Source organism: Lytechinus variegatus, chromosome 4 (genome assembly GCF_018143015.1).
Source record: "Lytechinus variegatus isolate NC3 chromosome 4, Lvar_3.0, whole genome shotgun sequence".
Lineage (NCBI taxonomy): Eukaryota > Metazoa > Echinodermata > Echinoidea > Temnopleuroida > Toxopneustidae > Lytechinus > Lytechinus variegatus.
Genome location: NC_054743.1, coordinates 31,003,683 through 31,058,873, shown reverse-complemented (window position 1 = coordinate 31,058,873; position 55,191 = coordinate 31,003,683). Strand labels below are relative to the sequence as shown.

The window sequence follows — 55,191 nt, the reverse complement described above, 5'->3', positions numbered from 1 at the left end:
ATCATCAGTTAATTACTCATCAGAGATAGGCCTACACCGGCATATTGTTACTAAACTTTTATAGTCAAGAACTTTTTTTCTTGTGACAAAAAATGCTGTTTAAATTTGGGACCTCTAGAATGATTTTTGTGGTATCACATCTTGATTTGCTCCACAAAATGTGTTCTTTGAAGCAGATTTCTAGGTAGGACTGTAATATTAAACTGTTAAAGACAGAACTCACAGTAGAGCTTTTGTTTCTTATGACCAAATGTGCTAATCCACATTTGAGAAAAAGTATTTCTTAGCTTGTTATTGTATCCCCCGTCGCCGCGTCCGCTGCAGAGATTTTTTGTGAGCGGTCTATCAGCTGCATTGTTTCTCCGATCGTCTTCAAATTTGGCATGAAGGTTGAGTATGGTATAGCGAAGAAGCCTATCGATTTTGGTTTGGGCGGAGGTCACATGGTAAGATCAAAGGTCATTTTCAGGCCAACATTAAAGTTTACATGCAAGACTCTCTTATGGCACCGAACTCCGCAACCGTATGTCACTTTCCAACCAAACTTAGATGATAGATGGACTTTGGGTACCTGCATGTTATGCTGCAGTCAGAGGTCACATGGTAAGGTCAAAGGTCATTTTCAGGTCAACGTTAAAGTTTACATGCAAGACTCTTATGACACCTAACTCTGCAACCGTAAGTCACTTTTCAACCAAACCTGGATGGTAGATGGACTTGGGTACCTGCATGTTATGCTGCAGTCAGAGATCACATGGTAAGGTCAAACGTCATTTTCAGGTCAACATTAAAGTTTACATGCAAGACTTTCTTCTGACACCTAACTCTGCAACCGTAAGTCACTTTTCAACCAAACTTGGAGGGTAGATGGATTTGGGGTACCTGCATGTTACGCTGCAGTTGCAGGTAACATGGTATGGTCAAAGGTCATTTTCAGGTCAACATTAAAGTTTACATGCAAGACTCTTCTGACACCTAATTCTGCAACCGTAAGTCACTTTTCAACCAAACTTGGATGGTAGATGGACTTGGGGTACCTGCATGTTATGCTGCAGTCAGAGGTCACATGGTAAGGTCAAAGGTCATTTTCAGGTCAACGTTAAAGTTTACATGCAAGACTCTCTTATGACACCTAACTCTGGGCGGAGATCACATGGTAAGGTCAAACGTCATTTTCAGGTCAACATTAAAGTTTACATGCAAGACTTTCTTCTGACACCTAACTCTGCAACCGTAAGTCAATTTTCAACCACACTTGGATGGTAGATGGACTTGGGGGACCTGCATGCTGGGGTCATTGTCGCCATGATATATTTTTGGTCAAATTTCTGTGAGAGCTCTATATATCGCAATGACGGATGATGCGGTGGGTTCGGGGGATACATGTGCTCGGCTGCGCGACCCGCCGAGCATCTCTAGTTAACAATTGATTATGAACTTATGTATTCACCTATTTTTATATTGCTGACACCCTTGGAATATTTCCTGGTAATTCTAGCTTTGACATGCATGGATAGTCACACACCAAAGCGTTTATGTCGATGGTATTCCATACTGGTATATAGCTCTTCACTCTTGTGTTATATCTACTTGAATGAATCATGTAATGCCAATATTTGATAATGCAAAAAATTATATAATTGATATGTATTTTTATATAAGAGACTGGGAACAACTCATTATCTTTGCTGTAGATCTTCTGTATTTGTAAACTGTAATTTTATATCTTTGTTTTAATATTTATATTTGTGTAATATGAGTGCAGTATACATTATACTTAGTTGAAAATAAGTGTGCTAATTTTGCTTCACTTCTATTTAATTATTTTATCTTTCGAGAAGTATTACATTTATTGTTGCTGTTTTTCGCACAAGTATACAACTTCCTTGCTGTGCGCTTGTAATGTTGTGTAATTTTCCTCATTATTTTTTGTTATTCTTCTTGATCGAAAATCGGAGTTTGGTACCACACAAAAAAATTTGAGTGTGTTATTGCATGTTTAATGCATGAACGTTGATAATATCATAAGCGTACAGGTTCTGAATATTGATAAAAAATAACTTGATAAAAGAGTTCCATTTGTTGAAATATTCTTGTAACATTTCCAGGGCATTATCCGTAGACTTCCTTTTCTTATTTTATATGACACTCCTGGCTCTGTTATCTGTCTATAAAAGCAGAAAATGTCAGGGGATAGTTTTTTGCCCATTGTTTTACCCAACTGCCAACTGAAACTCATCGATCCTCGTACAAAGTGGCTTTAATAGGAATTACAGATTCGGTCATCGACACGTTCATTGTTTGAAGTATCGAATCTGTAAGAATCTTAAAGTCACAGTTTAGTGAGAAGAATATTCATACTGATGTATCCCTCTCTTGGAGTCCTGGGCCCCGTCTTACAAACAGTTATGATTGATCCAATCAGTCGTAACTCAATGGAAATCCATCAGTGTCTTATTTTTTCTACAAGAAATTTGCCCAATGTCCTTTGTAAACAAAAAGAATCACAGTGAATTTTCAAGAAAACAATGAATGCATGAATGTAGTTCATAGTTAGAAAATATTTTGAACAAACATGCATTATAGATGTTGACATTGCTGGCCGTCTATAGTGACGATTCTTCGGATTAATCGCAACTCTTCGTAAGACGGGGCCCAGATCTTTGCAAATAGTTTCTTGTTTTGTTTTTGTTGTTTTGTTGTCCCATTCCTCTCCCTTTTCATTCTGGAGGAAAAAATACTAATAGATAATCTTGAAATACATAGCTCACTCCAAGACATGGGAATGCATAATATTCACTGACTCATTTGTTTGAAGACAGCAAAGAAAATTATGAGTGATTAATATGAACTAGAAACTTATTTGTCACAACTCTATAACAGTATTAGCATCAGTGTTCTGCCTATCACTTTTTTGTGTTGATTATATTCAGGGTTGTATATTTCGATTTTCTTTTAAATGGAATATAATTATGTAGGAATTGTTAGGTTTGGCCATGGAGCTATTAACACATGGTTTGATCATCTCATGTTAAGACCCACTGGCAATTGCACATGTGTTTAATTGATGGAGTATAATGTTCCCTTTGGGATAACTTACATTCTGCGTGTCAATGTAAAAGAAGATAATAAATGTACTTTTGAGGTACTAGAAGGCATATAGTTGAATAGTTATCAAGTATTAACGTGTTTCGGTGTTTGTATGGCGCATAAAATCGGTAGAGTGCATATTTTTATGTATGTTATATGTATTTGTGTGTCTTTACTCAGGGGTGGATCCAGGATTTTCCAAAGGGGGGCAAATTTTTCGAAGGAAAAACGTTGACAAGCAAAAAAAAAGGGGGGGGGTCTTCAACTACGAATAAAGCATATTTCGTACCAGAAAAAAATTGACAAGCAAAAAAAAAGGGTCTTCACTTTCAAAAAGGGGGCACACCTCTGTTTTCATGGCATTTTTACATTACAAATTTTTAATTATGCTTCTCAAGGGGGGGGGGCACGTGCCCATGGATCCGCGCCTGTCTTTTACAGTGTGTAAGGATGTACGCTAAAGTGTGTTCGAAAGACTGTGGTGTCTGAATACTTTAATGTGTGTTTGTGTAAGGTTCGCGGGGGTGTGTCTATGTGTGTGAGAGAGAGAAGGGGGGGTACTTTCCTGTATTAAATTTTACAATATGGATCATGTTGACAATTTTTAAGAGGGTGTGCTGCGAAGTATGATTATGCAATATTTAATGGATGCATGTAAAGGGGCCCCGCCCCGTGCATAAAACTTTTGACCTGAGAAAACTCTGGGTGTTTTTACCGGAGTTTTTACCCGTGTTAAACTCATGGCAGAAATCAGACTAACCTTAGTTTTCAGTTTTTACCAGAGTTTTCTCGGGTAAAAAGTTTTATGCAACAGGCCCAAGATGTGTAAAATGTAGGAGTTTGCGAATGTGAGCATGTGCGTGCGGGAAAGTAATGCGAAATGAGCTAGGGATGGTATTGTATACTTTAGGGAGTGGGCATGTATCTACTATTGCATGGGTATTGATGTGTTTTCTTAACTCCCAAAATGACATTACAACAAAGCTGTATAGATTTTGTGTATACTGAGAATTTGAAGATTAAAAACAATCCATACGAAGTAAAGACTCTATCCCCCCCCCCTCTCTCTCTCTCTCTCTCTCTATATGTATCCCTCTTTCTGTCTCTTACTCTACCCATCTTGCTCTCTTCCCTCCCTCCGCAGTCTGTCTTATTCTTTCATGTGTTTCTTAATCTTTCCTATGTTTGACACCAATCCACACATTACCTCTTTTTTCTCTCTCCCCTACTTCTTTCTTCTTTGATAATAAAATTATTTCTGTCCACGCACAAACACATCCGCAGACCCACCCACTCGTAGTACACCTTTACATATTTCCCTCCTCCACGCTCCTAAAAACTGTTAGAATACCATTACTTTAATGTGTGAAGTATGCCTCGAGTTTTCGTCATCTTCTAGAGAAAAATGGAGACATCGATATGCTGTTTTTTATGACATATTACGCTCACATTTCCATCGTGTCAATTTGACTCGGTATGGCGCGAGTTGGGAGTCAACCGCAGTCAACGCTATTCCATGTTAATTGACTCGGATTCAGAGTCTGACTCGTAAAGTGGTATCAGCTGAGAAAGCGCTGAATTTTGAGCGAAAGCCATTAGGAAATCGAGTCACTTTGACAAAGAAACAGAATAGACTCGCAGTTCACGCCATTCAAAATCAAATTTGATACCATGGAAATAAGAGCGTCCATGGTGCAGTCTGTGTAAAATGCCGATTAACTGGTCTACAGCCGATTTGTGTAAACTGTCATTTTGGTGTCACCATTCTGCACCACCAGTTTGTCTAATACACATTTGCCACCTAGTCTATTTACAGTTTCGTCTAATTCCCATTTAGGCTACTTCCATTCGTAAACTATCGGTCTCTCATCAGTTAATCACGTTACTCTATAGAACTGCTTATGATTTTTGTTTTCATGTGAGAAACTGAAATAAAATAGGTACCAGACGAAGGGTAAATTAGACCAATTGGTAATTACTGCAAATGTATTGTAGATCAGACAGCAGTAGGACCGATCGGTTGTAGACCAAATATATTTAGCCCACGTGATATTAGACCATATGAGAAGTAGACCAAGTGAATATGTGTCATCTAAGATCATTATCATATTTAAAATAATAAGAATTAAATTATTGCAGTAATCAAAATTAACAAAATATACAAAAGTCCAGATTGATTAACTTGGGATTGTGTGCTGCGGCTTTTATTTCCGTATGAACAATTTATTATGTATACATTGAATAGAACATCGTGTCATCTTCTTCGTTAATTACAATTCTTTTCTCCCGATTATTATATAAAGTTAACAATGATTTAAATATGTATTTGAAAACTTTAAAAAAAAATCAATTTTCAAGAAAGAACCAACTCATTTCGTAAATTGTAAAGAAAAACTGTTTAATGCAAATGGCAAATGTTTTTTAATACCATTTTATAGATGCAAAAACATTTTTAGGTAATCTGGATTATTTTTCCGTAGTGATCACATAAGCATGATTGTAAAAGTATTATCCTTTGTAGACTTCATGAAAAAGCCTAACGATCCTTGAATGAAATATAATTATGATATATAGAAATTAAATCACATTCTAATTACTATTCATTGCCTCACACAAGTATAACTTTTCTAACAAATCTGCTTTGAAATATTCAACGCTAACATATACAAAATTAAAACGATATTCTTGATAATACATAAGGTTACATTTCATGCAATAAGATACATGAGCCATGTTCGCATTCGCATTTTTACTTCCAATGGATGATAAAGAAAATGTTCCTGCGTGTTCGTGACATAAGACATGAATAATAAAAGCATTCAGTTTTGTTATGTATCTGAATGATACTAAGTAAAGTTTTTTTTTCATTAGGGATATGAATACATGCATACAACAACATAATTATAATTTTGGTAGAATGATTGTGTTTGGGAAAATATTGCTAAGGACAGTATAAGCATGATAAGAAAGGAAGGGTTTTATTTGGATGTCACTAGAAAATAGTACAGGATTGACTTTTTTGGAAAAGTTGGAAAAGTATTCGATAACTCATCAGAGTTGAAATGGCGCCTCTTCCAATTTTTGAAAGAAGCAGCATTGTCCCTGATGAATTCATGAATTCACAACAAATAAGTCTGAATTTGAATTTACAATACTTATTCGGCATCCGGCATTTCCTACCCTATCCCTTGATCTTTCTATATCAGCTGATCTTCATATTTTTATTCTCTATCCTGCTTCCAGAATGGTCTGTGAGTGCAATGGCGTGGGACGTAGTGGTTGTGTTGATGGTGATGGGGGATAACTGATTTATTTGAAGTCTGAGTGGATCTGGCGGGGCCTGCCGAAGTCTCCACCAGCCTGAGAGGCACCCTTGTTGGAACCCATTTGAAGACCAATCATGTGCTTGCCAGCATCCAGCTGATCTTGGGAGAACTCCCTGACGTTTCCTTCGGAGTGTTTGGGTCCTAGGATGGGGCCGTCATAGCCGGGCTGGGATTGGGCCTTTGGAGGGTGGAGGGCAGAAAGGAAAGAGTATATGTAAGAATGAAAAATTATAAACGAAATAAAAAAGAAGTATTGCGAACAAAAATTAAACGTCCTGCAGTTTTCCCACAATTTCTCGGAATTCTATCACATTTTTAAAATTTTCGTTGGATAGTAACCAAGAATCCCAGTGACTATTAATTCCAATAAATCACACTACAAATAACAATATTTTATGAAAATGAGGGTTTCCTATAAATGGAGCTTCTGGCAAAGATGAATCCTACTTAAATAACTGTTACTTACAGCGGACATATAACTGAGGGGTTTAAAAGAAGAATAGCACCTCCAATTGGTTATGCGATGGGCAAGGGAGGTTGTTAGGTACATGTATACTTGAAGTCACCAATTAGAAATTACCATAAAAGACAATAACCAAACTGAATAGGTCTATAAAATTCACGCAGTATGTTTCTAACAAATAATTGTCATCGTCTGAATGATACTTTAACGTTGTTTTTAATGGGTAGATCGGGCTTTTTTAACACAGTGATTTGAATGAAGGAAACTTGTTTAACAAAATTAGCTAGTTCTGAGATACAATATTTGAGCGTATGGTGATCAATTAATTTGTTCAAACCTCTTGAACCTGCACAGGGACTACGTGACATAGCGACACTGAATTAGTGAAGACAGGATTCCAATCATTGAACCTCACTGATTACAAATACCGCTTGAATAGAAAAGCATGTATTTAGACCGCTTACAACAGCTAATAAGGTCATGTATTTATTGCAAGGCACTACAGGACCAGTCAATTGATCAGTAATACCTCGGTCACATTCGCTCTCCGGCGGCCCTAATATACATACGGCGAGTCGAAAACAGCCGCTTTATTCATTTTTATTCAAACCAACTTTCTGTAGCCGGTACAATAATGTTTAAACGGCTGATTTCGACTCGCCGTACGGCCGACGTAGAGCAAATGTGACCGAGGTATAATGGTGCATTCTATGAATAGATTGTAAGGGGGTATGCGTCCGCTTTTCACATTTTGATAGGATACTCTTATCTAAATGGAGTGCTTTTTTTTGGGGGGTGACGCCTTCTTCTATTACCCCCCATAACCATGATGACAGTCTATTGCATCGGTCAGATCAGAATCTTCTTGAATATTTTAATATAATTAACATGTGATTGGAGCTTTTTTCATTATCCACTTACATATCGACCAAGAGCGACAATGCACTGTGTGAACTGTGGGATGTTCTTTGACTCGAAAAGATCGTTGACTTGGAAGACTTCTTGGTCCTTTAGTCCGAATACCTTGCATCCTTGGATAAAGGCTTCAAGGTTTGCTCTCTGTTTATGATGACCAAGACCGGGTTGGATGGAGTCCCAATGTCCCGCCGTGCCAAAGGAAGCGAAGAATGGATGCGGGCATAATTGAAGGTTTACCAGAGAATATTCCAAAGAGAATATGGCGTTAGTACAGGATAGATCCACACAAGCAGACAACGATTGGATAGGTGTCGGCCATGTATCAGATGAGTCCAGGATGTGTCAAGATTTGTAGGAGTTCATCAGTTACACCAGGTGGGCAGTAGACAGGTAGGAAAAATAGAAAATGGATGATGTGATGTGAAAAAGGAGGAAAAACAAAGATCAGACTGGTTGTCTGTTGGTTTGATTACGAGCGCAGTTTAAAGAAGGCCTTCGTTCGAACACTTTCCACAAGCATGATTTGAAGACATGTCTAATGACTGTCATGTCTTCAAAGATGTGTTAACCCTGAATCTCCCGGGGTATTATGATTCTTGTCATTCCCAGATGCCCCCCCCCCCCCCCTTAAGAGCTCGGCCGCAGATTGTGCGATCACAACGAAAATTTGAATGATGGAAGTGAATGACGTAATCTATGCAGTTGCATTGGTAAATTTCACTGAATTCATATATTTTTATTTTGTATAAATTAGTTATGCTAATTTATTCATGAAATCATACTTTTTGCTCTGATTCACTATATGAAGCTCCGAGAATACTGTTTTTTGGTGAGAAAGACCGATTTCTTATGTATTTTATCGTTTTTTTTAATTTCTTATGTATTTTACTTTTTGTTTTTATTGTTTTTCCAATGGCAATCGTTCCAGACTCAATTCAGATCATAAACAAGGCCAAATTAAGTTCAATCAGTAAAAGTAGAAATAATGATACATTTATGAATTTTGGCTAAATACACAATTTGCATTGGATTTATACATGAAATCACGTTTAAGAGCAATTTTGGTTCTGACATGCACTTACATAATGTTGCGTATTAAATGTCTTAACGGCATACCCGGGTGTCACAAATATGGTCTCAAAATTTGCGTGAGACTTGAAAGTAAATAGTCAGTGAGCGGCGAGGTCAAAAAAGTTGGGGAGCAGATATATCGCGAAAACTGTCGAGGGGGCCATTATCCCCCCCCCCCCCCCGAGAGAGTTAGGGTTAAACTGTTAATGTACAGCATTGAAAACAAATGTGTTTCGACGTAGATATAAAAAGATAAAGGATTTTCTTTTTTTCAAATTATTAAATGGTAGATCATTGCATCTCGTGGAAACTTATCACCAAACGTGTTTTATTTTCATGAGGCATGCAATTATTTTTTTTTCAACTACATATTAATAGCGTTATTTTTCTTTACATTAGAATACTTGGCGTAAATTACCTGGTTTCAGTTAAGTTGATATCAGCAAGCACAAAGCATTACTAACTAAATCCATCGGGTGCAGAGTGTACCTAAAACCTTATGTTCCTAAAATCTTTCGTACCTAAAATCTTATGTAGTCGACGTAATCAAAGCACATAAACTGTATCAAAATTCACTTTATTTGTTTTGTTTTTTCAATTTTCGTGTATTTATGTGATTTGAAGTATTTTCAAATCGCTAGGTTTTAAAAAGAGCGACGAACCTGCTTGAAAACGGCACTTGAGGTATCGATCTTCTTCACCGCCCCGTCACAGAATTTGTTGACCAATCTGAAAAAGAAAGTGATGATTCATTCGTAAATAATAAACATTATTCGCTGACTTTTAGACATTGCAAATCTATCAACGTTCTTAGACCTTGTCACCTTCTTGCATTTGAACCCCTAAAACGCGAACAATTTGATAAAATGTCAAGTACATCAATATGTTATTGAAAAAACAATTTATGAAAAATGAATTAATTGAAATAATAGGCGAACGTGACTGTGTGCATCAAACGTAATTCATCTAAAGATTAATTGTCAAGTGGTCATACGATGTTCCTATCAAACAATCTCCCGTGGTAATTGTAAAATATATGTATGTATAATATTGCTGATGATTATATGCATGAGAAAGAACTTTAAAAATGAAAAATTCAAACAAATGAATACATGAAATGAAAGAAAGATGGACTTACGAACCGAGTGAGGAGAACGCCCTTGATGGATGTTGATAAATGAGAATGAATAATGGTCAGTGTAGTGGTTTAAAAACACTATCGTCTTGGGTAATAAGTGTGATAATTACCCTTCAGTGGTAGCCGTGGCATCTTCGCCGTGGTCACGTGACTAGGGTGAATGCATTGCACATAAACTAGTCAACAAGTATCCATAGATCGCGTTCATGCCAACCGCCACGTGAATGATGATAAAGATGATGATAATGATATGAAAAACGGTAGCTGGTATAATGGTACGCAGGTAAATGACCCCCTTAAATTGAATCTTCGTATTTATGCGTACATTTTTTTCAATCTAACCCAATAACTCCGATGATAAAATTTGGAAACCTTGTAAAATAGAATAAATCATTTATTATGTTTTAATGAACTCCTAAAAGTAAGTCTTTTGATAGGTCGACTGAATCTGATTTACAATAAAATATCAATCATGATTAAAACGATACGTCGTGTGAATTAAAGCTTTTTATCAGATAATAGTTTATGAAAATTTAAAAAAAAGAATACTTTAAACATCAGGGGCCGGGGGGGGTCAGCATTTACCTTACCTTTACCAGACCAATGTATAAAACTTTATCTATTAACTTAAGATTAACTTAAGATGATCAAAAAGTTTGATATAGTTATACTTATTTTATACGACAAAAATATACTTTGGGCCTGTAGCCTCTCCATTAAAATGATCAGAAATCTGTGATATTATAATTGTGTACATTAACTGTATAACCATGTAATACCTCGAACCTGGTTGAACTTCTACATAAATGCTGAAAATTGGCGCTTTCTCATTTATTATAATCCTCCTTTTGCATCATGTTTATTTCCCATTCATTGTTTCGTTCGTATTCATCTTATAGCCGTTCCTTAAAATGAATCACTGATACAAACTATGTAATTGATGATTATCTCGAAGGAATACCCATATCTACTCTCATCTATCGTCGACCAGTAATTACATTCCTTTCAATATTTCAGAGGAGATAAGAGCCCACCCCAAGATGTGTCGTGAAAAATTTGGAATGAATCTGAAGAAAACTACTTCAATGATATCGAATGGATGTTCTTCGCCGCAATTGCAGTAATAATTTTGTTAACTGAATTGAATGCAATATGAAATATCTATTTACGTAAAGACGTTTATTTTATCGTTCCTTGGCAACAGCATTTCAGAAATGTTTGGCCTCAAAAATTGCTTTCTAAAGGAAAGCATTTTTGGAATGAGGATGATTTGAGCCTGTCATTTATACTGCCCGAGATTGACTCTACACCACCAGCCAAGCCCTGACTGATACGGCGTAGATGTGACAAATGATACCACTTTCAGAAACTCGCCGGGCCAAGTCTTAAATTTTTTAGTTTATGAATGGTCCAGACTAAAATAGCCGGCGCCATGCCCGAGCTATTTTGCTGCTGTTATCACCACCAGACCAGCGCCATCGCAAAAGTTGCGTTGAAAAATGCGGATGTGCTACATTGTACTGAACAATTATGGTGGGGACTATTCTAGCTGCGGGCCTGGTGGGGACATGTTTTCTGAACGCGGTTTGATTCTGCTCCTTTAATGATTATCTGAATCAACACTAAAGATAATTCCTTTCATAAGCCAGGCCCATAAAAATGCATTTTAACCTATTGCCGATTCGAGCATTGGTTATGATTACTACAAAATGAGAATCATATCAGAATTCGACAGAATGATATTTCCTGCATTTGGGAATATATTTGAGAATCATGAAAATAAATAATCATGCAACATTTAAACGTGACAGCTCTTTGATCGTGTTGATTGGGTTCTTTCCAATTTTTTTTCCAAAAAGAAATTAAATAACTTTTTATTCATGAATGTGAGATGGTCAATGAAGCGTTGGTTCTTTCTGTGATTACCGTGAGCACGATGCTTGATGGTATGTAATTCATGCTCGACACAGGAACTGTTTCATTTCATTTTCATTTCATTTATTTCATTTTCAGAGTTTCACGGTAATTGAAGAGTAAGACCATGCAGAAATAAAAGGCCATGATTATAAAATCATCATCACTTCATTCGTACAATCATTCAATGTCATTTGAAGTGTATTTCCTTACACTCCGAAAAATGTTGGGCAACATATTGTCCACAAAACAATTGGTAATAAAAAATCCAGCTCAGGCTAGTTTTTAACCAGTATTGTTTTTACCAAAAGCACACATTATTGGTTGAAAACTACCCAGAGTTGGGTGGACGGTCTGTTGCCCAACATTTTTAAGAGTGTGCCTTCGACGTTCCCGGAATCTGTTTATCATATTGATAGTTACATACCGAAGCACAAAAGCGTGCTTTCTCTCTTCATTTCTGTCTCCCCCTCTCCATTCTTCCTCCTTTTACACTGTTACTATTTTTTTGTAAACTATATCGAAATCATATTCATAAATATGTAGGAGACTTGCAATTGATAGAGCTACTTTGTCAGATGATGCCGATAAAGGCAAATCCTACCCATGCTGATTGCTGATCTGACTCTGGCCCCTATTTTCTGTCGAAATGGTTTTGCGCAAAAGTGAAAGAAGTGTGCACAATAAGCCAGTTCGTAGTTCCTTTCTGCGCATGATCAAACGATCGATTCTACGCATGATCAGAAGAAGGTCATTTGTACTAAAGTGACATGGTGCTTTAAAATCTAATGAGATAAGCACCAACTTTGATGTCTTGATTATTCATATGATCTTTTGAATTGTCGTTTTCATTTACATCCACAAAAACAACGATGCTTCCACGTACGACTGGTATTTCACAGGTTGTGAAGTACATTGTGCAACATGCTAAGATATGCATTCAAAGTAGGAATGCAACAAATACCTTCATTGGTGTGCTATTCTATTCACCTGGTCTATTCAATTTCTTCATCCTGCTATGTAAGGCAAGCTTACGTAATATCTTGCTTTGAAATCTGCTTATCATGATGAAAGAAATGAAAGGTCATTTGACCAAAATTGCCCATGAAGTAACTACGAACTGGTCTATAAAAGCAACATTATGAATCGAGTACCATAATCGATTTAGATTTTCCTCGAGTGCATGAGCAAGATGGTTTTGTTGATTTTTTTTTGTTTCCTTTATTCTGCTTTCTCCCAGGTTTTCAATCATAATCCGTGAAAATCCCTCAATAAAGACCTTATCGGAAGCAAACATAAAGCTTGACGAATCATACATCAACTAAAAGCTAAAAAACTACACAGATTCATTGATTTTTAAATTTGCTTTTGAAACACTTCAATCCAAAAGCCTCAATCGGCCGGGATTCTATGACGTCATCTCATGTAGAAGGAGTTATGATTATATTGTATTGTTTGTATGTAATCATTCAAAAGGAGGGATTTATAATCTTCACTTTTTTCAAATTACATATTTTTAGTTTCCATTTTAATAATTGGTACGGAAATGCATATCTGAAAATACGTCGTGCTGATATTGACGGAAACATAGAATTTAAACAATATTTTCTGTGATTTCTGGGTTTGCCTCTTATATGTGGTTTTGACTGACATGTCACACAAAAGTATTATCTGAATGCACTCTCCAGTGAAAGGCTAAATCAACAGAAAAGCAGCAAAAGCAGTTGGAAAAGATTTTCCAACTGAGAGGGTTCACAAGATTTAGTAAAATGTACTTTTAATGTTAACTTTTAAAATATTTTTTGGTTTCAATTTGAATTCGTTATCTGTACAAAAAAACTAAAAGATTAATAAGATGCACGGGGCTATTTATAAAATTGGGATTACTCAATTCAGACTAGGAATTCAGACTGCTGGTTTTATTGTGTTCATTTCCTTCAATTTGAGGAATAGCCATTTTTGACACTTAGACAAAGTGAAATACACGCTCTGATAGAGAAGACATTAAAAGAAATCTATCAACAGTAAAATATCTGTTTCAAATTTAGAAATATGATTTCGATAGTTTTTCAAGGTTAAACATTTAGGAGAATACGCGGTGTATATACCCTGAAGTACAATCGAAAGGAATTATTCACACCAATTATTAGTTTGGGTTAGTATGAAAAAATTCCTTACATAAAACAAATCTCTGCACATCTAGTGCTCAATGTTATTTAAGTTTACCTTTTTTTCTTAAGGCTTGGTTGTTCTTTTTCTTTCCAGACACATGCGCTTTATGTGTCTAGTATGTCAAATCAAGTATAAGTATAAATATATATATATATATATATATATATATATATATATATACATACATATATATAAATACAAATTTGATGGAATCAATGGATATTAAGAACCCGATCTATTCACCAAAACTATACGTACTTATAACGTTTATCGATGATTAGTTTTGAGAACATGACGTACGTACAACTTAAAAAAAATCCTAAACGTCTATAAACATAATTTCGGTATTCTGCACGTTCATTATCATATAGGCTAATAATGATTGTCATGAAAGCTTTTTATCTCAGCAGAAATATGAAAGTCAAAGTGTTGTCTTGATATATCGCCCTAAAAGGGTGCAACGTTCATTTCTTGCAGCTCGTATTCATTTTCTGTTTTGATTTATTGTTATTCTTCTTACTATTATTTTGTATTCGGCATAATCAAAATAAAGAAAACAATGTGATGAGAATATTTTCAAAGTCATTATGGTAATAAGTATTTCTTCAAATTTCTAAAATTGCTATCAACTCGACTAAACTTAGGGTATATATATTAAAAGTTCATTTCTGCTTCTAAATCAACCCAACTCAAATCAACGAAAGTGTCATGATGATGATAAATTAAATAAAATCCTCTCAAAATCAGCTCTTCTGTCAGGACAAAGAAATACAACAGAGTTTGCATCAATATTAGGGGCACAATAATTTATCACAGTGATGTGTTTATTGGGTTTTCATCCGATAACGTCATTTACAATCTATAAACATAAACATACTGATCATGTGACCTGCAAATGCTGGAAGTCAACCAGGTCTCGACACCTCCATCTGAGCTTGTATAAAAGAAAAACATATTATGCAAGACTAAATTGCTTGATTGATATTAACATACCAGCATTATAACATTTTGTGAAATAATTCACTGACGGAGAGACAGAACACGTATTTGATACAGTAATATTTCAAATAATAAATAATGGCTTTCTTCTGTAACCGTTACACTCCAGGTTCCAGCATACATGCTCCGAATTCTTTTCCGCTTCTTTTCATTTACCAAATCGTTTATTTTTTTTATCGCACCAAAGCCCTTGTTAGTAATCTTTCATCAAAAGCATGTATAACCACAAGCACTGTCATTTTTTTTGTAAAAAAAGCTAAGAACAAATACGTACTATTCTACGACTGAAATAAGTATATCCATCAATATTTTCAACATTACAGAAAAAAAGTTATTAATTTTCAAATTAACTCATGCAATACAGTACCGGAGTGCGATTAGCCCCGAACAAAAGCAAAGACATTATGAAAAAATTACATAAATACTTCTTTTCATACAAATAACTTTGACGTTGCCATTTCGTCATAATATGCGATGAAATAAATACAAATCAATTATAAAAGCTTTCTTATTTTCATTTTCAGAGTGATACTTATTTAATCCATTTTCCAAATTCCCTTATGCAAATGTTTTTAATGGCTTGGAAAATAATAGCTTTACAACGATCTGTTTTCCCTAAAGTTCTATTATTGCCTCAATTATAGTCTGACCAGTTGCTAATAGCGTCGACATATTTTTCCAACTTTTATTCAGAGAATAAAATAATGAACAATTCTAGAATTGCCATAAATAAAAAAAATCGGGATAGATTCCTTAATATCGTCATTAACAAAAAGCGGTAACTACGTTCGCAAATTTTGAAAGAAGTGAAAACTGGAAGACTCCGGATGTCTTTCGCTATGTTCCCGCGGATGCTGGTCGACGCCAAGTTGATATCTTTACGAGGTCACGCGCTAGTGACGTAGTAAGCCGTTTATTTGAACTCTGAATGGATCTGTCGTGGCCTGCCGAAGTCACCACCAGCTTGTGAGGCACCCTTGTTCTGTCCCATTTGAAGTCCGATCATGTGCTTGCCAGCGTCCATCTGTTCTTGTGTGAATTCACGTTGGTTCTCCTCGGATTGTTTGGGTCCTAGGATGGGGCCGTCGTAGCCAGGTATGCCTTGGGCCTGGGAGTCGAGATAAGAGGATAGAGGGGAAATCATTCGTAAAACTTAACAGTTCCTGCTCAAAATTCTCTTTCATACTTCGGAGGAAAACCTGTCTGCTCCGAGGCCTTTGTAATTCTCGGAATTATTGGTTGAAATCAATTGCTGCATTGTTGAAATTTGATGTCTCGTGTTCAGTGCTCAAGTAGCTAAATAAACCATCTCAATAATCCACGTAAACGTCTCAAGAATTAAAGAAATGATGATTTCTTTGAAGATATCTGCCACTCATGCTGCAGTCACAGTTCCCCTACGGTGGTCGTACGGGAAGTTGAAAAAAAAAGCAGTTTTAATTATTTTCATTCAAACCACACAATTATGTAGCCGGTAAAAATATATCAAAAACGGCTGTATGGCTGTATGGCCACCGTAGGGGAAATGTAAGAAACGGCATGAGTGGAAGATATCTTGAAAGAAATCATCGCTCAAAGAGGTGGCGATTCTTGCACAAACGAACTACAAGTGAAGCGTAAGATCACTGCGTTCTTTTAATGATACAAGTTAGGACTTAGCCAGGTTTTGTAACATGCAAAGTGGGATATCCCAGGTTAGCAATACTTTAAAGATATTTTCGGGATGATAATTCTTTTCCTTATCTTTAAGGCTACTTACATAGCGACCAAGAGCGACAATGCACTGTGTGAACTGTGGGATGTTCTTGTTCTCGAAAAGGTCGTTGACTTGGAAGACTTCTTGGTCCTTTAGTCCAAATGTCTTGCATCCTTGGATAAAGGATTCGAGGTTTGCCCTCTGAACGGAAAAAAGGAAGAAATAAACCACTTTGTCAATATTTTGTTACTATACTCCTTTGCAATTAATTTGGCCCTCTGAAGCTAATTCTTTATTTCAAATTCTTAAGTCAAAATCTAATCCAAATCCTAAGCCGATGCACCCCCTAGCATGTATCACTACAACTCTTAAATCATGCTTTTAAGAGTTATAAACATCGTTTTTAACGGTTGTTGCACCACAAATTGTCACCCCGCGACCATTTGTGCAAAAACTGACACCACAAATTGTCACCTCTGCACAAATCACTGCAAAGTGTCGTCTCATGAAAATTTGTGCTGCACGTGCCGGTCTCAATGTTTAAGTATGTTTTGGGGCGTCGTGGTCTAGTCGTTAAGATTCTCGTCTTTCAATCTAAAGGACGCGGGTTCAATGACAAGCCATGGCCTGTTTTCTTTCAGCAAGAAATGTATCCCAATTGTGCTACACTCAACCCAGGTGAGGTAAATGGTTACCGGCAAGAAATAATTCCTCAAAAAGCTGCGTGAAACAAATCAGTAGACTAGCTTTGCCGGGGTACCTAGTAAGGTGGATACGTGCGTTATACAAGCCCTATAATTATTTCTTTATATTTGTGTCGGCAAAAAGAAATCTAGAACCACACAGTTTGACACCCATTAGGCAAATTGTCTTCAACCATTAGTCTGGTGTGTAATGTTTGTGCGTCCTGGTGCGTGTCGTTGTTTGTGGTAAGGTGGTGTTGGTTAAACGTGCGTGTGGGTGTGTGTGAAAGGGTACGTGAGTGTGTGTCTGTATTATTATTATTATCATCATCATTATTATCCACTTGGTCTAGCAGTAGCAGGTCAAACTCTCTGATCGTCTACCATATCAGCTAAACCCACGTGCTCTAATAACAGTTTGGTCTAATGTAGAGGACTTGGTCGAATTTATGCTTGGTCTCATGACCACTCGGTAATTGCCGAGTCGTCGAATAGCCAAATGGTCTTATCGCGTTTTCGTCTAAATCTCATATAAATATTTCCAGTCTGTTACATGAATTGACCAAGTGGTGTTAGACGAATGAGACATTAGACCAAATGGAAATTAGACTAGATGGAAATAAGACGGAATTGTAAATAAGAAAAATGGCAATTAGACCAAAAGGAAAACTGGTCGTAGACTAAATGGAGTTAGACCATGTATAGGATGAAACTCAACGGCCATTAGTCAAATTGGGTTTAGACCAACTGGCAATTTACCTAAGGAAGAGAACAGCAGCAGAGCTCGTGGAAATTTGGTTTTTATCCACTTGGTCTAACAACAGTTGTTGGACTAATTCTCCGTTTGTCTAATAAAACATGAGCTTAACCCATTTGGTGTACTAATAATTTGATCTAATATCAACTTGGTGTAATTATCATTTGGTCTACTGACCAATTGGTCTATTAGCCAAGTGGTCTAATTACATTTCCTTGTAATGCACAAATGAATATTAAGACTGACAGTGACCAAGTAGAACAAGTGGACGGTAAACGAAGTGGGCAATGGACGAAATGTGAATAGTCCCCGGAATAGGCGAAGTGCTACATGGACCAGAAGGTAGTTACGCCGACTGGTTATAGACAAAATGGAATCAGAAAATGTGATATGAGACGAAAAGGACATTACGGGGGCTAGCCACAGGGGGCCGGTAAACTTAAGCTGCTGAAAGTAGTCGCAAATCCGTCTCAAAGATGTCTTCGCGACGGAAAAAATACTGCAAACGTCTTTGCGACGGAAACGAATTCGTGACAGGAAACAAGTCTTGGAGACGTCTCTGAGACGAATTTGGGACTAATTTGAGGCGCTTTGAGATTCCCGAGACTAATGAAACGTCGTGGGGCCTCAGAAGACGTCTCTGCGACAAGTTTCAAAATCATCTCTAAACCTTTCAAAAGCAGTCCAAAGTCCATCTCCAACGTGAGATATCACCATCAGTGTGTGTTCATGGAGACAAGTAGGTAAGTTATAAGTGAAGTGGGCGATGGTTTGTGGTGTCCCCTCCACAAATTGTCGCCTAAGTTAGGTGACAATTTGTGCTGGGGTGACAAATTGTGGTGCAACAACGGTCGAAATCTAATTGAAAAAAACTAGAAAGGGGCCTTCATAATAAGTTATTCAACTAAAAGAACAGATGTTTAGTGGATACAATTATGCAATTGACTAGGCATTGAAAACATTTTGTCCTTTCGACATAACACCATGACGCCATGAAGAAATACAGTCATCTTCTTGTTTTCTTCGTTCTTAAACCGGTTATTTCCACCTTAATCATGTTAATTGAAGGCCTTCGTCGAAATAAGGTGAACCCGAACAACAGTTCTATCCTAAGTTGCGGAGCTGGCGAAAAAATGCACAATGTCATTTGTCCAGGAAAGAAATGCTGTTTTGATACACCAATTTTCGACGAAGACTTCTTGGTTGCTCTTTGTCATAAAGAGCATTGACAATACATTTTCTATGTTCTTGAAAGCGTTCTGCGTCCCCGTAGGAAAACTCCAATATAGCTCAAGCAAAACGGACACAGGACTGTAATTGAACCTACCTGCTTGAAGACAGCTGTAGATGTCTCGGCCTTCCTCACAGCGCCTTCACAGAATTTGTTAACAAGCCTGATAGAAATGCACATATAATATATATAGGGATGACAAATTCAACACTAAAGATACTTGGAGGGTTGATGGAGGTCACGGCTACAGGGGGTCAACAGAATCCAGAACAACGGGAGTTCAAAAAAAAATATCTGGCCAGGATTTGATATCGTCCTTTTGTAAATTCGGCTAACAAGATGAGGTTACAATTAAAAAAATGATTTCTGTTATCCATTAGGTGGACAAGGTTGGATTTGATACTTTGATTTACAAAATGATATGAAATTTCCATCGAGCATGTTCTTGGGCGTGTCAATAACTTACATTTCTGCTCGAATATAAACCAAACCAAATTCAGAAACATTCGGCATCCATTCGGTGTCAAATAAATATATATGACCTAATTTGGTTGGCACGGTCTGGTTTCACTTTCTCCAGTCGTTGTAATTTTATCCGAAATTTGGTGGTAAAAATGGTGGGACTCTTTATTAACTACCTAAGACGAAATACATAAGTGGATATGGAGCGGAGCAGTGACAGACGGAATAAGGGTAATATTTGTTGACCGGATTCTTGTTGACCTCCTAGATCATGCAACATAAGCTGTCTTTAATATGTCTACGGGAACTTACGTAGAGATGGGTTAATATCCGTAACATGAAATGTTTGTACTTGAGGAGCTGTATATTTGATAGTTTACTAAAGTGTGCGTGAGCATGTTCTAAATCTACCATTACATGGATCTGTGTGTTTGATACTAGGGATATGTTAGTTGGGGTAATATTGTTAGACACTAAATCTACGTTTCGCAAACTGATTAACGGGTAAAGGTCCATCGGGAAGACTTTCGAAAAGATCATTTCGATCTGTTTCGTTAAAGCATGCAGCTAGTTGTTAGTTTCTGGGCTTCTACCATCAAAGCGACATTTCAGCCACCATCGCCAAGCAAGACGACAATTACTGTTTAAGTACCAACACGTGCAACTTATAAATGAAATACAATAATACACGCTAGCTCGACTATATACATTTTACGTCATTGGAAACGACGTAGTTTTCACATGCAGTTATTGTTCTTCAACTTACCTTTGCGAATGTATTTTTTGTTGCGTTCTCTACTTTCTTTACTGCGCCGGGTTTTAATGAGTTTATCAACCTATAGAAGTGATCGTTTGAATTCCCGACATGCAGGGAAAACGGAAAATATGAAAATAAAGAAGTTCAAGCTCAAATAATGCAAAATGTCAAAACACAACAAAACAGAATTAATCACTGAGTTATGAGGAAACAGAGAAGGTTGCTTGAATTCGAGGCCATAAAACACATTCTTCAATGCAGTTCATCGGTGTCGAGCAACATCCAAACGTAATGAAAATGATCGGGTCTAAGTGTAAAATTCTATGATAAAAATGAAGTGAGGAAAAAAAATCCTGATTTGAAAATAAAAAATTGTTTCAATGGTAAATTGATAGTTGGAAGCGAAAAGGAAAACAATGTTTTTCCACTGTCACACAGATGCAACAGTAACCAAAAATGTTTTAGGGCTGATCGTTTTTTTGTAAGTGTCAAATCACTTATTCAGTAACAAACAGAAATCTAAAAAATAGAATCATGCTCATAAAAGGCATGAATAGGCATCGACGTTTTGTTAAAGAAAGAAAAACAATTAAAAAAAATCATTGTTATTTTTGACATTCCACAAAGCAGTGCAATCTTAATTCATTCAAACAAAGCAACGGCCCATATCAATAATGTAGAGTGAATGAATCTCTGAAATGTAAAATGATTGGTATGAGATTTCGATAATGTAGGTAACTCATTCGACTGATGGATAAATGAATACAGAGTTGATGTAGACACATAAAAAACGATTGTATTATGAAAGTTATTGAAACAGTCTTTGAATTCTTTTTAGAACAATAAAATTAGAATGAAAAGAAATAAGCAGAGATGATAATATAGCATCATGTAGTTGTACCTTATTAAGCAGTTAAGTGCACATAATAAAAACAAGTGTAAATACAGCTCAGTGGATTCTTATTACTGGGTCGTTCTTTAAAATCATCACAATCCAATGTCTCAACCATCTTTTGGCCCCTAGCCCCGCAATATTGCACGATTTCTGTGTGTGTGTTTTCGAGTAACACGGATGGATGGATGCACGACATATTACTGGGAGGCTAGGGATAATACAAACGTAATAACGGTTAACATCCGTAATACTAGCATCCGTAACAAAATCATTAAATTTACATTCATACTCTGCTACATCTTGCATTGTGTATGTATGATTTTGCTTGAACAATAACATGGATGATTGGCCATTGCACAACAAATGTGTTTTATGTCCTGTGACACACTGACTTTGGCTTGAAAATGTGAGTTGTCTTTTAGATCTGGTGATCTCTTGTGAGGATGTGGGGCCGTAGACTGCAAGATGATTGAGACGTGATGATCATGAATCGTGACTTTTTCTTGAGAATGACAATATACATTCATACCTTGCATTGACCGAATTATCAGGAATCTAAAGAAACCTAGGAGCGAAACACCTTTGCAATAGGTACCATTACGAGTCGACATCAATGGCATTTTGATATTATTTTGTTCATTACTATTAGATTTTCAGCTTATCTCGTCAAGCAAGTAAAGAGAACAATTGCATGCTCATTTCGAAAAATAAAAGCCCAATAGTCTCCCATGCATTTAAAGCATCAAAGCATTTAGATCTTGATGTATTATGGAGCCAATTATTTTCAAGAATTTCTATGGTTTGAAAAAGGATAAGACTTCAAAATGTTCGGGTTTTTTGTGTGTTTGTTAGACTTACTGGCGGTTTTACTTTTCTGTTCAGGCATGGGTGGAAATTTCGTGAGATTGTCGGTCCTTCTGATGGAGGAGAACGACCCATCAAGAGGTTTAATTAACCAAACATTAATTTTGACGGGCACGACATGGCGTAAAGAAGTGTCTAAAAAATCATGAGAAAGAAAAGCAAGCCAGCAAAATTTGTGGCCTCAATAAAATGAAATTATACTTTTGTTACAGGGGATTACGACACTTTATTCGAATGTCGTATTCTACTTTTTTCTCGTCCATTCTTTTTCCTTTTATTTTTTTCTTGGATGTGTAGAGTGCGGACTATTAGGGGACTAGGATTCCCAAGCTCCCAGTTTGTACGCCAGTGCCTTTTGAAATATGGGCTTCTGCAGGGGGGGGGGGGGGAGCCACTGGAATCTCCACCCATGATTCAAAGACTTACTTGCAGAGGATGACTCCGTTCTTTAGGTCATCAAAGGTGTTGACTGTCTCGCCTGTGTGGTGGACAATGAATTCGATGCACTGACGTTCGAGCTCGGGATCACGTTTTGACTCGATCTGAACAGAACAACAAAAGAAAAAGGAAAAGAACGGCATTACATTATAATCTACATTTCAATCGAGTCATTGAAATATATTTCAGAAAAAAATTAAATATTAAAAATTTGATTCCAGTTACTTTGTATCATCTTAATAACCATAGACCACTAAATTAGAAGGGCGACATCCAGCTTGAAAAACGCGTAAGACCGAAATCGCTTGTCCGAATCTTTGACGTAAAATAGGGAAAATCGAAGTGACACAGGAACATGGGAATAGGATGGGTTGATGTATGATGAAATCAGAAATGCCTTCTTTGAGGTTTTCCTTTGCATTTTGTTAAGGTTTCAGATGGATGGTAATCTCAAAAGATTCGGATATAGCAATATTATTGTGTAATGAGTGATCTTTTAAAAGCTGAAATGCAACTGATATATCCTTTGATCCGATCAATCGCAACTATCGAAAGCCAGCAAAGTCAACATATAAAATGCATATTTTTTTTTTTTAATCTAGATATTAAAAATTTGGTGTGTTCTCTTTTGTTTTACAAAGGACATTTTGCAAATTTCGATTAGAAAAGAATATGACACTGGTGAATTTCCATAGAGTTACGATTAATTGGCTCAATCGTAACTCCTAGTAAGACGGGGCACAGGCCTGTGTGTGACTGTGACATTTCCAACATTTCCACCAACATCTAATCAGAATGATCCGGAGCCACTAACCGGATTCCCGTAGCCAATGATGGGATTCCTGAACGAAAGATCATTCTTCAAAAAGTGTATTTATTCACTTTGCCATGGTATTCTAATGTAGCTGTTCCGCTTTAATACGAGACAAACCTCGACAGGCCGACCGTAACCCTTAATACTCCCACCCGTCTACACCTCTCATCTTACCATCCGACCCAGCCCGACTGATGACTATATAAGGTACCCATTGAACGTCGTAGCGCAGTCGATAACCCCATCTACGGGAGGCTCGAATGGTGACAGGCATTCCAACGCGGAGTAATCGTTACGTGCCTGTATGCTCGTCCAGACGAATTTCGTTTAATTAGCAATACTTTCACACGTTAGGCACATCCGGCTCCCCCTTTCAATTGCCTGATGATATATATCATTAAGAGTGTTGTCAACCATGTCTTTGTTTCGCGTTTTAAAGAATAATTTTGCATAAGGCTAATACTCGCTAACAGTCATGGTAATCTGTATTGGTCCCCGAATACAATTTACAAATTTTTAAAAATATAAATTGATAAATGATTACCACGGTATGATTGTGCCATACTGATCATACTCTTTCCATGGAATCGTGATTTTTTTAATACATAGATGTTTGAAGGATTTGTATCTCAAAAGAGGAAAGTAAAAAACGGAGGAAAAGGGTGAAAACAGTAAAGGAACGGTGGAAATCGTAAATACCGCATCGAGAGAGGTGAGAACTAGGGCCAAGTAGATGTAGCTTGTATCGCTTAATATGTCAGATGCATGCTCGACCCTTTTGCATTTTTTTAATGATTTGATTTTTTTTATAAGTGCTTAAAACTGGCATTTTGTTTAAATTTTTATGTGGTCCAACAGAAGTTATTATTTTTTTTTCAGATTAAATGCAAGAGTTCAGTTCTTGGGTAAGGCACGTTGATTGATTCAAATCTATGCCTACTTAAATAAGGTTGCGTGTGATAAGAATAAGATACGCCAGGCAAATTCAAGTTTTTTCTTTATGAATATAACCCTTAGAATGAAGGGATAAGAGGTTTTATCTGTCCGCTTCCTGATAATTTACATACTCGATTAACGAAGCAATAAAAAAAAATTACTACGTAGACACTTTATGGTATCCATAGCATATGAGATTGTCACACCCATGCACACAGCTCAGGTTCGAGCCAAAACATAGCAACGCCGTACAGACTGCGCAATTACCTGTCAAAATCGTGCAAAGGTATGAAGTTCAGAGGTCCGAATGAAGTATGCTGTATCAAACTCCCTTCATTTGTAACACTACACGACGCCAAATTGATTGTGACGTAGACATGGGATCGAATCAAGACAGACGTGTCAGATAAACCATAATAAACATCGCATGAGATATTCCATTGCTTCAACCTATTATCCATTTTACCCCCACCTCGCTGACATATAAGAGATATTCCCTCGCTTTGAATTTGCTGATGGTTTCCTTCCATTCACACATTGGCAATTGAATAAAGCATTAATTCCTAAACGTAAGGATAAAAATGTAATTGTAGTAGTAGACTTTTGCAATGCCCAAACTGTAATGCAGAGTTTATGCATAATTTAACTTGATAAATGCGATGATGCAGAATTTTTTTTCTTTCGAATCTCCAGTAGAACTCTTTACATTCCAGAATGATAGCAGATCACGTGGATTTTTGACGCCAAATTCTCAAGAATATCATGCAAAGACATTGGAAGTCTAATGGTGTTTGGAAAGTAAAGGTACTTGTAAATTCCAGGGGTGTTCTATTGAGCAGTGAAAAAGACAAGAATGAATCATTAAACCATATAAATATTTCATACCACAGACTATATTCTGCTCGTAATATCATATTGCCCGAACTATTGCGCTAAAAAGGTTTTTTAAAAATCGATGTTTGGTCAATCTTATTGAGACTGTTTTGCGGGGTTTTTTTAGATTGAAGCTGTTCTGACATAACTTCACCAGAGAACATTAGATAAGCTGTTTTATCTATATATTTTGAGACAGTGTTTCGATAAAAATGGAATAGCATCCAGATTGATCCACAACATACACAAATGGATCTCCTCCATGTTTTGACTTGGCTGCTCAGTCGATCAACTTCTAAAAATGGCGTTCTCTGTTATGTTGACCGCGTGCCTAGCATTCCAAACCCCATTTGAGGTCGCCAAGATTTGGGCCTTGCTTAGGGTGGGACTGGAAGGGCAGTTGGGATGGGGGGGGGGGGTACTTTGTGCGTGGTATATTACCCTCATCTGACAGGAACGAGAGACAGAATTGAAGAGAGTTTCTTAGCCCATTCTATTAACCTAATATTACCACGCTGACGCAAGTAATGTGGGTTTTATTTAAAGAACGTTAATATGTGATGGGTGCATTTATGTACCGTCGTCGTAGGCCAAAGTGAAATTAAGGTTTATTATACCCAAATCTGCATATCATATCACACATAAAAACGTAAAACTGAAACGCTATGAAAGATATAAACTTTAAACATCAAATAATAGTTCTTATATAATGGGTTGGCTTTACATGATTACCGACAGTGTTCACGAAAATGAACTGCAATGTTGATGATACGCACGTGTGTGTGTGTGTGTGTGTACATATTATAATATGTATATGTGTGTGTGTATCTATGAGGGTGTGTGTGAGGGTGGTGTGTGGGGATGATGTGTATGTAAAATCAATAGATCAATAATTGATAATCATTGGTGCTGCACTTCGATACTTTTTCTTCATGAACAGCTATTGAAAATGGAGCTAAAAAATTACATTCTTTTTTTTTGTTTATTGAGCAAGTTTTTCGTTTTAGCTGGTGAATAGATCTATGCGAATAGATCTGCCTTTTCGTTTATGTTTGGTCTGCCTTGCAGTCACGTTAGAGATATGTCGGGAATCCGTAGCTTGCATACTCAGCTGTCATTCTATAAGTCATTGCGATCCGCCTTCGCGCGATTTCTAGATGCTTCCAAGAGAGGTGGATGTGGATGCACAGATATATAAACATGTGGGGTATCATGCCCCATCTTTTGACATTGCTAGAATTACCGAATGAATATTTTCCCAACCCCCTCCCATTTTGGTATACTTCATTAGCGAAATGTGGGCTGAACGAGAACATATGGAGCCCTGCGTGAAGTGAGGGATCCGATTTGGTTTTAATTTGATCCAGTTCTCTGGTGGCGCACCGGTTTCATTCACATAATGAGCTCATTAGTTAACTGAACTCCAATATGATTTTGAGGTTCCTCAAATTGGGAGGATGTGATTTAAGAGAGCATCCAATGCGAGAAACTGAGGAGCGACACACCTTTGTGCCCCTAAATTATATACATATATATGTTTTTTCAATTTTATTGACTTTGTCATAATTCATACTAACAAAGACACATGAGTATTGATATGCCCTCTGATCAAAATGATTTACTACATGTTTATCAAGTATTATCTGTTGATAAGCTGTACTTTTTCTAATGTAATGATAATGTGTATGCTGCTTTTTTCTTTTCTTATTCATTCTGTTATATTTTAAATTACTTTTATTAATTATATGTGATTCGTTATACAAAATTATGAAAACCCAATAAAAACTTTTTTAATGATGATTAATGAAAACAATAGTACTAGGAATAAACAAAACGAGATTGACCCGTGTGAACGTCCTATCCAAAGAATGAGGGGCTCGCGGAATTCGCGAGAAACATTACAATGAACTCGACAAACATGACAAATGAGCACTATAGCCGTATCATATATGCACAACACACAGCAGGACGTTGTTTCATCAAGAGGGCATCGTCTATCTATGGAATGCCAAAAATGTGCCATTGTACCCAATTTGTTTTGTGGGAGAAAAGAACGAACATGGAAACCAAAACGCTCTCTCTCTCTCTATCCATATTTAGACATTCTTAAAGTTCATCACGGCAATGGACCAATCAGGATGCAAACGAGAACACCTCATTTTTAAAGTTCACTTTCAATTTATCAATCCAGAGTTTAAATCCAGAATTCGAAAAAAAAATACGTGACTTTTAAAGAATAGGCCTTCACATAAACTAATAAATTCTTTTTCAATATCTTTTTTGAAATGTAATATTTCTTTTTATTAGTTTTGGTAATTTGCTTCAAAAAAAACATTCCGAAAGTAAAAACATCTCAAAACCTTTACCAACCCTGTAAATGCACGGTTTGGGCATGATTAGATGATGAGCGTGTAGTAATAGTGTCAGTGTTTACGAAAAAAAGGAAGATGGTATGTGATGTCATCAAAAATCATGTTTAATCATAATATCTTATTTCTTCAGTTTGAAAGGTAAAGCGCACAGTTGCATACCAGAAGATACCAGAAAGGACCAAAACTAAAACTGATACTAGATAGCCATACGATGTCAAAAACATTCTGACAATAATATATCTAAACTTGTCCATGATCTAAGCAGACAAAAATATACTACGTACTGTAACAATTCGAAGGCATCACTCCATATCGTATTCCAAATTGAAACCAAAATGAAGGATATTTGATACACATACTGGCAATCACTTACTAACACATGGCCAGATGACAATAGGAAAACGGCACTGAGGAATAGAGCATGCACGCAATGCCTTGAAATTGAATTACTCTGCAGTATTTCACCTATCAGTGAACCTTATTTAGAAAGTCCATATGACGGTTGTTGATTAACCATCATAACCTACAAACCTACTTCATTAGCACGATTCCTTACTTGAATACCAATTGTGTTCAAGATCTTAATATGCCAAATTAATCTATAAATACATGCACAATGTACTTAATAGCTCAATCTACTGTCAAGCAGGCCAGAAGACTAATTTGCAATTAAAAGGGTGTGGCTCATTAATAGGTTCATTATCTCGATGAAATGTTTTTCCGCGTCGAAATGTTTGCAAACCTAATTCGCCATTGTCAGAACACCAGACGAACCTACCCTCGTTCAGTTATCATGGGATCAGGCATTGGTTAGGTCAGCCAATAAAGATGGAAAGCTATCAACAGATTCTATCTTTATCTTTTGTTGACTATCACAATAAATATGGATAGCAAAATAGTTAACGCATCGTTGACCAATAGGCCTATTTTGATGCTTCTTACGAACCCATTATCTATTACCTATGTACTATAATTTATTTTTATCGTTAGTTTCTGCTGCTTGAATGACCCAATCAGATACAGCTGACATGAACATTTCCACATTATAGAAAACCTACAAACAACTTCATCGCTCGCGCCCGTGACATTATTTCAGTTATTTAAAGTACCTTGCGAGTCATGATTATTCAAAAGTTGTTTTTTTTTTTATTTATTTTTTTTTTCCATTTATTTTTTTATTTCATCTTTGTTTTGTGATTTTACTGCTTTTGAACTGTTTCAAATCATTCCAATTACCTGTAAATATTGCGATTATATGTGATTTTGAATACCAATAAAACACATAATTAAAAAAAAAAAAGATTGTTCAAGAATAGTCTGAGATGTATTTATCTTATTACCTTCATCTGACGCTGCCTTAGATCACCGTAGGAGGGTCCTCGATTTGCTTCACACATACTGATCTCACTTCAATTTGGTCCTCTTTTCCCAGCCAAATCCTGCTCAAAAGAGCCCCAAAATACGCCTTCAGTGCCACAACAAAGGAGAATCTTTGAGAAATTCTCGAAATAACGCCTCCTGTTTCGCGTACAACTCTAGTTGCAGTGACCAAGATGAGCCCTTTCAGAAGTAAATAGATGTCTTTCACAGCAGCGCGTGTGAAATTAGGTTATAATATTCAAAATGTAAGCTTTCACTCACTGCATTCCTCACTTCAAAACCACGTCAGTTGGTAACTTGTGGAGGATTCGCCCTCGTATAGACAAATCTAACTCTGCAGGATTCTGAAATGCCTACTTGGATAGCCTTCCCGCATTTTTATACCGCTCACTCTAAAAAATATGTCGGAGGGGGGTTAGAATAATTTCAATGTGGGCAGTGTCTGAAGGGTACCGAAAACCAAAACGACTTTGACAGTGATGTTGTGGTATTTCACTTATCTTTCTTTGACCATGATGTATACGTCATTGTTTTTGGTAAGGAGAGGTATTGTTTTCGTAAAGAGGAAAGTGTTTTGCCGAGTCCCTTCCCAAAGAATCAATTTCACAAAGATTGTAGTGAAAGTATTTTTACGAAGCGCTCACATCAGTATACTCGCTTTGTGATTCGTACATCCCACTTTTTTTTAAACATTTATCTATAATGTTGAACTTTCTGCCTATAATTCTGGCCGAAGAATGATAACGAATATTTGTTACTTTTAGATATTTTATTTGGAGAAAGTGATATCTAATTAAATCTTATCCTGTGCCATGTTTTACAAAGATTTGTAATAAATTTTAGTTTAAACTCAAACTGAAATAAATCTCACCTTTTATTTATGAATTACACTTTGAGATCAATATTAATTTATGTTTGATATGAAAAAAAAAAATTTTTTGTAAGACATGCTAAAAAAAAACATTCACCATGAGAATATCTCACTTTACATTTTCATTACCCGTACATTTCATGAGACTATTCTTTAAAAAAAATCACTTATCTTAACTGCTTTTTTTTTCTTGCTGCATGTGTTTTGCTGGGGTTTTACATCGACCAATGGTGAGCATTTAGAAATCACCTCATTAAACTTGAGTTCTGTCTTAAGTAGTATTTGCCTTTTGCCTAAAATCAAAGAGAATCCATTCTTCAATTATTTTTCTTGGTGAATGTTTTAGAACAGAGAACATGTTTGTTTTACCAATGAGAATGGACCAATGAATTTGGTCTATCAAATGTAATTCACTTTCGATTCTGCGTGCTTACGGTGCCCTTTTTTGGTCAAGCCGATCCTCGAATGCAAGTTTTCGTTAAAAAAGAAATCATGTTCCCGATTTCAACTATAAAAAAATCCCGGGGATGCTGCTCATATTTAATGAAATATGCTAAGTCTGTTAAATAAAGTAAATAAAACGGGCGGCAATATCTCAGTACTTCATCTATCAAAATTGTATCTTAAATATTTTGAAAGAAAGTGAATTGTACCGTTATTATCATCTTTTCTTTTCATTAATAGATTATGAACCTCATAAACTGATGTTAAAAAGGCTCTGGCGCTTAAAATGGTAATGAACATCAGTAGTTATCGAAAGTTTCATTTTTTAATCGTTCGTTGAGGAAATTTATAACAAAAATAATCATACCGTTCCATTGTATTGCAAATTTGCGAGCAAGCCAAGAAAGCAAGCAAAAATTGCGAGATCAACATTTCTTACATTATTAATTCTATAATCTATATTTTGACTGAATAGGTCGAATTGATTCCATATTAAAGGAAATTGATGTTAATTTTGGTGTTCAAAAAGTCAATCCATATAGTAACAAAAACAACACGATTTTTAAGGGATTCCATGCAGACCGCAAACCCTCATCAGTGCGACACTGATTCAACCTTGCTACATTCCTTTCGAAGTCAATGAAAGATACTTTTTCTACATAACCCACTTGACAACCTTTAAGTCAATTCACTTAAAACTGGAAAAGAAAAAGAAACTTCTGCTTGCCGTTGACCGCAATAATATGGAAATTGATTCGTTTACTCTCTTGTCTGGAAGACAAAAATTATCGACAATTTTTTTTATTTTAGCGGTAATCAATTAAATCTATACCATCCTCTAATGACTGCCAGTTTCCAAAGTACTCAAACGCAGATTCTATTGATTTTTGCACTGAAATGAGAAGTATTACAAAATTAAAAAAAAAATAGTAAAAACGAATTTCTAAAAAAAGAGATAATTCATGAAACCTGCGTAGCATTTCATAGGAGTAAAAGCTACATCTGGGGAGCGTTTCATCAATATTTTCATCCGACAAGTTGTCAGATCTGACATCTTTCCTTGATTCTGATTGGCTGAGAGGCACTGTTCCTATGATAACTGTCGGATAAACTGGTACTTGTCGGATAAAATGTCCGACAAGTCCTTTCATGAAACGCCCCCCCCCCCCTGGATTTGCCTCCAGTTGTTTGCAGCAAAAAATATATCACGCGGCAGATAATAATTGTACTTCGCAATTAAGTAAATGAATGAGAATTTGGCCAAAAATGATTTGATTTTAATAATGCCTTTAAAAGTTTAAATAATTTATTAAGAATCTTTCCCCCCATTGTCACCGTATACCACTAAATGTAAAACATTGTAGTATTTGTTGCAATGGCAGGCAATTTCTTCGAAGGTCTATAGCTATTACCAGAGAATTTTACCTAAATACCTTACCTTCATCTGATTATAACGTTGGTCTCCCATAGGGGCTGCTTTGGTCGCCATAATTAAGGTTACTAAAACACACGTCCAGGAAACAAAAAGAATGTATTAAGCCTATGTAAAAATGGCGCCGGCGAGGAGTAGGAACTGGAATATTGAGACTGATGTCACTGGCTACGCGGTCACCCCTGACAATGGCAAGTGCATCTCGACCAGCACACTCTTAGAATGCGTTTTCACCCTTTTGTGGGAGTGGAGGTATATAATTAGATTTTCGACGTTGTCTTCTTTCTTTTTTTTCTCCTTCTTCTCCTCGGGGATGTGACATATGCATTGGTTTAGACAACGCGAATGCCAGGAATGTGTCTCCGCCACTCTTAATGCTGCTTGCTGATTGGCGGAATATTTTTAGAAAGTGGGGACAAGTTGGAAAGACCGAGTCACGAAACACAGCGATGCGCAAGGCCTGTATGACATCTTATCGAAGATGACCGGGAGAGGAATCTAATTTTATGACTAGCGAGCAAATGTAAGACAGATGTAGGAGAAAGGTGACAAGTATCGTCTGATATTGATTTCACGACAAGGCTGATGCCAATTACCAAATAATTTGAGTGATTTAATATATGAGTCACGACAAAGATGATAGACCCAGATTGTTTTGTGAATATGTTTTGATACGATCGGAAGCGTTCTCCAACAACGTGGATGCACTCAGTTTGCACCAGTGATGTCTCTTGTTTTTTTTTAATCAAATACTGTAACATTGCACACGTTGCATTGTTTTTTTCCTAACTCAAACTCTCAAATTTTATTAACAAAACCTGTCACTTTCCTATTGGTCACATGACTGTAATTTATTAATCTTTTGACGGTCCGCCCTCGTGAATACTAAGAAAAATGATAAGTTGAATTTTCTCTGCTTCCCAAATTTTGAGGAAGTTTTAAATTGCAAATTGCATTTGTAAATTTATGGATTAGAAATGATAATAATTTAGTATTTGGAATTCTTCAACCATTATGATTACTTTTTTGTCCTCCTTTTTCAATGTAATATGCTTATACTCAAGTTGGCATTATTTTTGTGCCTTTTTATGGGGGGGGGGTCGGATCCTCTAATCAAACCTATTTACTCGAATATGATCTGCACGGGCGGCGCCGGGGAATTTTGTTAGGGGTGAGCTGACCTAAGCTTTAATACAAAGTAATTTTTACTTATGTTGTTAATCTGGAATTTCATAACCAGACATTTCTTTTTCATACTTTTGTTTCTTCTTCCTTTTTTTTCTCCTTTTCTTTACTATTTACTATTTAATTTTATACTAGTTGAAAATCTTCGGGGCAGTACCCGACGTGTTTCCGGTGGTACCATTCCTTAATGAGTTTCTGTACAATTTTGAGTTCCATTTGAAATATTTAAATATAACTCGTTCTTTCTTTCTTTCGTTCTTTCTTTCGTTCATTCTTTCATTTTTTTCCGAAGTTTATACACATTCTGTGAAAAATGCATTTTCAATAACATGATTTTCAGCTTCGTTTTCGACATTTCGATTTTTTTTTAAAATTTCATTTTCTACATTTTTATTTAGTCGTTTGCACAGCTCGGTCTATCAACGATTGAATTTACTTTGCTATTTATCGTTACTTTTTGAAAATGATTCTAAAAGACGTTTTCTTCGTTGCATTTATCTAATTATTTTGCAGCATGTTTCTAAATGTTGAAGGAGATAGATTTCTGTGTTTATTTCACCAATTCTTTGCATCTTCTGTATACTATCACCCGGGACCTATCCACTGGGGATTAGTCTATTGTTACTGGGGGTGATGAGCATTGTCACAGTACTCCCAGTAACAATAGACAATCCTCCTTGGCCAGATTATCATTAGATATCATAATGTAATCCAATTATTTGAGGGTTAATTTCATTTTCCACTTTTACTCCTTCATGTTATACTCTTGATTGGTGATGAAGGTAACTTTTTTTCCAATTTTACTTTTTCATAAACAACTTAAAAGAGGACATTATATATTTACCCTATTCAAATGCTGCTCACAGCTAATTTTTGCACTGCACGGTATCAAAATACTTTTAGCGCAAATAATTATCTTTATTCAGAAATATCAATACTGGATGTCTTCGGACAGCTTTAAGTTATTCATTAACCATTCCTTTAGGCCCAATATTTGATTTTTATGATTTTTTTGCAGACGGTCCTCATAAACAGTCCTTGTACAGCGCTCGGTATCCTCTGGAAAAGTGCTATATAAATCCAATTATTATTATTATAACTGTATAAGGAGTCATCTGCATTCGTATTGTATTATGCTTAGTATATGAGTTTAGTATAATTTGTAAAAAAAAAAAACCTAATTGGTGTTATCATTATATCGCTTTTTTTACGAATCACGTTATTTTAAGAAAGAGAACAATAACAATGTATTGAAAAAATGTCATCTGATTTTTTTCTCTCTTTAGTCAACAGTTGCGATATAGATAGAACTGACACTGTAAATCTAGTGAGGATGGAAAAATATTAGACATATTTCTCATTTCATTGCACCCCCTGAAGATGATGGTGTGCATTTCGGGTGGTCTATGTTTTGCAACAACATTTCACATTGCTGATTGCCTAAACCATGTCGGGGTTGAATCCTCAATCACTAGAAACTATATTGCCAAGAATAACTAATGGTTTTGATTCTTCAAACCCCTTTTGGTCTTGAGAAAGGTAAAAGTATAATACTTAAAATGTGAATGTAAGAAGTTATCGCCTTCCACTTGGATTCAAAGAAGAAAATCGTACTCGTTGCTATAGACCATTAGAATAAATTGGCATTGTGCAGCTGTGTTTGCATTCGTTATTTTAAATTTTATAAACCAGGACAATGTCCGGATTGATTCCTCAAGAACTAGAGTTTATACTACCAAGGAAAACTAATGGTTTGATTCTTCAACCACTTTTGGTCTTGAAGAAGGTAAAAGTATAATACTTATAATGTGAATGTAAGAAGTTATCGCCTTCTTCATGCATTCCAATAAATAAAATCGTACCCGTTGCTATAGGTCCTTAGGACAAACTGCCATTGTACGGTTGTGTTTGCATTCGTTATTTTGAAGTTTATAAACCAGGACCGGGACCTATGATCATTAACTAGAATACAGAATGAAGTAAAGTATAAGATGAATTCATCACTTAAATGCGGAGGAGTCGTCTATCAAAAGTCAGATCCAATTACACCCAGCATTCCGAGAAACAAAAATAAACGACAATCATGACAATGGTAAACTGCATTTGGCAGTCACAGATGATAGAGATGAGATCTAGGACACGTCGTCGCCGGAAACGAATCGCTTTCGGGCTTACGATGTAACGCCCCTGGGATTTACCAAAGCTATTCCAACATCGCCAAGAATTTCGATTAGTTTCAGGAGGGGTACATCCAATGGTAATGATTGGGGTTCTAGAGTACTGTAAAATGGTAAATAGAGCTGGTTAAGAAATGCAGAACATTGCAGATGATCGGTCGACAATGATCGAAGTTATTTTTAGTAGGATTGTAAAAGTGACGCACTTTTATCGACGCATGCACTGACACGCGTAAAATTTAGATGCATCATCGCAAAAAGAAGAAAATCGACTGCTATTTGCAATCCTTGAACAAAAAGTTATAGCAATCTCTCTTCAGACGCCTAACTCATCTTGGAGTGTCGGAGTATTCATTCGAACGAAGCATTTGAATTACGGAATTCAATCATCATTTCTGAAAGTCTTCTTGAAAAGAAGACGAAAAGAAAAATGATCTCACTTCAGAGGCCTATCTCCTCTAGGAGTATACGAGTATCTATTCGAAGGAAGCATATGAATTTCAGAATTAAATCATTATCTCCGAGATTATTTTCTTGAAAAAAGACGAACAATATCGATGCGTTTCAATAATTGAACATGCATACCACGACAACTTAATACAATCTTTGCCAAGCTAATATCACAAAGTACAGATGTATTACAAAGAGTCATCCGTCACTACATTCTGAAGAGCATACTCATAGTAGTGGAATAACGCGGAAGCATGTCCTATGACCTAAAAAGAATTGGGCAAAAAGAACTGACAATAATATAAAAAAATAATCCTCAAAACGGAATGATTATAATATTGAAAAATATATACAAAGAAGATGAACTCCAACAAACAATAGCATTTATCGTCATAGATGATGAAAATGACACTTGAAACCATTCGAGCAAGCATGAATATAATATATTCACATCAGTTAATATGGATATAAAAGTGTTTAGAAGATGATGATAAATGAATAAGAAGTTCAGCGAAACGAAGCATGGGGATATTCAACTTTCAGATTAAATGACAATAGATTGTAGGATTCGACAATTATTAATGAAGTGTGAAAAGTATTCACAGTGATTAAGATTGTGGGTAATTGATGACCCAAAATTTGACATTTAAATCTTTCAAGGTGTGTCATCTTGCAGAGGGAAAATTCAATATTTCATAAAGAGAATTTGATAAAGCCAAAAGAGCAAACGCATTATATTGTGATTCATGATAATTTATTATCGAACTCAAATGGACATACTAAAGAACAATTATTTAGCCGCTACGCTGCGCGTCTCTGGCAAGTAGCTAATACCCGAGGAATGTCAGACATCAATTAATTATCCAATTAATTCTTCACTAATTTGCAATGCCCATACAAAGATAAATGAAGCTTACACCCTGGTGTTGCGGTATGATGCAAAACTTTTTTTTACCAAGGGAATGTTGTATGATTAGGAACCTTGAACTGGCATATATCCGAAGTCGCCCTTAATTCTTTTTATGATCAAGCTTACCTTAAGAGAATGTTGGCGCTGGTCGCCCATAGGTGCTGCCTGAACGGCCATTTCAATTAATCTTCTTGTCTGTAACCACCGAGAAGGGGATATTAAGAATGTTTGAAATGAGCTTCACCAAAGCTACTACCACGTTGAACCAGAAAGCCCGGACAATGACGGAATAGGAGTGACGAGGCGCGTTCACAGATAGGGGCTCTTTTATGCAATAGAATTCATGAATCCCATATCCTCCAAGTGGACAAAGATGGAAGTATTATTGGAGGATGAATCTACATGCGTGTTCCATCAGGGATAAACGTATAATCTTTCTGCGCACAAACGGACGCGCGCCAATGATGTCAAAATAATTTCAAAGTGTTTTCATTTCCTATCAGGTTTTCGGTTGTTTTCCTAAAGTTTCGGCTTACCTTTGCAGCGTGTTTACGCTGGTCGCCCATAGGTGCAGCCTGTGTCGCCATCTTGATAGATTAGCGTGTATCCTTATACCAAGGCTAAATGAGTCAGTAAAGGAGAGGCGAGGATATGGCTTTATCCACTACGACAGTCACAGCAACAGTGATAACTGGAAGTAAGATGAAGTAGTACTACTTCAGCAATTACAATTCGTAAATAAATCGTACGCTCTGGTGGGTTAGTACGCACGTGTCCTCCTTGATGTCTTTAATTAGAAGGTAGCAAGCGCGCAAAAAACAGGTACTCGCAGGTAGTTCTGAAATCTCATTGGCCAGTTAGATCCACTCCCTCTGGTTCCGCGCGTGCTTCCTAGATGCTGGAAGGATGTGGAAGCGGGCGGATGGGCGGGTAACAAATCTAGGGCATCTGGTATCGGGAGGATAGGAATTCATACTCGATAGGAATGCAACGACCTTTTATGGGGTTAACAGAAGATGGAAGAAAGTTCCTTGGAGAGAGGGAGGGGTTTCCACATTTAGGCATGCGACATTCTCCCAGACAGTTGCTCCTTGTAAAGTTATTACCCAAACCCCAATTATCTGGCACTCACCAGAAGTTTAGTATTAAGACGCATCACTTGATGAAATCTTCAATCAATCATGCGGATCCATTCAACAGTGCGACCCCTCCAGCCCAGCATTTCTTACCCATTCCCTGTCTATCCAAATTGCACATCTTCAACACACACACACACGTCTCGCTTTTCCAAGGCACCCACACGCACACACAATGTAGAATGTTCAGTAGAATACAGCCCCTCCTCAAGAACATCATGGACGCAAAAGGTATTCAGAAGGTATTAAATCATTAATTCAATAACATTCCAATTGTTATCCTCCATAAATCTCTGACTAAACCACTCTCCCTTAAAGGCCCGATATCATTCTTGCAATACAGGCTATTTGGGCAGTATAACACAATCGTGTAACATTGCATGAATGAAATATGTACATGTATATAACATTTCAAACAACTTAAAAGCAAACAGGCCTTGAGCGAAAACCAACAAGACTGTTATGGCTTATCCCCCCCCCCAAAAAAAAAATAAATAAATAAATAAATAAAATAAATTTACTCTTCAAATATCTTATTAATCTAGTGAATGTTTATAATTTTCTAATTTCTTACCTTTGTAGGTCCAAATAATTCACACACCTTCTTTCATGGAATATTTTCTTGTAAACATACAATGCTATAATGCTGGTATAGGACTATATTTTGAATATATGTTTACAATTGACGGGGTTTTTGTTAATATCTGCCGATATTTTGTTTATATCAAACTATATAGAGTTTCATTCCTTAGTGCACTGAAACTCACAGGGTCTTACAGAATACGTTGTTTAAATTAAGTACTGTGGGAGGATGCAGTTAAATATAATTTTCGTAAATATTGTATTTATTAATTTATTCGTTTTGAGGGGAATGAACTGTGGTTATATATACTTGGAAAAACATGTTAAGTATTGCAAAATATCGTAAAAATAATTGATAGAAATGGCAAATCTGTCGCACATTGTATTTCGTTAACTAATTGCGTATTAGTGTATATGCTTTCATCGCTGTCAATAAACTAATTTCCAACAATCCATTGTCATTACAAGCATTATTATCCTTACTATTTTTAAGAGTATATTTCATGATAAAGATTATTAACAGTATCAACATTTGTAAATCGATAAATTTTCTCATTCTATTTCTATATTTTATGTTTCAACGAAACCTACGAGGTTTCGATTTAAAAGTCTCAAATCAGTTTGGATATCATGAATATCGGCCTCTGTTGAAGAAAGGCTTTCAAGTCACGGCACCACGGATGGAATGCGTTAAAAAAAAACAAATGAAGGGGCGATGTTTCCAGAACAAGAATAATACAAATAAACAATCTCGGTGGATGGTGGTCCACAGTGATCACCCTTTCTAAACATGAAAAGGCCAAGACAGTATCAGCAGAAAATGACATCTTCTTTCGATTGTTGTCTACAGGTGTATGTTTCATATATTGTTTATAAATAAACATGCTGAACCCGATATGCGATATTGAAAGCAAAAATACAAAAAGAAACGAGTTATGTTCATAGGTTTGATGAACAAATAAAATGTCTCGCCCATGACATCAATCTAATGAAGATGTGAAAATAATATAATGGTTTGATATCAGTATCAGCTAAGGATACTCGGAGCGCAAGGAATGCACCCGTGTGCACAGATTTGTTGCTTGTGAACTCATATGTAGGTGCAAACCAGACAAGGACAGGTGTGTCATCACTAAGAATATATCAAGACTCAATCTGGTTATCTCAGTTTGATAATAACTTTGATGATCACCCTCCGTTTTGTCCAGTTTGTGTAAGTACGCGAGGGTTTAATAGCTACCTACTTTGGTGCCGTGTGCAAGGGGGTAAAGGTTTTGTATGTGTACGTCCAAGCGGGTGTTACGGTCCTTAAAAAGACATTATGGGATAACTAGACTTCTTGTGGCACGTGACCTTCGGTTTTACAATCCTATAAATTTGAACTGTTGTTAAAGAAAATGAGCCTTTGTTAGTCTTACCTTCCTTCTGATGGCTCGCTGATCGCCCATTGGTGCAACTTGCGCGGCCATGTTGGTTATTTATGTGTATTTATCCAAGGGGAGTAAAGAATGTTAAATGGCTGATCGGATTGTGTACCGAATCCACACAGACGACACTGACACTATTCTAGCGAAACCCAGTATGCCGACTGAATTCAAATAACCAGCCGGAAAGTTTATTTACCTTTTAGGCTCTGACCAGGTAATCGGAGTCCCTAGTTTGAGGTACAACGCGCGCGCTCATGAAAATGGCCTAAAACTCCAAAGGGGACGTGCTGATATGCATAAGGGGCGTTCATACAGAGAACCTTCGTTTTCGATTACGCACGCACGCGCGATCGAAATTGTATGTGCTTATCAGATGCTGGTCTTCTCGGTGAGTCATTAATTGACCTCTAGACCCCTTTACTCAGTGGTATTTCAATTGACCCCGCCATTTTAGGGGTGTCTCCATAAATTGAGTAACGAGACAGTTGGGATGATGGAAACATCATTAAGAATAGATGCAGTATTAATTAACGTCAATGTTTGTCCATAGGAACATTTTGTACCCCATTCTCTGGCAGAGTCATAGCCTCATACCAATAAACCCAGAAACTTCTACAAATTAGCCTAAATCATGAACTATTATATCCTCCCTTTTCTTTTGAACTTCACATGCTAGACCAGCCATTTCGAACGGACTAGTTAGAGAAGCTTTGAGCAAGTCAACAAAATAATCGATTTGGATTTTGTATTGCTTTTAACGGAAGACAAAAAGAACACAAACTATTTTTTAAAGATATAATTTTCCATAAAATATTTGTATGAAGGGTTAAATCAGATGTAGGAAGTTGTTTGAGATGTTCATTACAGTTTTTTATTCCCATATATGCAAGGCTAATGACGTTGATAGTTTTATCTATAGACACATGCACAGGTTTTACATTAATTAATTCTTACATAATATGGAAGGATAATGTAATTGATAGTTTTAACTATACAGTACACATTTACACGTTTTGAATTACAGTTAATTGAATGGTCAATCATTCATAGGTTATCTGCACTTTCAGGCGGAGATATAACTGTGATTTCAATCAAGTTTAAATTTCTACTCGATCATTATCTAGCCACCTGTATCACTTATTATATATGAGTTCTACATTTAGATAGTGTCTGATTTATTTGGTTAATTTTCACAAAAAGTGGGTTTCACAATCTGTATGCCCGTGAACAGACGTGTTTTCACGACTTCTCCTTTTTGTCACATCATGGGCACTGACAAAGAGTGTGATTTTACCTTTTATTTTTGATAACTTCGCTCCTTACAAAACTACGATATTATTTCCACGGCATTTTTCTCAGCAAACTGATTGATTTATTCCTCAACATACCGGAGAAGGCCATATATAGAGAGAGTGATAGTGGACACACACACACACATACACACACACACACACACACACACACATATATATATATATATATATATATATATATATATATATATATATATATAATGTTCATGTATTGTATCGAATGCTTCAAATTATGTCCTAATCAAAATTCCCATGGTACCAGGCAGAAGGCTGCGTTCGTCAAAATGATAACAATTTTAATAAAGAAAAAAATATATTTATAGACTTTAAAAAGAAAATGTCACGTTTTTCCTCTACTAAAGATTGAAATGGTCATACCATAGAATTATCTCATGATATTGAAAATGAAGAAGATGTAGCCATTTGAACTCAAGCACGTCAAGGTCAATTCCAGCAAGCATTCTTCGTCAGTTGTTCACGTGTCTTAGGCATGCATATACATCAGCCCACACATCCAGGCAGAGTTATGAAGTAATCGGCTGCCTGTATGATTAGGATATTAGATATGACATTCATATTGCAGTTTTGTGACCCCTCCCCCAAAACTGAAAAATAAATAAAATAAATTACAATAATAAAATTAATAATAATAATAAATAGATGAATAGAGAAAAGGATTTTTTGAGACTTGATAGCAAAAACTCGCGAAAGTGTAAAAGATCCCGAAAGCTGTTTGTTTGTACAAAAAGCTAGTATAGTTGAAAGTTCTTTTCAGCTGACACCTAACATGCTTTACGAACTGTAAAGAGATCAGTTTGATTTATGAACATCTTCTTCAAAATGTGATTTTAACTATGCATCTTTCTTGGTCGGCCTACTTTTCTCTTTATGGAAATGCACGTGGCATGCATACTCATCAAAATATATTATTTCACTGTAGAGAAAAGGCAAACGCCTAATTCTTTACATATGGGTCATTTTCAGACTAAGCATCAAATTTAGATAGCATTCCATTGGTGTTTGACAAAGATTATATTAAAAAATTAAATTATATGCTAAATATATGCTAATCTGCAAAAGCGCAAAATCAACACGGTAAAAAATATATCACGCTGTTTAAACCCGTCACACTAACAACAAGTTGTTTAAACTTTTACACAACTGTTTTAACTCTTTTTAAATAATGAAAACGTTTTCAACAACTTAAACTTCATTCAAACTTTCAACTATTTATGATTTATGATTGACGGGCTTAAACAACCTGCTTGAAATTAAAAAAAAAAGTTTTTAGGGTGAACCAAATCTCATGTAACACTTAAAAGGGATAATTCCTTTGCAAATTTATCAATTTTAATATTTCATTAGTTTTGAATTAAATTAGTGACTATAAGAATCTACATGTTAAAATCTATGGAAATTATATCAAATTTACATGTTCATGTAAATGCTAGAACACAAAAATTTGGTATAGGGCTGAACAAAAAGCAATTTGTGTTTTGCCCTTTCTTTTCCGATGAAGCATTAATCCTACATAGGGTGCCAAAAGCGATATAATGGCCCTTGTTTACAAAAACCTAATACATAATAAAAGACAAATTTCTGCATGTACGTAATTTCTAGTTAAAGCATCAATGGCAAATAGGATTCCATGAAAATGAAAGTTTTATACAAAGTAACATGGAAATCAAATTTTAAAAAGGTAAAAGAAAAACATATTAATGGGATAACATTTAAAAAGGGCAATGTCCTCGTCTACCAATCACTTTTGATTAGAACATTAACTTTGGTTAGGATTTGATGAAAATAGTGACTGGGACCCAATTTTTTAGTTTAGATTTATGCAAATCTCATCAAAATTGCATTCACATGAAACTAAATGAGAATAATGTCACATATTTCAGCAGCCCCCATTGAACCTGTATTTAGTGTAACTATTCTACATCATCATCGCAGTGAGCAAGTACTCTGGTATCTGCTTCTACGTGACCATGACCTGTTCCCATTAAAAAGATATATTTGGTAGCAGAAATTGTGAATACCTCTTTAACACGGATGAAATGATTAGCAGTTATACTAAATCCTAGCAAGATCCAAGGAGTTATTCAACTCATCCTGCTCTAAGAAGTCCTTGTCTCGTTCTAGAAAGCTTAACTTGTTTCATTCCATTGAAATGCAGGGTAATACAATCATATATTTTTTCTGGTCATTTGAATAAATAAATTAGCATACCTTTTTTACATAAAAATGTGAGTTTCATTAGTGTGGTATGTAACAGAAATGCCGTTCTTTATCTTACAAAGATATTTAAAAGGTTGCGCACTTCTATAGACATTGTGATACTGCTTTGTGCATGAATTACGTAAATTTACAAACTTATTTAGGTATTAATTTGTGATTTCCATTGCATTTTCTGTTGAAGGAATCAAAATATTCAATCAGATAATGATATGGGTTTTGTGTACTTGACAAACTATAGATGCTGATTTACATGTATGCATAAATAACTGCTCATTTACATGAACTAAAATTTTTATGCCTGGTCTTAAAAAGAATATTTTGGAGGAAACTTGAAGGTGTTGATCTGACACTATGCAAACAAGATTAAATCCGGTTCTTTACTGTTATATTCTTCTTTACATTGAATTATTGATGTATGCATATATTAGTCGTAATTTATATACATTAGCATATTTCACGGTTGGGCAAATTTAAAGTTTAAGTACCATACATTCTAAGTTTTATGCATCGTGACCTTGGAGTGGAATGATTTCCAAATCATTTTTTTAAACAAACTAACAAACCTGTAGAGAAAAAAGTTTATATAAAACCGATTTTCAATATAGAAAATATTTGTATGCTGTGATAGTTCTATTTCCATATGGGAATTTTGCCATTTGCATTGTGAATTTCCAAGTTCGATTATCAATATACGATATTTAAAAATTTACAGTTGAAAAACCTTTGAAAGATGAGACCTCTGTAAAAACCAAAATTACAAATTATAGATGAAAACTTTTTCTACAATCCATCCAATTTCGCATTTATCACTATATTATGTATATGGTGATATTCACTGGTGCAATTTTAGTTCTAGATTTAAATTTACATTGGCTTAAATTACGGGGGGGGGGTCATAGGCACACAAAAAAGTCATGACATGAGTAATGGAAAATCAAGTGGTTTAATGTGGTGTAATGGTTCGGACTCTCGCATTGCAATCACAGGATTGTGTGTTCGAATCCCACCTTGGTCTTGTGTCCTTTAGCAAGGCGCCAATCCACACTTTTGCATGTCTCTCCCTCTCTACCAAGGTGGAAATGGATACCCGGAAGGATTTGAACGACTGGCCGGAGTAGTCATATCTCGAGGGAGTGGAAGGTGTGTGTTCGGGAATGACTGATTGAATCTGACCGGGGTAATAATCTTCATTAGATTTCTAATGTGCCTTAATATTATCATGAAACGAAAATCAAACATTCAACCCACTCTCTCATCCCTCTATACCTCAGAAATGTCCGGTGATATTTTGATTTTATTCTCCCAGGGGGCCACAGTGCCCCTCCTTGAATAATAATTGTTCAACACATCATTCATCAGAGTATACATAACACGTGACTACGAGAGCAAGTGTCCGGAGAAGCAACAGTTGTAGATCATTCTGGTGGGACGTAATACATAACGACTGCCTGACTATAGCGGCGGAACACGTGGCTGTCACGCATCCTATAAGTTCACATCACATGCAGAAAGCACATTCTAGAAGCTCTTCGGGTTTCCCTCAGGAATGTACTAAGTGCTGTTGACAGGATCTACCCTGCCTACAAGCGTAGCTAGGAATGTTAAATGGGGGTGGGGGTAGTCCAGGGAACAAAGTTTATGTTGAAAAATCTTCCATGGGATTTCTTATAAAAATCAAATATATATTCAATTTAATAGGAAACTATTTTAGGTTTGATTAATCAGCCATAATGGATAACCTTATATATATATATATATATATATATATATATATATATATATATATATATATATATATAGACCAATAAAATTACTCTCGGCCTTTTTTGTTTAAGTGGAGAAAATGGCCGAGCAAGGGTCGAACTCAGAACCTCACAATCTTGAGTCCAATGCCTTCAGAAACGAGACCACATGGCCCCTCAGTAATCGACCAAGGGAAGGGAGCGGAAGAAGTAGGTCTTAATCCTACGATTTTGTTCATCGTTCGTTATGGACTTTTTTTCATTTCGCCGCACTTATTAGTAAAGTTAGTGATTATGGTTAATATTAGGAACACGATATAGGAAACCATGATAGATGGCGTCTACTGCGACCCGCAAGACACCATGGCAACTGAGCAAGAACAGTCTCGCCGGTCATGTCACTTAATATCAGTAGGACAATAATGAGATAACCATAAGGCATGCATTGAAATGAAAGGGTGGTATTGTAGTCTAAAAGGAATTGTTTTGGGGACCAAGTTAGAAATATTTTCCTTAGTTCCATTCCCCTTTGGTTTTCTTTTCTCTCTTTAAAAAAAAATCTAATTCATCTTCTTCTTTGTGCGTAAAAGGGGGAGGGGGTGTAACTCATCTGTGAGTCATTTCTACGCCATTGACTCTACCAGTAGACCCATGCAGTTCCATTGTCATTAAATCGTACTATAATTGTGTCTGTATCCAGAAAATAATTGAAATTTTCCTAGCTTATCGGAATAATGTACTAAGTTACAACTTGTACCTCATTTTGTGAAACCTCGGTCTTAAACTCTGGCCATATACTTCTCAAAATAATATACAAAATAATGTGATATCATTTTTAGCGATAAAGAGTGAATACCATGGCTTTAGCTCGAGCTGCCTTCCAGCGTTCAATGCATTCAAAGAGTTTTGAATCCTACCCGGTACCCATTCATCTCACCTGGGTAGAGTACTACACACTGTAGGCAAATTTCTTGCTGAAGGAAAACACGCTTTGGAATTCGAACCCATGACCCTCCGATTTAAGAAAAGAGTCAGAACCACTAGAAAACGGCGCCTTCCAAGAACAAATGGTCGGAACAACAATACCAGATGTGTAACATATTTATTGCCACTATAGATTGATATGATTATGAAAAATGCTATATATTTCTAATCTCTAATTCTGAACGTATGATTCTTAAACATCGAATGTTCTTTATGTTAGATCGGTTACAATGCCAAACCCGATTTGGCACGAATGCCATGATTTGAAACACCAACATTTAACCAAACACAGTTAAAGTTAGAATTCCACTAGTCGCATGACTTTACTTCTCGTTTTTTACCTGCGGTGTTGGTTTCGCCTTGGAACAGTCTCTATACCACTTGGAATTAAGTGTTTCGTTACCTAAAGGTCGAGTAAGTACAGGAGACTGCTGTATTGCTGAAGAATCAGTATAGGAATTGTGAATTTACTCCCAGACTCTCTTTGATGGGAAAGGGGCTTGACAATTTGAAAGTATGAATGAAAAACAATGGAAAGGCAGATAGTATCGAGATATGCACATTTGAAATGTGTCACTAAAATTATCACCATTTCTGTAATTGAAATACAACATGAAAGCGATAGTTAAGTATAAGGAATCGACCATTATGTCAATGTAACTGAGGTAAAATCGACTATATAGACTAAAACTATTAAATTATTTTCAGTATTGGCTTGTACGGTTTTCGAATCAGCCTTTTTGGTGTGAAGGCAGCATTATAAAGTGTATTTATGGCTTAAGAATATGCCAACATATTCCAATTACACAAATTGGAAATCTTCTTTATGAGTCGATATAACAAACTGCGTTGGTAATTTGGATAAAGAATGAAGGCATGGCATCAGGTTCTGAAGGTAAAGATTGCTCTGGCTAGGACCATGTAGACTGATACTTGTCAGAGTATAGGAAAGAGGACAAGCATAATTAAAGAAGTGGAAATATCTATGAATTAGTTGTGTCATTGACCTTGAAATGGTAGTTAGAAATGAATCTACCATCTAGCCTCGGATATTTAATATTTCTATAAATTTAAACGTAATATGAGAAGGGGTTGGTTGAAAATGAAACCAGCCGTGTCAAGGAGGGGAGGGCTGGGCGTAAGTACAAAAAAGGGGGCATGTCATAAGTTCCTTAGCGGCTTTGGTTTATATTTCAAAAACCTGATCCGGGCAAACCTCAATGGCGCCAATTCGCTAGACCAGACTGACATTTGAGAATCTTGTGCCTTTGATACGCAAGTAGAAATGCAAGAGGGGTGGAGGAAAGATGGCAGGCAAGGGAGGGGACACATGGACAAGAGGCTAGAACTACGGCCTGGAAGAATTTCAGAAGAATTCGAATGGTGTTATGTATAGTGACATAAGAAAGAAGTCGCCATTGAATGAGCAACTTGTAGGCCTACCGCATCTTAGTGTGATTAAGCCCTTGCGTGTCTTATCATTATTGAACAGAATGCTGAATGAGATGCCTTTGGGTTAACATGTCTTGTAATTTCATTTAAGAGTTAGGTCTAGAATCGTAATGTGTATGCACAGAATGTAATTGAAAGGTACAACATGGACCTATCCACAGAGGATTATATATTGTTACTGGGGGTGCTGTGACAATGCTCAGCACCCCCAGTAACAATAGACTAATGCTCTGTGGATAGGTCCCTGAGGTACAAGTCGTGTCCGAGGAAAAGTGGTCAATGATATCAGTGACCATCCTATGGTAGCATCAAGGTTAAACAAATCAACCGATGGTAATATGGCAACAGCACTAGAAAACAGAGACAAGGAAACATGGAGAGCGATTGGTCTATCTATCTGACAAAATTAGAAATCAAGCGAGAATTTCGATTAGTAGATTTTAATAATAAGCTTTTATCCGGTCCGCAATGCTGTTCAGAGATAGGGACTTGTCTTGAAAAAAAAGCATTAGCATATGAAATATTTCAAACAATTGTTACTTCAGGGAAGCTTGCTTCATCAACCATGACTCAGCATTTGTCGTCCATTTGACAAATTATCAGATATGAAAACTTCCCTAGCATGCCACTGGATGAAAAGCACAGGTGTCCGACTGTGATGCTGTCGATGAAACCGACTTTTTCGGATATCGGATGAAAATTCGATTTGTCCTTTCCTTGAATAGCCCAAAGAACATTTAAAATACGATAATGATCTTACTTAAAAAATATAGTACATTAATTACTCCAAATATCTAGGTGTGAAAACGCCACGTTCGCCGTTGTCACTGTACAAACGGAAATGGGTGGTTAAAATCAATTGGTGCGATGATCTGATATGAACGATGATGGTTTGGAATGATTCTGATTTTTATTATTTATGATCATTGGCTTACCTTCGCGTGAATCGCCCGCCACATTCCAAGTAGCGGACCGCGGTTAGCTCTTTGTGTTTGATAAGACATGCTGATAGATAGATGACTAAGAAACGAGGAATGAACCAAATTACGATCTCCAATGTCAAACCTTCCCAGAAATCGCTGCACTTACTAGCCAAGATAAGTCACCACTCTCCCCTTAATACTCAGATATATATCAAATACTGATGAGTGAATAATCCTTAAAACGTTCTCACCGAAACGTAAATTCCGTTCGAAATGACGAAACCACGCACGGGATCGTAGAATATTAGGACAGAAAAATGTTGAGAGATGATGAATATCAGCTGTGACCGATTCGAGGAAAGTTAAATGTGTAGGATCTCTGCTCCTACCCAACCCCGCCTGGCCGAGACCTGCTACAAATATCACCAGAAGTGTTAATTACACCTCTTCAATTATTAAGTAAACGTCTTCATTACAATAAATTATAACATGATAAGCTTCCACCGGGGAAAGGGTGTCTAATATTGTCTCAATGAAATCAACATGTTGATGGTGTGAAATTTTAGTCGGAGGCAAGTTTCCCAAAAGAATTCCAGCGGGTTGATTACGTGTTGATCGTGGCACATGCTAAATAGTACAGATAGACTTTAACTCAAAGATGGAATTTAAGTCTAATTTCTGTCGAAGAGGACAGCCAGTTCTCAAATAAGATTTCACCTCATTCCTATATTCACAATCTGGGAATCTTACACGCAAAGAGAGAAGAAACGTTTATCTTAGGAAGATGTTGAACTACTCAATGTTAGATATTTCAATAATCATCATGGTAGATTTTTGTATTGTTATTATTTCGTAATATGATGGTGGACTAGGTTTGTGGTAGTGTTTTGTCATACCTGATTGGTTTATTGCTAAACAAGTAAGAATGCGTGTACACAGAAACAGAAGATTCTACCAGAGGGGCCCAGTGACGAAGCTAGATGCCCTACCAGAGTGCACTAGTGCATGTGGGAATCGAACCCGAAACACCGGAATACGAACCCCTCGCTCTTTACCGACTGAGCTAATGGTGCTGCCTAAAGTCCCGTGCATACTATACGATTCGTTGCAACATCGTTTTTAAAGAAATTACAATAAAATTTGATATGTACATTCCAACCAATGAAATCTTAGCGATCAGAGTTCAGGATGGTGGTAGGACTACTCAAGTCGAACTTCAGTCGAGTTCGAGCCACACTGTAGAAATAAAACCAAATTCAATTCCAAATCGTAATGACGTCATCATCGGCTGCGCCTTGAAGCAGATTTAGACTTCACTCCGCCCACAGGTGTTGATGCGAAACCAAATTACGATTTTGTTATTCCTAACGTTATGCCAAACTTCAAATAAAATAATTTTACTTCTTGGAATACATTAAAAGCAAAATGCGATTTATTAAAAAAATGTAACTAAAAGCTTAGGGCAGTGTGGCTTGGTAAGGATAATTTTAAACCAATTACATAATTTCGGCGTAAACGGGGAAAAATGAAAACAATCCCGATATGCATCCAAGCACAATATTTCTTCCGTCAAAGGTCAGAATAAATGTGGTATATCTATATAACGTCGGCCTTATGCCAAAAGGGCCTTAACCCGAGTTTAGGGGTTCTGAATATTTTATAATAAATTTAACACATTTCATGTAAAACTTAATAACTTAACACGTTTATCGAAATTGGCTTCAAAAGCAAAAAACGACCACAAACTTTTGATTATTAGAGAGGCCAAAACCTTTATAAACGCCATTATCTCGGAATGAACAAAAGCAGTTAAGGCCCTTTTGGCATAAGGCCGACGATAAAGTTGTTTTCTGTTCAATGTTTGAATGTTAAAATGGAGCCTTTGTTTAATGTTTTTCACTAGGCAGGTATTGACACTTGTCATGTTTTCCACTCGACGAACTTCTTTTCTGGGGGGGGGGAATAACAGTCGTTAATAAGCTCTCTTAAATCTGAAAATGGATTCAGAGGTAGCATACTCAGATTTTGCTACAAAGGGGCATTGTTAATTGTTTCGTGAAACACAAGAGGAATCGTATGATATTGTTGAGTAAGCACACATTGCGGTAACTGCTGTGGTTGCACATAAGAACCTTGAATAATGAAAAAATTGGCTATGATGTGCTTATTCAAAACTTGTAGGATCAATAGTAGTTTTTACACAAGGTTAAGTTATTTTAGTCAAATAACTTTGTTAATGTCATGCTATTTTAATTTAAAATTTTGGTGTGAAATGTTTATATTTAAAATGAATACATTTTAATTATTCGGAAATCCTCCAAAAACCTACTTCCGATATGTTTCAGGAATGATTATAATATCTAAAACTAAAATCTAATGAACGCAAATTATCATTGCGCCGTTGGACATAACGTTGATTTTATGGCAACTTTGCAGTCATTAATTATTATGGTAACTGTACATAAAATTCCAAACAAAATATAGAAACTATACATAAATTCCAAACAAACTGAAGATTATTTTTCAAAGTTACCATTTGATGACAATGCTACTATAATAGTACTTTTGTAAATTGGGGCCAATCTACATGTCACGTGTCTTATAGCGTATTTATTCGCTTTATAAACATGATTATTCATACTGTTTTCAACTTTCTCACAAAGACCATGATAAAGTTATATGTTAGTCGAAATGTACAAACTGGGAATTCGTTCAGATACTTTGATTAACTGCCCAGAGCAAGATTATTAATCATCCCCTTACACCTGCATGATCAATTTGTATTAAAATTGTTTTTCAGCTCCTTATAATTCAATTGACCTGGTTACTCTATATCATTTTCAGTTTGTATACTATTATTCATAATGGATGTATATAAACATATGAAGTATGATATTTTGTTTCTATAGTGTTCGCAGTGACTACTAGCGAATAAATACAAACATTTAAGAAACTACATTATTACATTGAATTTAAGAAATCACATTATAACGATTTCGCCATTAATTTCGAAAAGATAAAAGCCAAGCAGATTTTCAGGTTTTAATCTTTTACAAATTACAATAAAAGGGTGATGCCCTTGACTTGGAGACCATATTTTCAGTCTTGTTGGTCTTTGAATTAATCATATAAATCTTATATTTTGTTTGAATTTTAAGATGTGAAATAAAGAAGTTAAGAAAAAAAATGATTGGATTGTATATTATTGACATTTTAACTCGTAGGCCTCGTTATTTTGTAGGAGGAACAGTTACGCGAACAGATTGGGGGCCTTAGGGGCGTTTGCACCCCCCCCCCTCAGTTTTTCACGACCAAGAAATAAGAGAACAATAAGAAAGGAAAGAAAGAACTCTGAATATTATGTCGAAAGCTATCACAAAATTGGAAATTTGAAATACAAATGTCAAAATATATGCTCACTCGCTTCGCTCACTCGTAACTTTTAAAATAAATTGCCCGATACGCCATATAAAGCCCTTACAAATTTTTGGCCCATCATGCCACTGAATAGGAAAGTTAATGGATTACATTGTGAAACGTTTTAGCCTGGTAAGCTGAGGAGATATTTGGGTCACCCACAATGAATGCTTACCTATAATGCTCATGACATCATGCGCTAACAATGTGTAGAGTACGTGTGTCTAAACATTTACAGTGTGTGGCCCTTTATGTTGCTTACTTAATTAGGGGTTGTAATATCATATTCCAGTATATGTTGTGTCGTTTAACAAACTACTTGTTGAGTACGCTCCTGTCGAAAGTAGACAGTTGTCTCTATAAGCACAGACTCATATTTCACACTATAACCAATATTATACCATGTCTACAGTGAAGACTAGACGTCAACATCTCTGTTTCAAATAATAAATATCGTAGAGCCAGCAGCAGTACATAGTGAATCTAGACTCACTACTTCAGACTCTGCGTTATGTACAATGCGAATTGCAAAAACCAAGGTCTGTGCCTGCAGGCTAATTAGACGTTGTAAAGTAGATGCTGAAGTGTGCGCGCAAGGATGTGCGTGGGAGCGGGCGTGAGGGTGTGAGCGTCTGCAAGCAATAATCCTAAGCAGAACACCATGAGATGGGAGAATACTTGTCTATTGGGTTACCTGACCTGTTTGATGTTTCATAAAGCTGTTCGTGAGTTACGAGTGACTCTAAGAACGACTGGTGATCCTTTCTTGTGGCAAGTGGTGTATTCATTGGCGATGGATAAGTGCGTAAGAAAGGTCCACCAGTCGTTCTTAACTTTCGAACAGCTTTAGGAAATGTCCACCTGGATATTAAATGTGCCTAAGCTTTAATCTGCAGAATATTCTCCTATTTTCAACAGAATAAATGTCATATTAAACCAGTGATTCTTTCTTTCTTAGTTAACTACAAATGTTGATTGATGTGTGAACCATCGCCAAACATTACTGATATCAAAGTGCAATGGTAATTTATAATAAGTTTTATAGTGTGTGTATGGATTTACACACTTCAAAATATGGTTAACATTACATTTCCCGACTTAAAATTTAAAATACTGCAGATACTCCGCCCCACACACACAAAATACACACACACGCACACCCTTACACGCAGACATGAAAGAATAATGTTAACGTTCTTTCAAAGAATATCTCTCTAATTCATTCCGAGATGAATACTCGGGTTCTCACGGTCACCGTGCCGAGGCCCAAAACATTTGATCCATTGTTTCACGGGGGTTCGGGCAGAAAGTTTTGTCTTTATTAATTGCAAGTACTTTTTGACTTTACGCTAGTCTGGGTGCTCATGAAGTTATATATGTATGGATATCATTCAGCACAAGAAGGGTCACCAGTGGAAAATATCGAAAATTCTATCGTGAATATCGTGTAGAAATATTTATATATTTCTGTGAAAATTGAATCTTCATATAAGAGCTATTGTTATTTTGGTGATATAATATAATTAGACCTCGTGGATGTAGGTATGTGTGGGTGTGAGCGCTTTAACAAGTTTTGATTTACAGATATCCGAAAAGTATACTCTTTCATTCAGTAATATTCCTAACATATATCTCTATTAATTTTTTTTCATGGTTATGTTTAATAAGGATTGTTCACTTTAAACTGGATTGTATACCTTAGATGTTACTTTATTAGTCTGCTTACACGTATTATATATATATATATATATGCTTATATAAAAGGTATTTTCAAAGAAAATAACATTAATACTGTCGCCCCTTAAATATTACTTGATATATTTTACACTCGACTCTTTGTCCTACTGGTAATTGATTTAACAAAACTGGCGTGCACTGTGACATTTGCATTGCAGAACCAACAGTACAGTCTGCAAAGGCGTCCAAATATTATGAGGCCTTTCATTAGGATATCAATATTGTTTAAGTTTCGAGACAAAATCCCGTCATCCATGTTCGACATTTGTATCTAAGTTCGGGAAATGAGGGGAAGAATATTAATTACATGATAAAATTCTTATTTTGCCCAATTTAAAAGTGAATATATCACACATAAAATTACAGGCCTACAGAAATATTGTATGTGAAGTAGCATGTCACTTCTAATTAGATTCCCTACTGAGATATAGCAAGTAGGTGAAAGGTGATCATAAAAAAAAATTGGAAGACTTTCTAAAAAAAATAGTTTTGATAGTTTCACATCTTCATTAGAAAGCAAAATGAATAAGGTTCGGGAATTCGGGTGAAATGTATGATTTTCAATTGCTGAGAATGCATGTGTGTATATAATGGTGGGTATTGCTTTGTAGTTTGTGTGGAGGTATCGAGTGTGTGTGTGTGTGCTGGTGGGTTGAAACGATATTTCCTCCGGCGACAATTGCTCCGAACTTCATTTCGTCTATATATATAGGGGTTTATGTTAGTAGAGTTAGGTTTAGAATAGGGTATAGGTTTAAATCCACGGTTGAAGTTGGTGATTCCATTTGCGTGTGGAAGTTATAGCGGACCAATTATCGCCGGAGCAAATGTCTTGGAAGCCATATTTGTGCTGGCTGGCGTGAGTACCGTTGTAGAAGCTGTAATGCGCCTGATCAAAGGGTTCACGCAATGCATTAATTTTCAGCTGCATTTCTCTTTTATCATACGTCAGTAATATATTAAGGACTATATTCTAGATATCAGTGTGTGATTGTGATATTCTCATTCTTATTGGCTCTATCATAATGCATTATCACTCTAGAATGCATACATACGTTCTAATCCATTATTTTCCACATTTTCAAAGTTACTGTGGGATTATCTAGTCTGATGCAAAACAAATCTTGTAATCGTCAATAAGATCAGGCAAGAGGTTATCAACTAATTGAGGGATGGTACGAATTACTTTGATACTTCACAAAGATATCTATAATCATTTAAAAATGTCTCAAAAAGCTTCATAGAATAATGAATGTTTATATTATCATTGGTATACAATAATGAATGGTCTGTCAGGCACAGTGTTCTTCTTATATCCAGGGTAGCCAATAGATATCGCATGATTGGTATCACTTCAAGCCTGTCGACCCTGCTCGAGTCGACGATAAGTGGTGTGATATGAAGCGTGCCCCAGGCTGATGTGAATCGAAGCGTGTCCTTATCGGGGTCAAAGGAACATTTTCCAACCTTCTTCCAGAAAAACACTTCCAGATCGTTCTAGTTCTCGAGCATTCGATAATTA

General features: G+C 36.2%; 1 protein-coding gene across 7 annotated transcripts; it reads right to left on the bottom strand.

The window, feature by feature from the left end:
• Positions 1 to 5,278: 5,278 nt before the first annotated feature.
• LOC121413829 (myophilin-like) lies at positions 5,279 to 48,870 on the bottom strand. 7 transcript variants are annotated; one of them, XM_041606793.1, is made up of 5 exons: positions 48,528 to 48,870; positions 22,863 to 22,978; positions 9,531 to 9,597; positions 7,801 to 7,938; positions 5,279 to 6,594 (listed from the first exon to the last, which is right to left on the bottom strand). In XM_041606793.1, the coding sequence occupies exons 1-5, from the start codon at positions 48,594 to 48,596 to the stop codon at positions 6,400 to 6,402; spliced, it is 585 nt and encodes a 194-aa protein (XP_041462727.1). In that variant the 5' UTR covers positions 48,597 to 48,870; the 3' UTR covers positions 5,279 to 6,399. The 7 variants fall into 7 exon arrangements, with proteins under 7 accessions (XP_041462727.1, XP_041462725.1, XP_041462726.1 ...); XM_041606791.1 differs by lacking the exons at positions 5,279 to 6,594; positions 7,801 to 7,938; positions 9,531 to 9,597 and adding exons at positions 14,884 to 16,199; positions 16,851 to 16,988; positions 20,687 to 20,756 and having other exon boundaries at positions 48,528 to 48,730; XM_041606792.1 differs by lacking the exons at positions 5,279 to 6,594; positions 7,801 to 7,938; positions 9,531 to 9,597 and adding exons at positions 14,884 to 16,199; positions 16,851 to 16,988; positions 19,555 to 19,621 and having other exon boundaries at positions 48,528 to 48,709.
• Positions 48,871 to 55,191: the final 6,321 nt, after the last annotated feature.

Excerpts from the sequence above, each read along its gene's own strand:
- LOC121413829 (XM_041606791.1), bottom strand. The coding sequence starts at position 48,596 with ATGTCTTATCAAACACAAAGAGCTAACCGCGGTCCGCTACTTGGAATG. Across the intron at positions 22,979-48,527 it reads GGCGGGCGATTCACGCGAAG|ATCGAGTCAAAACGTGATCC; the intron begins GTAAGCCAATGA and ends TGTTCTGTTCAG. Across the intron at positions 16,200-16,850 it reads TTGTCGCTCTTGGTCGCTAT|GCCCAAGGCATACCTGGCTA; the intron begins GTAAGTAGCCTT and ends CTCGACTCCCAG.